We start from the raw sequence: 72,089 nt of genomic DNA on the forward strand, positions 1-72,089 counted from the left end.
ATTGAGCCTTTCACATTAAAAAGGAAATAGAAAGAATCAAACACCTCATTTTGCAAAAGATAATAATGCATAATTGTATTTGAAATGGGAGAGAAAAGACCATAAGATCTTGTTCAATAAAAAAAAAAATATTCAGACCTTAGGATCTGGCATATATATATATCATTTTCATTTAAAAAACATAACAAAATGACCATAATATTACTTTATCCCTTCCATTACAATCAGATGATAGAAAATTTAAAAAAATCCTATTTATTCCTCTTATTACAATCATTTATTATAAAAATGCAATCTCCCTCTCCCTATAGCCACAAGACCACCATGAAAAAGAAGAACCAGCATTAGTGCACCAAATCCCATAAGAACTCTACAATTAAGTGCACTTGGGCTAGAGTAGAACTAAGATGGGTGACCTCCTAGGAAGTCCTAGTGCTTCACCCTTCTTTTTCCTCAAACTGAATAAATTGGTGAAGTTAATTCCACATGGAATTTACTCTTAAAAGTTCTTATTGTTTATAAAATTAAAATTGGCATTAGTGGTTGATTTTTATTGTTAAAATGAATGTACTTAATTTCAAACCTATTAATTCACACCACTAACCTTCCTCTCAAAAAATTTCTTGAATCAGTTAATAGATTAGTTATGAATTTGGAAAAATGTATATAAAATGCAAATCATATTTCACATCCAAGAGGGGAGGTTTTTTGTACATCTAATCGAATACTCAACATATTTTTCTCCTAATAAGAAAACTCCATATATAGTTGGAGAGATATATATAGAATTAACTGTCATTTTGGATTCTCTGTCTCATCTTGATGGTCGTTTTCATTCTCTTATTTCTTATATTTATTTTTTACATTATTTCCATATAAAAATTGAAAGAAACATTCTTGATTAAGATCTCATTGACCCAATGTGCTAACATGGAGAGATGTTCATTCTTGATTGAGAAGGATAACCCCCTTTGAGTGAATATGGAGCTTGAATTACAAGAGTCCCTATTAGAGATATCTCCAACACTTGCTAATTATATTAATTTGGATCACATTAATAGATTGGAAGCCATTCTATCTAATTTTGGTTAGTCATGGGGAAAGATGATTAAATATGTAGTCTTCTTGGAATCAAAGCTTCTATGGTGCCTTGTTGCCCTTGCACTTGCAATTTACATGGTCATCTTGGGAACTTGGAGCTTGCTACCACTTCTCTTGGAAAAATTGGGATTCAAGATTTTGCTTGTGGAATCATTGTAACTAGAATATAAAAAAAGTGTGTGTGACTAGATCAGGGGGATACATCAGATCATGGCTGGTCAAAAATTTGCTAGAAAGGGGCTACACTATCAATGCAACCCTTAGAGACCTAGGGAATGAAAACAAACATTTGGGGCCAAAAAGGGAGAAGGATTTGGAAAAATATCAGAGTAGCAAATTGATGACCAACATTAACCTAGGTTCCTTGTTATTAATTCTTTTATCAAATGCTTGATATTCATGCTACATTTCAAAGTTATGAGTGTGGGGAAATGAATGGAAATGTTTATGTTGGTAGATGTTAGTAGCATGTTATTATAAATTTTCTTGGAATTTGAACTACTTTGTCTACTTAAGTAAATGAACTTAGTAACTTAAAAGGCCTAGCTAGTTATCTATGAGGCAAATGGGTCAAATTTTGTAAGGGTTAGACCAATACATTCCACCAAGTAAACAATAGCCATCAAATGGACAAAGTACATAGACCATTAGTAATTACAGCAAAACAATCCCTTGTGTTAAATGATGATTTAATGATGAATCCTCCATCAAATACATCCATTACTAACTCAAAATCTTGGAACAAATGCCATCATGAAATTTGAGAACACATAGTTCCATATATTGCCTTCCCTATTGTAACTTATAACGCCTTCTATTTAGAGCCTCCATTGAAAACTTGTGCAATAGTAAACATATTTAGATATGGACATATCATCATGGAATTTTGGTTGCCTAATGGTTATCAAATGCATAACCGACTATTGTTAATCAATATTCCAAGGTGAATGCAATTTCATGAAAAATGTTACTTATAGTACCAAACTCTATAAAGGTAGAATAGGTAAAATTGGAGGCCCATGAGTTATGTGGTGGTGGATGACATACCAAGAGATTTTAGATCATTGAAAATAATGCCAATAGGCTTGAACTTACCAATCTATAGACACATTTACCCTATTGTTACTATTATCGAGCTAGATCAGTTTTGCAGATAGGAATGATCTCCATAATATGCCAATTCTAATTATTGATGGTTGGGAGTATTCTTAATATAACGTCACATTGAAAATATTAGACTAATAAAAACTTAAAGTGAATATTTTATCATTACTATGTTTCCCATAATTAAAGTTTCTTGAAGTAAATGGCATATCAAACTATATGAATAAATAAAGTATTATGAAATTGACATGTTTGATAATTAAGTGGATGTTTACTTTATTTTATGTGTATAGAATGTCAAAGAGAATCAAGATTTTACAAGGTTTGATGTTGAATATGATAGGATGATAAAGTCATATAATGATTTTATGATGATTTTATATGGCTTTTTGAGGATGCCACATTATGGATTGCTCATGATTCTTATTTTACATGTTTCACATGCATATATGATGGTTATGATGTGAATTAGAAATAAGGATAAATTATTTTAATTATGATAAGATGGATATTGACCTAATTATGTGGTTTTTGTGAATGTCTGTGTAGTATATTAATTTTAGAATATGACTTTTTGTTACTACACAACTCCATTACTTTCCTCTTAGTTTTCCTTGTTTAGTCTTCCTCATTGTCGAGTTGGGTATCTTTCATGTTAGGAAAGATTTCAGGGAAGCTTAACAACTTTGTGTTAGGGTGGTAAACAACTCCCACAATATTGTCACCCTTCTATTCTTAGATAGGTTTTGGAGCTATATATATATATATATATATATATATATATATATATATATATATATATATATATATATATATATATATATATATATATATATATATATATATATATATATATATATATTCCTTTTCATTTCCAAAACATAACAAAATGACCATAATATTACTTTATCCCTTGATGTCACAACCTATTTTTCCTCATACCGAATAAATTAGTGAACTTAATTCCACATGGATTTTATTCTTAAAAATTCTTATTGTTTATAAAATTAAAATTGGCATTAGTGGTTGATTTTTATTGTTAAAATGAATGTAATCAATTTCAAACCTATTAATTTGCACCACTAATCTTCCTCTCAAACACTTTCTTGAATCAGTTAATAGATTAGTTATGAACTTAGAAAAAAAAAAATTTTAAAAAAAAAATATATATACACACACACACACACACACACACACACACACACACACACACACACACAAATCATATTTTGCATCCAGGGGGGTTGTCTATACAGCTAATCCATAGTTGACATCTTTTTCTCCTAATAAGAAAACTCTGTATATAGCTGGAGAGATATATATAGAATCTAGTGTCATTTTGGATTCTATGTCTCATCTTGATGGTCATTTTCATTCTTGTATTTCTTATATTTTTTCTTTACATTGTTTCTAGATAAAAACCAAAAGAAACATTCTTGATCAAGATCTCATTGACCCAAGGTGCTAACATGGAGATATATTCATTCTTGATTGAGAAGGATAACCCCCTTTGAGTGAATATGGAGCCTAAATTGGAAGAATCCATCTTAGAAATATCTCCAACACTTGCTAATTACACTCATCTGGATGACATTCATAGATTGGAAGCCATTCTGTCTAATTTTGGTTAGCCATGGGGAAAGAGGATTAAAGATGCAGTCTTCTTGGAATCAAAGCTTCTATGGCACCTTGTTGCCCTTGTAGTTGTAGTTTACACATGATAAAGTATCTAATGAGCATGGTCACACAAATACTGTGGTCATCTGGGGAACTTGGAGCTTGCTACCGCTTCTCTTGGGAATACTGGGATTCAAGTTTTTGCTTATGGACTCATGGTAACCAAAATATAAAGCAAGTGTATGTGACTGGAGCAGTGGGATACATTAGACCATGGCTGGGAAAAATATGCTAGAAAGGGCCTACACTATCAATGCAACCCTTAGAGACCCAGGGAATACGCACAAACATTTGGGGCCAAAAAGGGAGAAGGTTTTGGAAAAATATCGGAGCAGCAAATTGATGACCAGTGTTAACCCAGGTTTCTTATTATTAATTCTTTTGTCAAATGCTTGATATTTGTGCTTCATTTCAGAGTTATGAGTGTGTGGAAATGAATAGAAATGTTTATGTTGGTAGATGTTAGTAGTGATTTATTGCAAATTTTCTTTGAATTTAAACTGTAGACACCTAAAAATCCTTTAGAAAATAAAGTATTTTTATTTTTTGAAAAAGTCCCTGATGACATCATCATTTATTAATTAATTAATTAATTTATTTTTATGTCATTAAATCCCTTTATCTTAATTAAAAATATTTAATTAAGAAATCCCTCCCAAAAATGTTTAAATCTTATTTAAACATTATTTTCTTATTTATTAATTATTTAATTAATAAATTGATCAAAAATCCCAAAATAAATAAATAATTTATTTTTTGCCCAAAACTTGGCCAATTTCCTTAAGACCACTAACCTCTTCCAAAATCTTCTAATCCTTCTTTAATTTCGATTAAAGGCTAATCTCATCATTTTCTACCCTTAATCCCAACTCAAAATATTTAATTAAGGTTAAATATTAATCCTCATATTTATTAAAAACATTTTAATGAATATCTCCTCAACCCAAACCTTTAAGATAAATAAAATTTATTTATCCTCATCCTAAAGCCTATCTCTAACCCTCCATTTTAGCCTAATCCACCCCATCCACCCATACTAACCAAGCTTAGCCATTAACTCACCCACCCTTATTGAATGCCATCCACTTGCCATATCTCTAACATCCCTAATCTAATCCTCAATCACCTCTAATCCCCCCCCCCTCCTCCCAACCTTGTCACATTCCCTAAGCAAGCTTAAGACTTTCCTAAGCCAAGCAAAGTCAATAATCTCAAAAATATCCCAACCACCCAGTCATGAATGGTCTTACAAAGCCATAAAGACTCTTACAAACCCATTCATTGCTCTTACAAGCCATTTATGAAGGGGCTTTATGAAGATATTATCCCTTGAGCCTTCTTTGTTGACTCATCCTTGCCCTTTCTCCATCCTCTCACCCTGTGACATGTGTTACTCCCTGATTGGCTGTAAGGAAGCACAATTCATGTGCTCTCCTCTCATGCAATTTGAGCCCTCCATGAGCTTTTCCCCATCCTTGCATCTTAGCCTTCAAACCCTCAAGCCCTTAGCCTATAAATTGGATCCCCTCCCAAGCCATATCAACACAATCCTTAACCTAAAGTTATAATGTTATTTTGAGAAGCCAAAATCCATACTTTTGCATACATCCAGACCAAAAATCCCAAATCCATCTCCATTGAAGCATAGTTTGGGTACCTTGAGCATACATACCAATCCTTTACTTAGACTCATCTACCAAGAAAATACCTAATTCCTATTGGGAGAGTCCATTCATTTGGCTAACATTCCTAATTAGGGGTTCCTCTTTAGTCTCTCATATATGTTATATTGATCTTATTAGTTAATGATTTGATTTATAAATAGATTAGTGTTTTTTTGCTAACATATTAGTGTATACATTTTGGCATGCCCAGTGGGACAAACTGTCATCTCTGAAGTTTGGCATCTTCACCTCGTCTCCTATTGGCTGCACCACCACCAAACTGTCGTCTCCACAACCTCAACTATTGTCTCTAAAGTTTGGCGTCTCCGCCTAGTCTCTTGTTGGCTACGCCACCACTAAATTGTCATCTTTGAAAACTCAACTGTCGTCTTCACCTTTTTCTCTGTCGTCTCCACATATTAGCGTCTCCGTAGTTCAACATCTTCATAGTTTGGCGTCTCTACCTGTTATTGTTGCCTATCTACACCATCATCATTTCTATTTTAACTTTTTGTGGTTCCATAGAGTAGAGGTTTTTCTAAGCATTTTTACGCCTATGAAAAAGAACAAAAAAAGTTGATTTTATTTTTCTCATAGTTAAGTTTCAAATTTTTGAAATTTTTGGGTTACTAATCAAATTGGCTTTTGTAGCTTTGCAGGTTGGAGCATCTATGAAACCACTAATCATGTTTCTTGCAGGTTCTCCTTACATGGTTTAATGTGCTTGAAAAATGAACTTGCATGCTTAAACACATTTTTCTTTGAATGAATGTTGCTCAAACACAATATTGAATGCCATGGATCAAAATCAAAGTTTTTCTTGGAATGCATGCTTAAAACAAAAAAACACAATCTTGAATGCAAAAGATCACTTAACCATTGCAATATTTCACACTTCAATTTTTGGGCATAAAAAGAACCTAACTCCACATTTTAGAAATTTTCTAAAGTTATAAAAACTAATAAAAATGCTTTGAGTGAGTTGGTTGTTGGACTCACCTTCTTTAATCACCCATCATACTAACCATTGGTTGCAATCTCAACACCATCTATGGGGATGGGTCTACTTAAGAGGGTGTTAAGTGCTCCACAAAAATCAAACTCCACTTGTGTTTTTATTAGTTTTTCTAAGCTGGAAAATTCCTTGAATGCAGATTAGTCTCGCTAACACTTCATTTGGGCATAAAAAAATTGAACAAATCTTGACATGGAGGGCCTTCGGGCGTGCACTTGAAATCGAATTTCACACATCTTTTTTTTGGGCTTAAAACAAACTCACACTCAATCTTGAATGCCTTAAAAAAAAAATCAATCGATACTTGACGTGGAGGGCCTCTGGGTGCGCAAGTTTACTTTTGTTAACCCTAAATCTTCTTGGTGTATTCATTCTTTGATCAATTTTACTTTTGTTAATTCTTCAAGTTGGAATTAAATATTTGCATCCTAAACATGTGTGTTTGCAAGGTCTAGATTAGAAAACTTAAGCGTCAGTTGGAAAAGAATTTTGTCTTTTAGCCCAAGATCATCCAACTCTTCTCTCCCCTTGTCGTCTTTGGAGGCCATCTTGGGTGCATCAAATTAGGATCCAAAATCTTGTTTAAGTTTTAGGAGGCCTGCTTGGGGATTTCATCACCCCTTGGGATGACCTCAACTCCAACATTCTAGTGGAGTATAAAGATCAGGACGTGAATCCAAAGACACCTCTCTTGGAATCAAGATTTTGTCACTTGGGCTAAGCCTCAAGGAACTTTATACCCTTGAGAAGTGAAAGAGGAGAAGTGGGTTACCGCTCCTCTCGGCTGTGTGACATCTTTTTGGTTTCATCTACGGATTTGGTCCTCACATACCTTGGGTATATCAAGGACTCCCTAGCAAAACCAACTGTCAGCCTTGCAGACAACTATCTAGGGTGTTAATGTGTTTGAAGTGACTGATCGAAACATTTGTAAAACATACACACTCCTTGGCGCAAGTATCACATTCTGAGAATCAAAAACTTCTATCTGGTCGTTCCTATCTATTTCTTGATTTTTTATTTGTTGAATGAATGTTTGCCAAACTTGGTCAATCCTAGCTTAGGGCATACTTAGTGTAGTCACTGCCTGTTTCAAAAGATTGAACACGTTGAAGAAAAACAACCAAGATCTCTCAAAGCCAAGCAGATTCAAGAATTTATGTTAGAACAACCCAAACCCAAATAGAAGTTTCACAAAGCCAAACTCAAGCCCTCTTAATCATACCAAGAAATTTAAGCCAAGAGAAAGGAAGTAACACCAAGCCCTCAAATTGCCAAACTCCATAAAGAAAAAGACAAAGCTAGCGACGAAGCCCTTCAAGATGCCTAGTTAGATCGCACTATCAAATTTAGCAAACATCTAGGAGTTAACCCTGCTTATGCCTTACCAACTAGGCATGATTTCTATGATTAGACACCCTTGTTTCTCCAAATCTTCTTGCAAAAGCTTCACTTTTTCATTAGAGTCATCTTTGTAGGTAAGCTAGCCATCCTTAGTCATCCCCTTAAGCATTTTAGTTCACCATCTCATTTAGATCTTTGCCTTAAAACCAAACCAATTCCCTCAAACCTAGCTAGCATCCCAAAAGCCTAATTTTCAAATCCAAGCCTTCAAAATTGTTGTCACCTTGCCAAAATTTTTCCATTCCTACCATCTTGCCAATCCACCAATCTCACCAAGGTTATCCCTTTGATAGAGCTTTTTCTAGGGTAATCTAGCTTTGTCACTTGTTATCTCTCATCACCTTGAGCTGAAGGTTGGGATCCACAAGTGGTCAATCTCGTGTTTTTCCTAAAGGATCATTAGTCTATCCTTAAAGTTGAAACAATCACCACCAAGCTTGCACATAGGAAAGCAGACCTTTCATGCTTTGGAAACATATCTTTGAAGTTAGAATCCCCTCCTTAGGTTTGTCATATAGCTTTGCCTCAACCTAGGAAATCATTTGCATAAAAAAGCTTTCCCATTTTGCATCCATCAGCATTGTTGCATCTCATCCCTAGGAACATTCTGCATTTTCATGCCACCCGTCACTCGCTTAGCCAAGAAGAAGAAGGAAACAATAGAGCCCTATCATTTGGATCAAACAACATTGCTCCCCTTGAGCACTCAACCATCCTTCAGCCCAGACAACACTATACCATCACCTACTGACATTGAAGCTTTCATGAACCAACTAGGAAATGTAGTATTGGTGAACACCATTATAGATAAGAACAAAGAAACAATCATGGCTAACTTTTGAAGGGACAACATAGGAGCCTTCAACTTTGGAAGACCTCCTCCCTTATCAGATCCATCTCACCCATTTTTTGGACAACTACCACCACCCATAGGCTCTTATGATTCAAATTATCCTCAATATGTGCCAAAAGAAGAGCCTCAACCCACCCCATATGATCCAACAGACCCAAACATACCAGCCTCCACTCAAGTTGAAATCTCCCTTCCGCAAACCAATCCAGCCACCACCACTCCACCATTGGTCCATACCACTCCATCCCAAACCCCCTTCACCCAAAACACCTCATCATTCACTCCCTTCACTATTGCTATTACTGCTCTCCAACCCAGCCTTCCAAATCCATGCATCTCCCAAATCAATGCTAGCATCTTTGGCCAACCTCAGCAATATACAACTAGGATACCACCCATGGGGCCAAGTAATCAACCTTTCATCACCCCTAGGTTGTTTACCTCAGCTCAGAGCACAATTCCATCATTTTCACTAGGTCCTTGGAGCTCAATGCCATCAACCACAAAACCATAGGCTACTGCCCTCACTCCACAAAGCTATCAAACCCTACAAGCTACTACCAATGTTCTGCCAAGCTCTCAAGTGACCCAAGCTCCTACCACCACTCTACCAAGCTTTCAAATCCAGCCACCAAGCTATCAAACCCCATCAATTCCATTCCCAAGCTTTCAATTCCCACCACCTCCACCACCAACTAATCCATTACCTCCTATTACTAACTATTTTTCTATGCTACTTCTAGGAGGAAATCCACCACCACCAACCACCAATTACTTGGCCTCTTTTGCCATGCAGATACCTTCCCAAATGGGGGCACAACCCACATATATTGGTCAAACTCCTCAAATCCAAAGTCAAGTTCCACAAGCTCCCCAATCCTTTCCCTAAGCTTCACAACCATCTTATACCTTACCTCCACAAAGTAATCCATTTATCCCATAGCTAGGTTATGTTCCTCAATCACAATCCCAAATCCCATACCAGTAGCAAGCCTCACAACACATGCAGCAATATGTGCCCCCTCCACCTCAGCAACCCATCATCCAACATTCAGTTGCCCAAGCCATGTACAATCCCTACCAGCCCATACCTCAAATCCATCCATGTTCCATTGCCCCATCTAGCACATACCTACCTCAGGGCACTCTTACATTGGGTGCACCCCAGCCATCACCCATTAATTCAGAATGGGAAGCCATGAAGACAACTTTGAAGAACATCCAAGAGGGAAATGATCCAAAAACCTTCAAGTTTGAGAATGTGTGTCCTTACCCATTTGACAGAGCCATTACCATGACACCATTTCCCAAACACTTTGAGATACCCAAGTTTGACAAATTTAGAGGAAAAGGAGACCCTGTCACACATATCAAAGAAATTTACATGCACTTCAAAGAAGTGGCATATGATGATGTCTTCCTCTTGTGTCTCTTTCCCAAAAGCTTGGCCGGACCAACTCTTGAATGGTTTTATAGAATCCTATATGGTACAATTAAAAACTTTGCTAAATTTTCTGAGGCATTTGTAGCCCAATATGCCCATCTTGTTGAAATAGAGCTATCAGTAGTTGATCTTGTCCACACTAAGAAAAAAGGTGGAGAAATCCTTCTTGAATATCTGCAAAGATGGCAAACCCTTACCACCCGCATATCTTGCACCTTGCTAGAGTGCCATTTGGTAAAAATGTTTATTAATAATGCCCATCCCAGCTTGGCTCACCACATGACCATGAACTATTTGCAGACCTACAAAGATATCAAAGAAAAAGGAATGATCCTTGAGCAAGGACTCATTAAAGATGGTGTGGTCAAGATTTACAAAGAAGCCAACCAAAATCAAACACATTCAAATGACAAGTCTATGTATTGGAACAAAAAAAAGCACGTTGCAATAGATGGGGTTACCGATACGAGACATGTGAATATTGTTGGTCCTTCCCAAAACTAGTCCAACCCACCTTATCAACCAAACAATCAACAAGCTATCAACTACCAATAGCAAAATAACCAAAGCTATCAAAAACACAATCCAAGACCCAAATTTCAAGGGTCTAGCAATGAAGCTAATGCCATTAATGTAGCTACAGGGCAAAAGCCCAGATTCCAACCTGCACCTAGAAATTATACACCCCTTGGTGAACCTTTGGATGTCATTTTTGAGAAATTGACTAAGGAAAACCTCATCAAATTTCCTCCTACCTAGCAAATTAACCCAAGCCAATCCAAAGCTGCATGGTACAAAGACAATGAGTACTACAAATTTCATAGGGTAAAAGGTCACACCACCCTTAGATGCATGAAACTGAAAGATTATGTGCAGGACCTCATTGATTAGAAAGAAATCACCGTTGGTGCCCAAACCTCTCCCAATGTAGGTTTACAGATCTATCAAAATGCTTTTCCTCCTCACAACAACCAAAATCTTGGAAAAGCACCTATCCAAACTAACAACAACAACACCAACAACCGCCAGCCAAACCAACAACATGGGAAGAACAATGACCACACTTCATCCTACATAGACCATGGTAGCCTTATTAGTTGTATATCCAAGAAAGAGCCTTCTATCAATGTTATCAATATCCAAGGACCAAACAATGAGTGTGCAGTCACCACTCGAAGAGCGCAATTTAACATCGTAGGCCCACCCATTTCACCAGCACCATCAACTCCATCAAAAAGCTAGTACAATATCTTGGAACACCTTGGGAACATGCTAGCCCAAATCTCCATTTTAGACCTTCTTCGAACTAGTCTTGTGTACAAGGGAATCCTTGATAGTGCTCTCATAGAATCTCGTGTCCCTTCAGATATCAACACTACTAATTTTCATAATCTCATTGGAAACCTATCCTCCTCATGTGTCCTATCATTCAAACCCACCGACATTACCGTGGTTGAGCCAGATCACACCCTTCTGCTTCACATAGCCATTATGGTATCCAATTTTGCTGTAAAAGGAGTAATGATAGATAATGGATCAGCCTTGAATATTTGTACCCTAAAATTCAAAAAACAAGCTAGGAATACTGAGGTAAATATCATCAGTGAGGTTATCACCATCAAAGCTTATGACAACTTGGAAAGAACCACAGAAGGAACTATTTTGTGGCCAATCAAGGTTGGGCTAGTCATCTAAGAAACACTATGCCATGTTATTGATCTAAACCTACCATTTAACATCCTCCTCAGTCGCCCATGGATTCATGCCATGAAAATTGTTCCATCCACTTACCATCAGTGCGTCAAATTTTTGCATCAAGGCACTGAGGTAACCATCCATGCCGATCCAGAACCCTTTGCTTACTGCAATACAATTGAAGCTTCATATGCAAACCATTTCCCTAGAATTGATATCAACACAACCATCGCCAGCTCATTCCACACTTTTAATGACCCAAAAACCATCCTCACCTCCACCCTATCTACTGTGAAGATCAATAACAAAGGTAGTGGAGAGTATAGTCTGTCAGATGCATTTTCTATCGAGGCACTCCCACTTGATCCACATGCCCATGGATGATTGACATATCACAAAGCTAAGGAGATTCCACCTCCTCGATACAAACAATTTGGCCCAATAACCTTTGTATCCTCAAAAATCCCTCTTCATAAGGAGCTCACTCCAGATATCAACAATTGGTTACATAAAGATGCACCTCCAAGAAATCAAGCATGCCTTGATCACTTCAGCCAGAAGTATCCCCAAGAACATAAGCTCATCACTAAAAAATGGAACTATCAAGGGGGTGGTCTAAGACTAGAAGAAAGAGGCATGCAGTGCCCCATCGAAACACACACGTGGGAAACAAAGTCAAGTCTTGGCTTTGGCATACCCACAACTGGGGGCACCAATATGGATGGTCATGCTTTTTTAAACATTCATCACAACCTTGTCAAAATTGAAGACATTCTTGAGGAAGTTGAAAAGAGAGCCTACGATGATATCCCAGACCAAATCTTCCTCGAAGACTCTATTCTCCAAGAACTATCCATCCATTTCATTGACCTACCACTCGCCCATCCACAACTCATAGATTGGGACCAACCAAGCGTCATACACATTGATGAGTTCACATCAGAGGAAGCACTTATGAGATTCATGGGAGTGGAAACTTCTAACAAGCAAACAAAGCCAGATTTTGCCTATATCTATAAGCTAGATCCCAAGGGGTATTTTGGAGAAAATCCCCAACCTAGTTCCGATACACCCAAAACTGGAACTAAGGAAAATCTGAGACTAGCTAAGGTAGTGAAGAGAACCACTTAGTAAGAAAATCTAGAGCCACAAGAAAAACATGAGGATTTAGCATTGCCTCCTCAAGATAATCGACCAGAGGTGTCTTCTATTCTAATTGAGGATACTAGAGAAGTCAACATCGGTTCTTCAGAGGACTTATTCACATTGTTGCATCCCTATCGCAAGACCAAGCTAATCTCCTCTTTGAGGTCTTACGAGAGAACATTGGCCGATTTGTATGGTCATATCAGGACATGCCAGGACTTGATCCAAAGATCAAGCCCGTCAGACAAAAGCTTAGAAAAATGCACCCCAAGGTGGCATTACTGGTCAAAGCTAAATTAGAAAGAATGTTAGTTGCTAAGGTTATTCGACCTATCGACTACTCAAAGTGGATCTCCAACATGGTCCCTGTCACTAAGCCTTTCAGTGACTTTAGAATCTGCATTGATTTCAGAGATCTTAACAAAGCTTGTCCAAAAGATGATTTTCCCTTACCCAACATAGATATGATTGTAGACCTTATAGCTGGACATGAAATTCTATCCCTTATGGATGGATTTTCTGGGTGTAATCAAATCAAGATTGTAGAAGACGATCAACATAAGACAACATTCACTACCCCTTGGGAACCTTTTGCTACAACATGATGCCTTTTGGCCTAAATAATGCTGGGGCTACCTATCAAAGAGCTATGACAGCCATTTTCCATGATCTTATCCAGAGCATTTTGAAGGATTATGTGGATGATATCTTGGTTAAATCTCACACCTTCATAGATCATCTTGCTAACTTGGAGAAAGTCTTTGATAGGTTAGCCAAATATCATCTCATGCTGAATCCCAAGAAATATGTCTTTGAGGTCACATCTGGCAAGCTTCTAGGTTTTATAGTTTCTAAACAAGGTATAGAGATCAACCCCAAGAAGGTCAAGGCTATCTTAGATATGCCTCCTCCCCAAACACTGCAATAGCTTTGCACTCTTCAAGGAAAGCTTCAACCCGTCTGGTGCTTCATCTCCCAGCTTATAGATAAGTGTACGCCATTTGCACATTTACTGAAGAAGGATGAAAACTTCAAGTGGGATCATTTATGTCAATGTAGCTTCGATCATCTCAAGTAGTATCTCACCAATCCCCCTATCTTGGTTCCACCAGTTCCTAGTCATCCCTTGATCTTGTACATATCAGCAACGCCTACTGCTCTAGGGGCACTTCTAGCATAGCTTGATGACTATGGAAAAGAAAGAGCCATCTACTACATCTGTAGAACCCTAGTTGGTTATGAACTCAATTATACTCCTATGGAAAAAGCTTGTTTGGCAGTTGTTTTCTCAACTCAAAAGCTTTGCCACTACATGCTAAGTCATACCATCCAACTAGTCTCCAAGATCGACCCTCTCAAGTATATGCTCTCCAGAACAACACTTACAGGCCGTTTGGCCAAATGGGTTATGCTCCTTAGTGAATTTGACATCCAGTATGTGGACAGAAAGGCAATCAAAGGGCAAGCTATAGCAGATCACCTAGCTGATGCACCTCTAGTAGATACATATCCTTTGATCATAGAATTTTCAGATGAGCATATCTGTCTAATTGAAGAACAACCCCCATGGAAACTTTATTTTGATGGCTCATACACATCTCATGGATCAGGGGTAGGAATATTGTTGGTCACACCTCAAGGAGATTACATTCCTAAAGCCTTCAAGCTACAATTCCCTAGCACCAAAAATATAGCTGACTATGAGGCTCTCATAGCAGGATTAAAGATAGCTATAGAATGGAACATCACTGAGTTACAAATCTTTGGCAATTCTCAGCTCATCATCAAGCAAGCCCTAAATGAATATCAAACCAAAGATGAAAAGCTATTACCCTACAAAGAGCTAGTTGATCAGCTAACCCAACATTTTACAAAGCTTCAATTTACACAAGTGCCTCGAATGTAGAACATAGTAGTAGACGCTATGGCTACTATCGACTCACTCTTGGAAATTCCCCAAGTGGTTATGCAGTATGAGTTTTTAGTCGAGCAGCTCCTCACACCTGCCTATGCGAATGATGACTCGAATCGTGTTTGTATCTTGGTACCATGAGATTCATGCTCACCTTAAAGATGGTATCATCTCCCCTCACCTCACATGTACCCAATGCCAAAACCTCATCTGAAAATCATCTTGCTATGTTATCATAGCCAATACCCTATATCGTCGGGGTTATCATGATACTCTCTCTCGATGTTTAGATGAAAATGAGGCCGCAATGGCGTTAAAAGTACACTTTGAACTTTGTGGTGCCCACACAAGTGGTATTGTCCTAGCACAAAAAATCCTTAGATCAGGCTACTATTGGCCTACTATTGAAGAAGACTTCTGTGACTTTGTTAGAAAGTGTCTCAAAATGTCAGCAACACATAAATCTTGTGCATGCTCCAGCACAAGATTTATAGCCTATTGCACCACCTTGGCCTTTTGCTTGTTGGAGCCTTGATCTAGTTGGAACTATCACACCTCTCTCATCTGATGGACATAAATGGATAATAATAGCTACAGACTATTTCACTAAGTGGGTGGAAGCAGTCCCCCTAGTCTCAGCTACAGGAGTTTAGGTCTCCAAGTTCATCTTTTACCACATTGTTTGCCGCTTCAGCATCCCATCCACCATCTTCACTGACCATAGAGGTAACTTTGAAAATCTCAACAAGGAAGAATTATGCACTTCCCTCTGTATCCATCACCACTTTTCTAGCGCATATTTCCCACAAGGTAACGGCCAGGCAGAGGCAACTAACAAAACCCTCCTTAAAATTCTAAAGAAAGTTGTCAATGATTTCGGCCACGATTGGCACCTACAAATAAATACAGCCCTATGGGCCTATTGAACTTCCTTCCGTACATCCACAAGCACAACTCCATACTCTTTAGTCTATGGTGCCAAAGCAGTACTACCCATAGAGGTTGAACTTCCCTCCTTGCGCATATCTTTGCAAGGGAAAATATCAAATGAAAAATACAGAGTAGCTTGGCTCACCCAGCTAGATCTCTTAGAGAAGAAGTGACAACAAGCCTATGATCATCTCACAGTCTATCAAACTCATCTTAAAAGGAATTTCAACAAGAAGGTGCTTCCATGACACTTTCAGTCAGGCGACATGGTCCTCAAAGAAAATATGAAAGTCCAAGCAGATCGAGAAAAGAAAGGTAAGTTTGAACCTACATGGCTTGGTCCTTATGTTATCACTGCCTCCTTTGGCTTTGAAGCCTATCAGCTATCTACACCGAAAGGAGAACTCTTGAATGATCCTACTAATGTCATTCATCGCAAGAAGTTCTATGCTTAAAAATCCTTGGTATACCCAACTTTTGAAAAATACAAAAAAAAAAAAAAATAGTAAAGAGAAATAAGCGTCCAATGGTGAAAACTTAGCAATTCAAGCGCCTTGGATAGGTACCTTGGTGAAAACTTAGTAATTTAGGCACCTTGTGTACTAAGACTAATCCATTATCTATCACTATCCTATCCCTCATCCATCCACTCACCATCAAATAAAACATCTGCTTGTTCCCTTGGTGTTCCGACCAAATATCCAAAATCTAATGGAGCTTGTAAATACCTCTTGTACAGCTTGTAAATTTTGTACCTTAGCTTGTAAATCTTGTACCCCAGCTTGTAAATCTTGTATCATCCCTTGTATCATAGCTTTTATATCCAAATCTTGTCCAAAGCTTGTACCATATTCTAGCTTGTATTAAATGCCAAAGCTTGTTTAAATCTTATTTAAACATTATTTCCTTATTTATTAATTATTTAATTAATAAATTGAGCAAAAATCTCAAAATAAATTATTTATTTATTTTTTGCCCAAAACTTGGCCAATTTCCTTAAGACCACTAACCTCTTCCAAAATCTTCTAATCCTTCTTTAATTTTGATTAAAGGCTAATCCCATCATTTTCTACCCTTAATCCCAACTCAAAATATTTAATTAAGGTTAAATATTAATCCTCATATTTATTAAAAATGTTTTAATGAATATCTCCTCAACCCAAAACTTTAAGATAAATAAAATTTATTTACCCTCTTCCTAAAGCCTATATCTAAACCTCCATTTTAGCCTAATCCACCTCATCCACCCATATTAACCAAGCTTAGCCACTAACTCACCCACCCTTATTGAATGCCATCCACTTGCATATCTCTAACATCCCTAATCTAATCCTAAATCACCTCTAATCCCCCCCCCTCCTCCCAACCTTGTCACATTCCCTAAGCAAGCTTAAGACTTTCCTAAGCCAAGCAAAGTCAACAATCTCCAAAATATCCAAACCACCCAGCTATGAATGCTCTTACAAAGCCATCCATTGCTCTTACAAGCCATTTATGAAGGGTCTTTATGAAGATATTATACCTTGAGCCTCCTTTGTTGACTCATCCTTGCCCTTTCCTCTATCCTCTCACCCTGTGATATGTGTTACTCCCTAATTGGCTATAAGGAAGCACAATCCATGTGCTCTCCTCTCATGCAATCTGAGCCCTCCATGAGCTTTTCCCCATTCTTGCATCTTAGCCCTCAAACCCTCAAGCCCTTAGCCTATAAATTGGATCCCCTCCCAAGCCATATCAACATAATCCTTAAGCTAAAGTTATAATGTTATTTTGAGAAGCCAAAATCCATACTTTTGCATATATCCACACCAAAAATCTCAAATCCATCTCCATTGAAGCATAGTTTGGGTACCTTGAGCATACATACCAATCCTTTACTTAGACTCATCTACCAAGAAAAGAGTTAATTCCTATTGGGAGAGTTCATTCATTTGGCTCACATTCTTAATTAGGGGTTCCTTTTTAGTCTCTCATATATGTTATATTGGTCTTGTTAGTTAATGCTTTGGTTTTTAAATAGATCAGTGTTTTCTTGTTAACATATTAGTGTATACATAAACTACTCTATCTGCTTAAGGAAATGAAATTAGTGACTTAAAAGGCTTGGCTAGTTATCTATGAGGCAAATGGGTCAGATTGTGTAAGGGTTGGACTTGTCCATTCTACCAAGTAAACAATAGCCATCAAATGGACAAAGTACGTAGACCATTAGTAATCATAGAAAAAAAATCCCTTATGTTAAATGATAATTTAATTATGACTCCTCCATCAAATGCATCCATTACTAACTCAAAAGCTTTGAAAAAATGCCATCACAAAATTTGAGAACACATTGTTCCATATACTACCTTTCCTGTTGTAACTTATAATACCTTCTATTAAGAGGCTCCATTTAAAACTTGTGTAGTGGTAACCATATTTACATATGGACATATCATCATGGAATTTTGGTTCCCTAATGGTCATGAAATGCATAACCTACTATTGTTAATCAATATTCCATGGCAAATGCAATTTGAAGAAAAATGTTTCTTATAGTACCAAACTCCATAAAGGTAGAATTTGTAAAATTGGAGGCCCATGAGTTATGTCATGTTAGATGACATGCCAAGAGATTTGAGATCATTGAAAACAACACCAATAGGCTTGAACTTACTAATCTATAGACATAGTTACCTTGTTGTTAATCTTCTCGAGCTAGATAAGTTTTGCGAATAGGAATGATCTCCATAGTATGCCAATTATAATTATTGATGGTTGGGAGTATTCTTAATTTAATGTCAAATTAGAAATATTAGACTAATGAAAACTTAAAGTGAATATTTTGTCATTACTATGTTTCCCATAATTAGAGTTTCATGAAGTAAATTGTTTAAATCTGATTGAAAAGATCACTATTAAAGAGGGAGATTGTTTTCAATCATTGTTTTTCAATTGATGTCAAACCTACTATTTGCTAGAATGACAATTGCTTATAAGATCCAAGTATTATCACTTAGTCAATGGATGAAGAGGATTTAATCAATAAGATGTAACAAAAGCACCTAAGGGAAAGGTTGAGTTATGGTTTTGTAATGAAGTACAAGGATAAGTTAAGAAAATGGTAAAATAATGTATTGATAATACACTTGAAGATATAGAGGTTGGCTACACTTAGAAACTCTAGAAGAATAAGTTGTAACAAAGTTTTTTGCAAAGCTTGACTAAGTTCATCAATGGGTGCCGAGAAAACTAGTTCATGTCGAGAAAATTATCAATGAATGCTAAGAAAATGTAAACTCTAGTGTGTGTTGAGTGAAATAGAAGGAGCTGAGCAAGTTCAAGTGCTAAGAAAGTAATAGGTGCCAAGCATCAATAAAATTTAGTTGATGCCGAGTGAATCCATAGTAGGTGCCAAGAATTAATAAAACATAGTTAGTGTTGAGTAACACAATATGTGTCGAGTAGCAAAAATTTAGTAGTGCCAAGTTGTTGCATTATTTGAAAAGTCAAAGATTCGCTAGATCTAAGCTGACAAGATTGTTACCTTGAAGTTTGTGAACTAGATGGAGGATAAGAATGATGAGCTAGTGGCACAGAATTTTAGGTTAACCATTTTTGGGTGAATACAAGAGGATTCTTCATGATGTTTCCAAAATAAAAAATACTAAGGGTAGATTCATTGAATCTTACCTAATCCATTCAAATCAAAATTAAGAGCAGAAATATTAGAGTCAGAAAAGTATTCTAGACTTCTATTTAAGGAGTTATAGGTCAAGAAGCAAGAGTGGTTGGTAGGATAGATTATGTGGTATCAAGGAGAAGGCATTGAAAGGGAGAAATAGAGTATAGAGACTCTGCTTTGATAGGTGACCATAGAGGTAATTGCACTAGAACAATGAGCATGGAGACTCAAGGAGATGAGGCTTGAAAGGAGGACAAGTTGTCAATGCTATAAAGATTGAAAGCAAGGAAAATTGGTGAACTAAATTGAGATATGAAATCTGAAAGTTATGTTGTGATTTGTATAAGATCAAAAGCCCTCATTTTTACTCTCTAGAAATTATATCAGTTAGGGTAAAATCTTATGGACTTAGGTTGGTTTAATAGCCATTTTGTAAATCCTTTAATATGGTGACATTTCAAGTGAATGTTCTAAAGTCCTTTAACCAGGCCTACTTCTAACAAAGTGGTTGAAATCCTTTAACTAGGTCACATTTAATAGTGTGTTGTAGCCTTTAACAAGGTAGGTCTTTTACAAGGCATCACTTCAAAAGAGTGAGAAGGAGTAGCATATTATTGGTGGTTTTTCCCAAGTTGGGTTTCCACATAAATCATTGTGTTATGTGTTGATCTTTCATATTGTATTCCTACATGTTAATTTTTTTGTAACTTGCTAAGAAGAATGTTAAGCTTGGATGCATGATTAGTTTAATGGGCTCACTATACTTAGTGAAAAAAAAGTTTTATTAGGAAATTTGGACCTTGAATAATTGATTCACCCCCCCTCTTAGTTATTCTAAATCATTTCTAACATAAATGAGATATCAAACTTTATGAATAAATAAAGGAAGTTGTATGAAATTGACATGTTTGATAATTAAGTGGATTTTTATTTTTCTTTATATGTATAGAAGGTCAAAGAGAATCATGCCTTTTGTAATAATTTGCCTTAGGGAAGAATTCAGCCAAGACCAAGGAACTCAAACACAAGCACAACAGTAGACCAAAGAGAGAGTATGATCAGAATGATGATATATTCATTCAATATGCCATATCAAAATACACTAGGAGTGCCTGTATATAAAGGCTTCTAGAGAGCTTCTAGAATGCATAGAAGTCAACAACATGATAAGTCATACAACTAGGCACATGTCCACTAGATATGGGTTATCCTCCATTAAGCATGGAAGTGAGTGCGATGATGTGAGGATAAGCCTACAATGGTGTAGCACACAAATCAGTGTTGTAGAAAAAATGTGCTAAAAAGGGAGTGTGAATAATTGTGTTGTCTACATGACAGCTCAATGAATGATGCAAACTCTAGTGTTGTAGACACCATGTGCTGAATTAGAGTTGCATACTTCAGTGTTGTCAACATGACAAGTCATGAGAGTAAAAAAAATCCTAAGTGTCTCACCTAAATAAATAATAAAATAATGCATTAACCTAAGTAAAATTAAGTAAGTGTAAATAGTAAATACTAATTTACACCAACACCCCCCCCCCCCCCTTAAGTGCAACTTAGGGGAATGCCCTTAAGCTTATGAAATCTAGGATGAAGTGCATGATGGGTCCTAGCTACTAGGCCATGTTAGGTACCCATGTACATAATGAAATGCAATCTCTCATAAAGTGGAGACTCATGGAAAAAACCCTCCCCCAAAAAGAGAGATGAAAAACACACATGATGTATGGATGGATGGAATAATCAAGACCACCCCATTATGACATACATCCAGTATATACATAAGAGGATGATGAAAAGAGGAAGAGAGAAAGGATAGGCTCCCCCCCTAAAGAAGAATGCCTACCAATGACTACTCCAATGAAGAAGTTGATCCAAGATTGTAGAATGGTGTTCCTCCCCTTAGGAAGAAACAAGACCAAGGGTACAAATGAGACACTTTTGCTATAAAGAATCCCATGGGTAAGTGATGTCTCTAAAACCTACTCAATTGGTTAAAGAACCTATCTCAAAGAACTATCTATGTATTTAGCTGATGAAGAACCCTTCTACAACTGTTGATCATAAGTATCCACAATCACTTCAACTTGTAATGATTGATCATGTAAAGAATGAACAAGAGGGTCAGATGGAGCCCTCATGACAACTAAAGAAGGTGTTGTTTCATCAAGAAGAAGAGACAGATCATCAATACTATACCCCAAATCTATCACTGATGCTAGACCTAAAAGATTGAATGTACCCTATTGTGCTAGACCTATCACTATGGTGATATATGCATGTGGACTAAATTGATGTAGTGACCTCTTACTTCAACTATCAATAGAACCCCATGTGTCTAAATCTATTGAAGTGATATTGATTGTGGCACTACTAATTGCTTCAACTACAAGTGATGGATCTAGAGACTTGGCTTTTATCATGCAACTCACCATAGACTTAAGAGTGTAGATCCTCAATGCTACAACATCTATCTTATGTGGACTAAATTCTTGTGGATTCTAAAGATCAATTCCCTCAAGTTTGCAAAAGTATTTTAGTCTTCTATTCACATACATGCTTCCATTGTCCATTCTTAGAACTTTGATGGCTTTCCTTGATTTTTGTTTTACATGAGTCTTGAAGGCTAGAAATCTATCCAACACTTCATTCTTACAATGAAGAAAGTAGACCCAAGTGTATCTTGACAAGTCATCAATGAAAGTCAGTATGTAGCGACCTTGGATGAGTGCAAAAGGACCTACTAAAACCATGTGAACCATCTATAGAACAACTGGTGCTCTTGAAGACTTCCTTTTTTGTAACTTCCCTTCTAGATGCATATCCATTGAATCTATTAAACATTCACTATGGGAAAAGTTGATGTTGGGTAGACCTTTGACCATTTTGTTTGTGCAAAGTTGTTGAAGATAGTGGAAGGAAAGATGTCCATACCACTTATTCCATAATTGCATTGTTGAATTTGATTGAGATAACAAGGCCTTTGAAGGAGACTTGGGCACAAAATGGGATAAAGAGTACAACCTTTTGTCATGATTCACTTTCCCCACTACAACCAATGAGTCATCTTTTAGACTATGTACCTATACCAAGTTAGGAAGGAACTCAACTCTATGTCCATATCTGAAGTGAGTGATTTGGTAAATTGATAGGAGATTAGAACTTAGGTTTGGAACATAGAGAACATCTTGAAACTCTCCATTTTCCATTTCCACATTTCCTTTTCCTTCAACTTCCATTTTGGTATCATCTCCTACAATGATGTGTGGTACCTTTGATAGCTTCATTGAAGAAAAATCCTCCTTTGAAGAACCCATGTGATAAGAGGCACCAAAGTCAAGAATCCATTCCTTTGAAGAGTTTAAATTTGCCATGAGTACTTTCCCTTTGCCCTTTGAATCCAAAGAAGACCCTTTATCTTTGTAAGCATTAGGCAATGGAATATTATGTTTCTTCATGATGTTCGTCAACTCATCAATCTTCTTATGATAACACTCATGTTCTTCATGACTCATTTTCTTGCAATAGGAAAACTTTTTCTTCTCCTTATTGTTGTCCCCCTTCTTGTTTGAATTTGAGGAAGACTTGCCTTGTTGATTGGATTGTGGCATTGTCTTTTTTGCATCCTCTGATTTTTCCTTCTTCCACTTCTTATTCCTACACTTTCCTTTGTTTGAAGGTTGTCCAGCTAAATTTTGAGAATCCTCATTGTTGGCTACCAATGCTTTAGACATAGGTGAATTGAGAATCCCCATTGATTTCAACTTCTTTTCTTCTGTATCCAATAGATCAACATATTCATCAAAAGAGACTTTCTTATAGGTAGACCCTAATGTAGTCTTTGAGGTGTTAAAAGAAGAAACAAATGTGGAATACTCCAATGACAACTTGTTATGAATAAGATAGATCAATTTATCATCTTTGATAGAACTCCCACAATTAGTAAGCTTTGTCCTTAGTTCATTCACCTTAATGATGAAATCATGTATAGAATCAAATGACTTAGGATCTAAGGAGATATGCTCATCTTCAATTTTGAAGACATCCTCTTCAAACACTTTACCATATGAGTTTTTGAGGGTATCCCAAGCTTCCTTGGATGTAGAAGACTTCTTACTTTGATACATGATCTTGTCATTAACCCCCAAACATATATCACCTAGGGCTTTCTTATCCATTGCTACCCAAGCTAAAATATCACTTGCTGATACATTATCACCTGCTAGTTTAGGAAGGGTACCATCTACATATTGAGAAACTCCATTGTGCATTAAGTGACACCACATTTTGTTAGACCATGTAGCATAGTTATGAGGAGTTAATTTTGGAAACTTAAAATTTTCCATGATGTAGAAAATGAAAGAAAAATGTAGAAAAGAAGGAACACAACACCAAGAATACCCCCCCTTTTCACTAAATCAAGAAAACCTTCCTAAAATAGATGCTTTGGAAACTTTATAAGTAGTGTGATTACAATGGCCACTTGCCAATTTTTTCCTTTGTGGACATCTAATTTTGCGTGTCAACACCTCAACCCAAATCTAGAGAATGTTGGTGTAAATAAGTATTTACTATTTACACTTACTTAAGTTTACTTTAGGTTAATGCATTATTTTATTATATTGAATTATTTTATTATTTATTTAGGTGAGACACTTAGGAGTTTGTGTACTCTCATGACTTCTCATGTTGACAACACAAAAGTACACAACTCCAATTTAGCACATGGTGTCTACAACATTGGAGTTTGCATCATTCAATGAGTTGTCATGTAGACAACATAGTTATTTGCACTCCCTTTTTAGCACATGTTGTCTACAAAACTGATTTGCATGCTAAACCATTGTAGGCTTATCCTCTCATCATCACACTTACTTCTATGCTTAATGGAGGATAACCCATATTTTGTGGACATGTGCCCGGTTGTATGACTTATCATGTTGCTAACTTCTATGCATTCTAGAAGCTCTCTAGAGGCCTTTATATATAGGCACTTCTAGTGTACTTTCATATGACATATTGAATGAATACATCATCATTATGATCATAGTCTCTCTTTGGTCTATTATTATGCTTGTGTTGGAGTTCCCTTGTCTTGGGTGGTACTATTGATTTGATATCCACATAGGCACACAAGATGATGTGGCAGTTACTGTCACTTTATCAACTTGGTTGTATAATGGGATAGGTGTAGTCCATGTGTCACAGGTATTGATTGTCGCATGTCTATTACTATGGATAGGAATTCACTATGTGGTAATAAACTATGGATGTGGATTTTTGTGTGGCAATAAACTACAGATACCAAAAATTAAATTGCGGTAGTCGAGAAGTCATTTTTGTTCACTAGCGATTAGAGTTTCAAGCCAGGAGATTAGAGTCAACAGTGCCGGAGAGTGAAATTCCATCACCAATATTTGTAACACCATGCCATAATGTTAATGTTTATCCCACATTTGTGGGGAAGTGGGCATATGAGCATTTTAAAAGAGACAGTCTATAGATTAAAAACAAACTTGCCCGTGGTGGAAGATTGTTGGCAACTGGCCTTTGAAGCTGCCTGAATATGTGAAGATGGTCGGTGGGATGTTTGGCCAAGCCATTCTAGTGGTATTGATGAGGCAAAAAATTAAATAATGAGCCCTCTGATTAGGATAATATCCTATGAAATAAATAAATATTCCTTCAAAATTGTAGAGGTAGGGTGTGACTACCTGGTTCTGCAAAAAACATTTTCTCTAATTAGCCAACTAACCAAAAAAATCCCAAAAATAGAAATTCAAAATAATAATTCAGAGAATTAAATTAAAAATTAGATCTGAATAATAAATAATTAGATTGATTAGATCATACCTAGTTTGCAAGTTGGTGCCTTTGGGTTCCGATTTGTAAAAAAATTTGGCCTCACAATCAACTTTAGCCTAGCATAGGCATATTTATAGTCAATCTTCATCAAATCAACATTCCAGACACAATGGAGAGGTTAGATTTGGCTTTAGATGCTCCTAATTCTTGCAAATTCTCTAGATTTGGGTCAAGATGTTAAAGCATGAATGGTCTCAAATGGCTATGTAGAGAATCTCCTCGAGCTCTGATATAATGTAGGAATTTTCCTTAGGGAACAATTAACCCAAGACCAAGGAACTCAAACGCAAGCACAATAGTAGACTAAATAGAGAGTATGATTAGAATGATGATATATTCATTCAATATGCCATATCAAAATACACTAGTAGTGCCTGTATATAAAGGCATCTGAGAGCTTCTAGAATGCATAGAAGTTAGCAACATGATAAGTCATACAACTAGGCACATGTCCACCTTTAAGCATGGGAGTAAGTGTGATGATGTGAGGATAAACCTACAATGGTGTAGTACACAAATCACTATTGTAGACAACATGTGATAAAAAGGGATTGTGAATAACTGTGTTGTCTACATGACAACTCAGTGAATGATGAAAACTCTAGTCTTGTAGACACCATGTGCTGAATTAGAGTTGTGTACTTCTATGTTGTCAACATGACAACTCATGAGAGTACAAAAACTCCTAAGTGTCTTACCTTAATAAATAATAAAATAATGTATTAAACTAAGTAAACTTAAGTAAGTGTAAATAGTAAATAATTATTTACACTAAAACTTTTACAAGGTTTGATGTTGAAGATGATAGGCAGATAAAGTCATATAATGATTTTATGACAATTTGACATGGCTTGTTGAGGATGCCACATTATGGATTGCTCATGATTCTTATTTTACATGTTTCACATGCATATATGATGGTTATAATGTGAACTAGAAATAAAGATAAATTCTTTTAATTATGATAAGATGGATACTAACCTAACTATGTGGTTTTTGTGAATGCCTATGTAGTATATTAATTTTAGAATATGACTTTTTGTTACTACAAAACTCCATTACTTTCTTCTTAGTTTTGCTTGTTTAGTCTTCCTCATTACCAGGTTCGGTATCTTTCATGTTAGGAAAGATTTCAGGGAAGCTTAACAACTTTGTGGTAGGGTGGTAAAGCACTCCTACAATATTCTCACCCTTCTTTTCTTAGATAGGTTCTGGAGCTTCTATCAAAATTGATGACATAATCAGTACATCTTGACCTTTTAGTAACTGAAATTATGGTATCCTTTTAGATTTGAGCATATATGTGTATGCATCATTTTGTTAAATTTAATGATAGTTAATCAACTAATGTTGATTGGTCAATTTATAAATGACTTTTACTCTCGTTGAATATTTCACATTACATGGAGATTGTTGATGTTGCATTGGTTTTGTAGGGACATTCCTTACATATGGTATCAGAGCTCTTGGTTCCACACTTGGGCCTTGAGTTCACTATGCTAGACATACAAATGTAAGTCAACTTGTTTACTTTATGTTGTATGAGTTGTTGAAATGGGTTGCACATTGTGTCTCTTAGTTATGATTCTTTTTGACATAGATGGATACAATGCTCCTTATGCATGTCATGATTTTGAGATGAAATTGCATTCCTTTAAAGATTGTCAAAAATGGAAAGTTTATGGAATGATTGGTAATTATCCTATCTCATATGGTTATGATTATATTTTTATTTAAATTATGTGGTGGTATAATATGCATATTTCAGTAATATACCTGAAGTATTTGTTCTTGCAAGTGTGATGCAAGAAGAGTGTAAAATTTTCCTAATTGTGAGATAGTCAAATGATGGTTGATTTTTGTACTAGGTTGTGAGTGCCTACCAAATGAAGATGTGGTTTGTTATAGAAAATAAAAATGCCTTTAATTGTGTAAATAGCATGTGATGTACATGTGGAGCAAGAATTATGTTTATGCCATATTTATGTGGTTCGTTGAGTGATCTTATTAGGATCTAGGACTATTACAGAGGAATGCTTAACATTATTTCATAAAGTAACATTTCAAAGCATTAATTAGCAAATTAACACAACTTAAATGCTGAAATGAACAAAGCATAAAAAGGTAATGACTAAAATAAAGAGAGTAGAGAGACATAAGACAAAACACGATTGATAACGAAGTTCATCCGTGGGTCAGACTACATCTTCGAGTCCTTCTCCAATAGAGGGACCGATCCGATTTGCTCCAAAATCAATTACAAGTGTTCAAGATCTTCCCTTCAAGCACAATTGCAGCATTACTCTCCAATGTGTAGGAATAATCATCAAGTCTCCAAGATCATAATCTCCTTCTCATCACTTGGATGCCTTTCCAAAGCCTACTACCCCCATTTTATACATCAAATTTAGCCAACAATGGGCTAAAACAATTAACCAACATAATCTCCCATTTTGATTACATATTTTGAATTTTCCCCTTTTACCATTATTTTGGTATGATCTCACACCAAAATTAAGGGTTTGTTTTCAAAAAATACCCTTATTTAACTAAGATTGGGCGGATTTGTTTTGCATAGATAACAACTCTTCCCTTAATATTCTATATACCATAAATAGCCCATTGGTTGGCCTTAATTTTAGGAGGCCAATGGTTAGGAGTTCAACTCCCATTATCTCATTCCTTTAATTCGAATTAAATAGCTATTTTAATTCAAATTTGAATGTTTTCCCTCTCTTTATGATTTTGTGATGTCATGCTGACATCATCAAAATCCATACTTTTGTTTGACTTTGAAACCATCATAACTTTTATATCCAATCTCCGTTCTTGATGAAACAAATGCCATTGGATAGCTTTTGATGAGCTCTTTCATTTGGAATCCATTGTTAAATACTTTTAAGATGATTATTTTTTCACCCTTTTATGACCTTTGGTCCCAGTTTGACCATTTTGACCAGTCATAATTTTTGCACTTGAACTCCAATTTTGATCGTTCAAGTTATGTTGGAGTCAAAATTGTGAACACTTGTAATGATGTTGATTCTTGGAGCATTGAGGACATTTTACTTTTCAGTAATTTTTATCCCTTGGATCAAGCCTCCCCACTGAAGAGCTTTTAGACCTCTGAGAGTTTGGATTACTCAGAAAGAAGGTGAGGGTATAGTTCCCTCACTTTACTAATCTCCATCCATCTTGCATTGCTTGGATGCATCCCCTTCAATCCCACTCAGAGGTATTCAACTGGTCCTTTTCGTGAAGTTCTGACATTCCTGTCAAGGATGACATCTTGTGGCAATTCTGACATGTACTCTAGTGAAAGGTCATCAACTGATGGAACCTAAACACTAACGTCTTCATCCAAGATCATTGGAGGCTCATACAACTTCAGATTCTTAACATTGAAAACTGAGTAAATTTGCATGTATGGAGGAAGATTAAGGCAAAAAGCATTGGTACCAATCTTCTCTAAGATTTCAAAAGGACCATACCTGATAGGCTTGAGCTTCCTTCCTTCACCTTGCATTCTTTCCTTACTGATATGTAACCAAACTCTATCACCAACTTGGAATTGGTGATCAATATGATGCTTATCATGGCGAGTCTTGTAATATTTCTTGGCTCTACTCCAATTGTGCTTCTACTGCTTGATGGATTGCTTGGACCTTCTGGATGAACTTTAAAGCCTTTTCTGCATCATGGTGTCCATCTACAACATCATCCTTCCCAAAAGAAAAATCCATTAGTGTCTTAGGCAAGTAACCGAAGCAAGTCTCAAAAGGAGACCTCTTTGTAGAAGAGTGTGCCGCATGGTTGTAAGCATGCTGCACATAATGAAGACTTTCATCCCACAACTTAGGATGTTTTCTGTAGTAGCCTCTAAGTAGATGCACAACTATCCTATTCACTACCTCTGTTTGTCTGTCTGTCTACGGATGTAAGGCTATACTCTTCTTCAACTTGGTGTCCATGAGTTCCCACAAAGATGACCAAAATTCCCCTAAGAATCAAGAATCTCGATTCGATACAATAGAAGTAGGTAACCCAAAATGAACCCATACATTTTGAAAGTACAAATGAGCTATCAGTTCAGTAGTGACCTGCTTTTTACAAGGCATTAAAGTACACATTTTGCTGAACCGATCAACTACTACATACAAATAATCATGACCCTTCCTAGACATAGGTAAACCTCCTACAAAGTCCATAGACACACTTTCCCATGGACAGGATGGTACAAGTAATGGTGTGTACAAACCCAATTTCCTATTACTTGGTTTGCTAGTTGCACACATTACACATCCTTTTATATACTTAGTGATAGTTTCCTGCATACGAGGCCAGTAACAATATTTTTGCAATTGAGATAATGTCTTACTTACCCCGAAATGCCTTGCAGTAAAAGAAGTGTGTGCTTCACGAATTACATGTGCATGTTCATCTTTAGGAATGCATAGTTTTCCCAAGTGGTACAACAAATTTTCCTGCACATAGTAATCTTTCTCTTCCACATGTTTACCCTGGATTAAAGTTGCATAGATATCCTTAAAGTTCTCATCATTAGCATATTATTCTTGAAAACTTTCATGAACCATAGAACTATTTTGAAGGATTATCAAAGCATTCTAAATAGGAGGTCTAGATAGCATATCTGCTACTTTGTTATGGGAACCCTTCTTATACTTAATTACCAAATGAAACTGTTGTAGAAAACCCATCCACCTAAAGTGCCTACTTTTTTGCAACTTAGATTGTGAGTGCAAATATTGTAGTGGCTGGTGATCGGTGTGGATTACAGTTTCTTTTCCCATTAAGTAATGTTTCCATTTTTTAAAACTTTCAACTAAAGCATAAAGTTCTTTATCATACGTAGGATAGTTACTTACTGCTCCTGAAAAAGTTTCAGAGTGGTAGCAGACTGCTTTACCTCCTTGCATGAGTACAACTCCCATGGTAAACCCACTCGCATCTGTCTCAATCTCAAATGGTTGATGTAAATTAGGTAGAGCTAACACTGGTGCAGTGCTCAACTTTTCCTTTAAAGTGTCAAAAGCCTTTTTTTGTAGACCTCCCCACTGAAAAGTTTCCTTGGTACTGGTCAATGCATGTAATGATGATGCAATAAAAGAGAAGTTTGCAATGAACTGCCTCCAGTACTGAACTGCACCTAAGAAACTCTTGACTTTTGTAATTTTACTTGGCTTAGGCCATTTTACAATACATTTGACCTTCATAGGGTCTACTTTCAATTGACCATTCCCTACGACATAGCCTAAGTACACTAAAGATGTCTTTGCAAATTCACATTTTGACATCTTTACATATAGTTTTTCTTTTCTCAGTATATCAAATACTTTCTTTACATGAATTACATGATCATCCCAAGACTTACTAAATACAAGAATATCATCTAAATAGACTATGAAAAAGTCATCAATAAAGGGACAAAAGACATCATTCATGACTCTCATGAATGTAGCTGGTGCATTACAAAGCCCAAATGGCATAACCAGCCACTCATAAAGTCCCTGTTTTGTCTTAAAAGCAGTTTTCCAAATATCACTTTTTGCAATTCTTATTTGATGATATCCACTACATAAGTCTAGCTTAGTGAAATAAATTGCATGTTTCAACTGATCAAGTAAATCATCAATTCTAGGAAGAGGGTACCTGTTCTTTACTGTTATCTTGTTTAGAGCCCTATAGTCAATGCACATTCTCCAAGTCCCATCTTTCTTTGGAACCAACACAATAGGAGAACCACAAGGAGAAGTACTAGGACGGATAACTCCTTTCTCAACAAGCTCCTGAACTTGTTGTTTTATTTCTTCATTCTGCAAGACTAATAAACGATACATGCCGATATTAGGAAGTGGTGCATCTTGCTGCAACTGAATCTCATGTTGTATCTCTCTCTTAGGAGGCAATCCTTTCAGTTCCTGAAACAAGTCATCATAAGCAGAAACAACTTTGACCATTTCAGCCTTATGTTTTGGATCACATCCCTTAAATGCCTCAGATGTTTCATCTTCTTTGGCTTTTACAAGCATTAACACAAAGTTCTTACTAGAGTTGACTAACCTTTTCATTTGACCAGCATTGACTAATGCTAGATTAGTCTTAACCTTATGTGCCCGTACAATGTATTCAATATTGTCTTTAAATAAATGATACTTATTTTCCCCCCTATAGAAGATAGCCTATTGATCATATAAATAGGGACTCCCAAGTACAAGACCCCAAATATCTAAAGGGACTACATCAGCTTCTACCTCATCCACAAAGTTTGCAGTGATAGCGAATCTTAACTTGCATTGTTTAGTTACTAGTAACTGTGCATCATTGCAAACCCATCCAAGAGGGTATGGTTTTGGATGAGTTGTTTTAGTCAAATTAAGCTTTTTAACAACTTCTTCAGATATCAAATTAACTTGAGAATCAGTATCAAATAATGTATCAACCTTAGTATGCTTGATAACAACTCGGATGTGAAATAATTCATTCCTTTGCTTATCATTCTTAGGAGAAGATTCTTTACTTGTACTTGCACTTATACTAGAAGAACTTGTAGCTGATGAAAGAGATATACCTTTTCCTTTACCTTGAATCCTGGTAGCAACAATCTTTGTCTCATCTCCAGAGTCAGATCCAAGATCTTGTTGAGTTATAGCAGCAATCTTTTGTTTTCCTTTGTTTCCACCATATCACTTTGGCCTCTTTTCAGGATGCAGCTTCCAACACTTAGAATCATCATGCCCTTCTTTCTTGCAATGTGAGCATGTGGGTTTCTCACCCTCTTTCTTTACTGTTGCTATCTTTTTACCCTTTCCTTTTCCTTTGGACTTTTCTTTAGACTTGGATGGCTTTTTATCAGACTTATCAATGAAAATACCCTTACCCCTTGATTCTAAATGTGTTGCTTGGACACATACTTCATCCAAATTACAAGGATTTAGGATGAGAATAGAATGCCTTAGGTAAGAATGAAGACCACCTATATACTTGAGTAAAGTGTCTTGGGTATATAATGGGACATTTAATGAAATAACCTTTTTATGAAATTCATGGGTGTAATCCTAGACAGATTGACTTTTCCCTTGCCTAAAATGTTGCCAATTCATCATTAACTGTTGCATATGGCCTAGGGGGTAAAATTGTTTCTTTAAAGCAGTAAAAAATTCTGACCAAGACAAACTAAACTTACCATGTTGTGAAGTTTCATCCCGAGACCTACACTCCCACCAAGTTAGGGCTACACCACCTAAACGAAGAGTGGCTAACTGAATTCTGTCAACATCATCTACAAGGTTTTGAACTCTACAATAGACTTCTACTTGCTGAATCCAGTCATCTAGTTTCTCGGCATTTAACTCCCCATAATATTTTGGTAAGTTAAACTTTACATCCAACTTGATTCGAGGCTTATGTCCTCCTTTGAAAATATTAGAACACTCAAAATGGGTAGAAGAAGGAGAAGAGGGGGAAGAAGGAGAAGAGGGAGAAGAAGGAGAAGAAGGAGGTGTCTTTGGTGGATCACGATCAGCACCTTTCTTTTTCCCTTTGTCCTTTTGAGCTGCACGTCTTTGCATCTTCTCTTCTCTTTCTTGTACCAAAACTTTTACCATTGTCTGCAAATTCTAAAGAGTCTTCTGAATACTCTTATCTTAAAAAGCTTGTCCACCTTCATCTGCCATTTGTGATGATGGTTTAGTCCTTCATTTTCCAATCTCAAGATTGTATTCATCAAGCTTTCCTTCGCCTTTCTCAATCTTGGATCTTTTTAGCATTCAAATCTGCAATACTAGTCCAACAAAAGCTCTGATACCAAATTTGATCTGATTAGGATCTAGGACTATTACAGAGGAATGCTTAACATTATTTCATAAAGTAAAATTTCAAAGCGTTAATTAGCAAATTAACACAAATTAAATGCTGAAATGAACAAAGCATAAAAAGGTAATGATTGAAAGAAAGAGAGTAGAGAGACATAGGACAAAACATGATTGATAACGGAGTTCATCCGCGGATCGGACTACATCTCCGGGTCCTGCTCCAATAGAGGGACCGATCTGATTTGCTCAAAAATCAATTACAAGTGTTCAAGATCTTCCCTTCAAGCACAATTGTAGTATTACTCTCCAATGTGTAGGAATAATCATCAAGTCTCCAAGATCATAATCTCCTTCTCATCACCTGGATGCCTTTCCAAAGCCTAGTACCCCCATTTTATACATCAAATTTAGCCAAAAATGGGCTAAAACAATTAACCAACATAATCTCCCATTTTGATTACATATTTCGAATTTGCCCCTTTTACCATTATTTTGATATGATCTGACACCAAAATTAAGGGTTTGTTTTCAACAAATACCCTTATTTAACTAAGATTGGGCGGATTTGTTTTGGATAGATAACAACTCTTCCCTTAATATTCTATATACCATAAATAGCCCATTGGTTGGCCTTAATTTTAGGAGGCCAATGGTTAAGAGTTCAACTCCCATTATCTCATTCCTTTAATTCGAATTAAATAGCTATTTTAATTCGAATTTGAATGTTTTCCCTCTCTTTATGATTTTGTGATGTCATGCTGACATCATCAAAATCCATACTTTTTCTTGACTTTGAAACCATCATAACTTTTATATCCAATCTCCATTCTTGATGAAACAAATGCCATTGGATAGCTTTTGATGAGCTCTTTCATTTGGAATACATTGTCAAATACTTTTAAGATGATTATTTTTTCACCCTTTTATGACCTTTGGTCCCAGTTTGACCATTTTGACTAGTCATAATTTTTGCACTTGAACTCCAATTTTGATTATTCGAGTTATGTTGGAGTCAAAATTGTGAACACTTGTAATGATGTTGATTCTTGGAGCATTGGGGACATTTTACTTTTCAGTAATTTTTATTCCCTAGATCATTGAGTAACCTAGTATAATAAATAGGAAGAACATGGATTTCATTTGAAAAACTATTGCATGTTCCATTATGCATTTGGAAATATTTGATTATCAAGATAAATTACATGTGATTCATGTGAAGTCTGGTTATGTTCTTAGCAGGCTTTGGATGCAAGGTGTTGTTAAACAACTACTCCTTCTTGGTGACTAGTGGGAGTCATTGTGCTTTAAGTGAATTGGGTTTTCATTTTTATGTTTAGTTTCATGAACTTGGATGTGATGAAGGACTAGCTTAAAAATTTATGTTGTTTGTGACCACTGAGCCACAAATTTTGTGACCTATTTACTATGAATTTTGTTCACTTTTATTTTTGGTTTTGTACTTCCTTTTTGGACTTTGAATTGGTAATTATGAGCCTTTTTTTCAAGGTTTCTTTGATCTTGAGGTGGCTAGGGTGTGTGCATATTTTTTTGATGATGCTAGTCTTGTGATTTGAAAGTGATGTCATCTATCATGTCTAGTGTGGAACATTCATAGGATGTTGAAAGGAGTAGATTGTGAAGAACATGTCATTCTTCCTTTTGCATTTGTTTTACTTTATTTTTATTTTGGAAAGCTTACCTTCTAGTGTGGGTGTTGAATGTGGAAAAAAAACAAAGGGTAGAAGTGATGCTTTCATTTTCAACTCTACCTATTAGTGTAATACTGACACTACAAAAATGCTTTGGCCAAAGCTATCTACATGTGTTCATTTGATATGCTTGCCCTTCTTTCATCTCCCTACCACATCCATGATTACGGCTACTTAGACATATGTGGGAAGTAGTATGTTTAATGGATGCACCAGATACCTCCTATCTCTGGTACTATATAGGCATTCCATAGTTGGGAATCATACATTTTAGGTAGGATTCCAAGAAAGTACCTTTTGTATTAGTAGGGCATTTTTAGGTTGGGTAATTCTATGAGTTAGGTAGGATCCCAAGGAAATACTTATTGGTAATATTTGGGCATTACAAGGTTGGGTATTCTATGAGTTAGGTAGGATCCCAAGAAATTCTAAGGCTTCATGGTTGGGTAGGAAATCAACTTAATCATATTTTATGTGATGATTGAATGGCATGAAGGCCATACATCACAACTTGTGCTTATATGTTGGTTAAGAACACTCTGGTGATGAGATGGGCTTAAGGGCCTAAGGTCATTGAATGGATTAAAATTGGATATATTGATCATTACAAGTGATTGGTGAGCATACCTAGATGATTTACTTAATGGTGTAGATCATATGCTAGATGTAATTGTACTTGTATGATGTGCTTATTCTTCCATGTTAGATGTGTAGATCAACGCTTTCTATGATGCCCATTGAGGTATGATGCTTAAAATTTTACTTCATGTATTTATTAAATCATGCATTTTAATGGATGGATGACATGTAGGTCAGCATCCGTGGATAATGTCATATTTTGCATTCTTAAATGGATAATTATTTGTTAATCCTTGGTTATGGTTAGTGAAATAATTGTTGACTATACAACTAGGGTTTTACTTGCTCATTTATGTGTTTTTGCAATTGATGATGTGACAATTGCTTAGTTGGACATGGTTCTTATATATAATGAAATATATTTTGACATGTAGGTCAACTTATGTAGTATGTTCATGTATAGAATATTCATGTGATGACATGTTGTGCTTGACAATTTGGTCAATAATTGGTTTATAAAATGTAATTATTATTGCACCTATCATTTCAACATGTAAGTTAGAAACTAGGAAGAAGTTGCATAATTAATTGGAAGATATTTTATCTACTTGTTTATTCAACTAGGTGTAGTCAACTTTTGACTAACCTAACTTGACATTTTGGTCTATGTGGCAAGTGTATGGAAATATGGTCTTCCTATGAGAATGAAAAAAGGGGTATGTAAAGATCTTTTTGTTATCTAATTTTTTTAGAAATATTTTTGCATTGGTGTTATTAGTCTCATTGCATTTGACTTAGACTTTGGATCAATGTTTCATTGATACATATGACTATGTGGCCTTTATATCATGCATTTACTTATCATATTGATTAGATGTATGCCATTAATTCTTAGCTATATGACATATTATGATGTAAATACATTGGGATGTCAACTTTTTCTAGCATTTAAATGCATAATGATGATTAACTGTTGATGATTACATTAATGATGTTATATGTGCATGTCATTATATTTCATGATGATTCAAATGAGGATGAGTTAGATGTAATGGGATTGTAGTACTTGATTATGTTTTGTGGATATCGGTCTATTGATGTGGATGATTACTCACTTAGCGAGCACCACATGTTAGATGGTGTATGGTTGATTATTTAAGTTACTCATGATTAAGATGTGATTAAAAGATGAGTTAAAAAATCATAAAGCTAAAGGAAAAATGTTGAATCCTAATATTTGAATACTCATATTATGAATGGGCTAAAACCACTATGTGTGTGTGTGTGTGTATAAGTATGGCAGGAAGTGGATATGAAGTAGCTACTAGTGGGGTCAAATCCATGTGCTCTAAGGTATGGTAAGTAAGCACAAGTATGTGTGTGCTATCATAAAATTTTAAGGTAATATGTTACTATAATTTTGAAAATCATGTAGATAAGGAAGTATTTGATTAGATATTTCATCTGATATTTGATTAAAGATACAATCTTCTTGGAATTGAAGTTGCTATGGCACCTTTCTTCCCTTGCAATTGTAGCTTACATGATAAACTATCTAATGAGCATGGTTACAGGAATACATTATGGTCATCTAGGGAACTTGGATCTTGCTACCACTTCTCTTGGGAATACTGAGATTCAAGTTTTTGCTTATGGACTCATGGTAACCAGAATATAAAACAAGTGTGTGTGACTGGAGCAGTGGGATGCATCAAATCATAGCTGGTCAAAAATCTACTAGAAAGGGGCTACATTGTCAATGCAACCCTTAGAGACCCAGGGAATGAATACAAAGATTTGGGGTCTTAAAGGGAGAAGGTTTTTAAAAAATATTGGAGCAGCAAATTAATGACCAACATTAACCTAGCTTCCTTATTATTAATTATTTTGTCAAATGCTTGATATTTGTGCTTCATTTTAGATTTATGAGTGTGTGGAAATGAATAGAAATGTTTATGTTGGTAGATTTTAGTAGAATGTTATTATAAATTTTCTTGGAATTTGAATTGCTTGGTCTACTTAAGGAAATGAACTTAGTATCTTAAAAGGCCTAGCTAGTTATCTATGATGCAAATGGGTCAGATTGTGTAAGGATCAGACCTGTCCATTCCACCAAGTAAACAATAGCCATCAAATGGAAAAAGTACGTAGACCATTAGTAATCATAGAAAAATAGTCCCTCATGTTAAATGATGATTTACTAATGACTCCATCAAATGCATCCGTTACTAACTCAAAAGCTTGGAACAAATGCCATCATGAAATTCAAGAACACATTGTTGCATATATTGCCTTCCTTTTTGTAACTTATAATGACTTTTGTTTAGAGTCTCCATTTAAAAATTGTGTAGTGATAAACATATTTAGATATGGAAATATCATCATGGAATTTTGGTTCCCTAATGGTCATCAAATTCATAACCCACTCTTGTTAATCAATATTCTAGGGCAAATGCAATTTCAAGAAAAATGTTACTTATAGTACCAAACTCTATAAAGGTAGAATCTATAAAATTGGAGGCCCATGAGTTATGGGGTGCTAGATTACATGCCGAGAGATTTGAGATCACTAAAAAGAATGCAAATAGGCTTGAACTTACCAATCTATAGACACATTTACCTTGTTATTAATCTTATCAAGCTAGATCCATTTTTTGAATAGGAATGATTTCCATAATATGCCAATTCTAATTATTGATAGTTGGGAGTATTCTTAATATAACATCACATTGGAAATATTAGACTAATGAAAACTTAAAGTGAATATTTTATGATTACTATGTTTCCCATACTTAGAGTTTCTTGAAGTAAACAACATATCAAACTATATGAATAAATAAAGGAAGTATTATGAAATTGACATGTTTGATAATTAAGTGGATGTTTACTTTCCTTTATATGTCTATAATGTCAAAGAGAGTCATGATTTTACAAGGTTTGATGTTGAAGATGATATGTTGATAAAGTCGTATAATGATTTTATGATGATTTTACATGGCTTATTTAGGATGCCACATTATGGATTGCTCATGATTCTTATTTTACATGTTTCACATAAATATATGATGGTTATGATTTGAATTTGAAATAAGGATAAATTATTTTAATTATGATAAGATAGATACTAACCTAATTATGTGGTTTTTGTGAATGTCTATGTAGTATAATAATTTTAGAATATGACTTTTTGTTACTACACAACTCCATTACTTTCCTCTTAGTTTTCCTTGTTTAGTCTTTCTCATTGCTGGGCTAGGTATTATTCATGTCAGGAAAGACTCCAAGGAAGCTTAATAGCTTTGTGGTAGGGTGTTAAAACACTCCTAAAATATTCTCACCATTTTGTTCTTAGACAAAATTTGGAGCTTTTGTCAAAATTGATGACATAATCGGTACATCTTGGTATTCTAGTAACTAAAATTATGGTATCCTTTTAGATTTGAACATATATGTATATGTATCATTTTGTTAAATTTAATGATAGTTAACCAACTAATGTTGATTGGTTAATTTCCAAATGACTTTGACTCTCGTTGAATATTTTGTACTATGAAGATTGCTGATGTGGCATTGGTTTTGCAGGGGCAGTCCTTACAATATATATTCCTTTTCATTTCCAAAACATAAAAAAAAAACCATAATATTAATTTATCCCTTCCATTACAATCAGATTGTAGAAAATTTTTAAAAATCCTATTTATTACTCGTATAATCCTATTTGTTCCTCCTGTTACAATCACTTCATAGAAAAATGGAATCTCCCTCTCCTTGTAGCCACAAGACCACCGTGAAAAAGAAGAACCCCTTCTTTTGAAAGATTTTCTCGATAAATAGTAACACTCGATCATCTTTTAGTTTTGGAACTAAATCTTGAAATCTCTTCTCGGTAATTATAATATTTTTATTATTCTAAAAATATTATGATTTAAAAAGGCATGAGATCATATGAATTAGTTATCACTCCCCTTCAGTTATTCTTTTTCAATGTTTAAGAATGACAAACTTTGTTACTTCTGGAAAAGACACCAACAGATGGGATATCTTGATATCATCTTCCCATCAACCATTTTTGAGTTGAGTTCCTTAATGACTTGTACCTATATTTGACATATGGATATATCCAAATCAAACAATGCCCTTTTCATGTCAGTAACAAATTTTATAACTTCCCACGTGATGTTTCTTTTTACATGACTGGATATTTCCACCAGGTGCCTTTGTAATTGACTAGCATTGAAAGCATCATCATATTTTCTCATGAATGCACTGATATGACACTTTACACTATGTTCACTTCTAAGAATCCCTAACCATAAGATTATCAGGCTTCTTTGTTTCTTTATAGTTATTATCCCTATGATGTTCAATTTCATGATCACAATTTGATCACCAATAATGGCTATGATCAAATTTAATGGTGTCGACTCTTCTTGGTAAGTGGTGGGGATTAAAATGTTAGATGTCTTCTAAAATTGACTACTTATAATGTTTGAGTACCTCAAATGAATTGAGGGATCAAATAAATGTTGCTTCAATTTTCCTAAGATCCAATTGTCACTCTTCTACCCAAGCATTGTGACCACAATCACTATCAACATCCCACAACTTTCCATGACATCAAATGCCAAGAGTTGTTGACTTCTATAGAGCACTATAAATCTTCTTTTATTTTATATGCAGACCCCATCAACAAGTTGCATTTGGGTGAGTCAATTGAATACAACTTGCATGAGGAAAACCCCTTAATGCTGCAAACCAAACTAAAAGTGTGCATGAGCCTAATGAATTGATATTCAGATCCAAACTACCAAAACCCATCATAGATCTCTTCTTTTACTAGAGTTCCCAACATGGATTTCTCGGGACCATCTCCAACCAGGGGCTAAAAAAATTAGGATCAAACATCTTCACAAAGAAAGTTGTATCATCCGTATGGTTAGCATTCAAAAGAGCCCAAACTTTGGAAGAATCTTCAGTGTTTAGAGAATTTTTTAAATAATAATATAATCTTTAGTGTTTAGAGAATTTTTTAGTTAATAAAAGACTTCATCCATCATAGGATCAACATTGACTAGACTAGTTCCATCATATTTTTTAGTCAACCAAATATGAAAACTCTCTATCCAAGCTGAATGCATTAATCAAATTAATATTTAAATTTTTACCTTCGAGATCCTCTTTTTTGATTGTTGATAAGAACACTTTAATAATATATCCCTCATTCTTAGAATCACCACTCGAGGTAGACAATGATGGTGGGAGTTGCAATGCCTCAACAATTTTATTATCTATAAGCTCTGAAGCCATCTCATATTTTTCTATCCTCTGAAATATTAGAGCCTAAGGAAATTTCAACCAAACATGAATTGATTTCTCTTTCAACAAAATATAATTTATGCAAAGGAATAGACTCCACAGTAAGCTAATCTAGAGAACCAGACCCATTGTTATCCCATGTAGAATAAGAAACTTCAAATTTTGATTATACATACATTTGAGAGTTTTTGCCCTTGAATTGGCCAGAGAAAAAAAAACTACCAACACTCTTCAGGGAGGCTTTCTTCACTTATATATTTTGTCCTTATTGATGTTTGATCTCTTTAAGGTTGCACCATTTCTTTCTCAGTGGGTATGATCATCCTCTCTATGGCTCTATCTTCACAAGGAGTATCTCTCAAGTTTTTTGGTGATCCTTGAGGCTAGGTTACTTTGACATAATCATCAGCATAAGTTCTCCATTTTCCTCAAAAACCTTCTTTCTAAGAATATTTTCAAGACTATAAGGCTTCTTTTTGGGGCATGATTCTACTTCACCCTCATCACAAACTTGGTTTGAAACACATGAAAAAGCTTCATCAAGAAGATTAGATATTATATTATCTCCTAAATATAATGATTGTAGAACAAGATAATTAAAAATTATTACACATAGAGAACCATTTCCATCACTATCTTCCATAAAACAAAAAGATTCATAGTCTAGTTGTGTATGAACTTGAAAACTTTCATTCTCTACATTTGTTGAAGCAAGATGATTTTCTTAACTTTCAAAACTGAAACTTTCAAAGTCTAGAAGGAGGGTAGAGTCATGTACAATATTTTCTTCCAAACTTACCAAAATTTCCATAGCTCATTCATTCTGATGTACCCATGTTTTCTCTTCATGAGGCTAATAGGATTCTTGTTGAATCTCTTGCTCCTTCATAACATAGTATTTGTGTAAGAGGGATGAAAATAAAATAACCAAAGCTTCATCATTGTTCACCTCTAGTTCCTTCTCAAACTATTGTACCATTTCCTTTGAATGCTTCCAATTCTTTTAACTTGTGAAATCTATGACTCGAACTTCTCCACAGTAAGGTAGTTATGTGATCCTCTTTGATGCTTAGGTTTGTTTTTGCATCATGAGATATGCTTTCTTTACAATGTTCCAAACAATCATGCAACACTTTATCTTATATTTGGAGGATTTTGAGGATGGTAGGATTCGGTCTCATCCTCTTAGAAATCTTTTTATTTGGCATGGTCATTTCAAGGAGTCACAATCTCTCACACACAGAGATAATACTAAAATTGAGAAACCAAATGTTAGGCACCAATCTTTATTTTTGAGACCCCAGTAAAGTCACCAAAAATATATTGATAAAAATATTTATCTTCTCAAAAATAACTTTGTAAATGACCCTTAAATTCCCAAAACAAGAAAACAAACTGAAATAAGAGTTGAGCCACTCACAATTATATGTGCAAGTGCTCTTTGAGTTTTAATATGAAGGCTCAACTCCCTTCTTCAGATTTATAATGAATGGAAAAAATTGGTATATATTTAATTAGAAGACAGGAAGAAATACTAACACTCACCAATCAACACAAAATAAATGTGATTACCAGATTTAAAACTAGATAATGAGGAAAGACCAATAGACAACTAGAAGACCACTTATTAAGCCTTCCACATTATAAAGGAAATAGAAAGAATCAAACATCTATTTTTGCAAAAGATAATAATCAATAATTGTATTTGAAATAAGAGAGAAAAGACCATAAGGTATTGTTTAATCAGGAAAATAAATATTTAGACTTTAGGATCTGGTATAGATATATATTCCTTTTCATTTCCAAAACATATCAAAATGACCATAAGATTGTCAATAATTCAACTTCACAACTTAATTTTTTTCTCAGCACAAGAGGGTGTTGAGTGATAGTTTGCTTGGCACAAGAGTGTGTCAAGTGATAGTTTTCTCAATATGTAGTGGATGCCAAGTGATAGGTATATGATGTCGAGTGACTTGGCACACAAAGAAGCCAAGTAAGATCAACACTAAGGAAAACTTAGCATAAGAAGATGCCGAGTGAGCTTGGACACTAAAGGGAAGGTGGAGCTTTGTACAACTTGACACCCATCCAACACTTAGACTATGTGAACTTGGTCAACAAAGATACTGAGTGAACTTGGTAGGAACAATAGAAGAGAGTGCTTAGTTAATGAGTGAACTAAGTGAGTTATTTAACAGACTTACAGTCTAAGCATTTGTACCATTGAAACACATAGTGGACAACTTCAAAACTTGTAAGTATGAATATCTCAAGTGCAAAATAAGTAATATCAAATAGAAGGAAGACAAAAATAAGCCAAGTGTGCTTGCTTTCTTGCTTTCTATTCAACTAGGTTAAACTATTACAAAATCTAGGAGCATTTGACTTCAACCAAAAAACACTAAAACTTCAACTGATGAAACTTAAACTTACACTACTAAGGGATGTATACAATAATGCCTATAGCAATCGCTACTTCCTAGTACAAAAAAAAATAAACTTATACAATGGAAAGGAGATTCAAAATGTGCTACCTACAAACACGAAAAGTGAGCCTTCTTCCTGTCCTCTGATCTTTGTTCTGAATATTCTTCATCTGCATTGATCTACTAATATTCTTCCTTTCTCTACACTTCACTCTACTCTTTTTTGACTGCTTTAACTAATTAGTTCAAATCAATTAGATTCATTCCTTTTTTCTTCCAACAAAAAATCTCCCTCTCATTTTTAGATTTGAACTCACCTACCAAGTTTATGAGAATTAGGTAGGTAGGTGGGTGTTTGGCTCTAGGGGCAACCAACAACCCACATTAAATTTTAGACACTCCCTATTTGTCCCGAGCCAAACAAAAACAAGGACCACTCTTGATTCAAACTAACTACACCAAGACTCTCTCTGAGGTGCAAAAAAGTTCAAATGCCAAAGGCTTTGTAAAAAAGTCTGCTAGCTACTACTTAGACTTGCAAAATTCCATCTTGATATCCCCATTCTCCACCAACTCTCTGATGAAGTGATATCTAATCTCAATGTTCTTGCTTCTCCCATGGAAGACTAGATTCTTAGATAGTGCAATTGAGGAGATGTTATCACAAAATATTGTGGTTCCATCCTCTTGCCTTTCATTCAAATATGTTATGATCCTCCTTAATCAAATAGCATGACATGCTGGTGCATTCACTGCTATATATTCAACTTCTTATATAGATTGAGAAACAATATGGTTCTTGTTGGATTCCCATGAAATTGCACCCAATCCCATATGAAACATGTATCTAGAAGTGCTTTTCTCATCATCTATACTTTCAAACCAATCACTAGTAGTGTAACCAACCAACTTAAAATCATTATCTACAATATACAAAATCTCAAATCCCTTAGTACAATTCACATACCTTAGGATCCTCTTTCCCTATTTCCAATGGTAATCCTATGGTGTTTCCATAAATTTGAAAATTAAACTTATTGCATGCATCATGTCAAGCCAAGTTGTTGCCAAATACATCAAGCTTTCAACCATACTTTTGTATATTGTTGGATTCACACTTTTTCTACAATCTTCCTTGCTCAACTTTAGACCTACTACTATTGGTGTTTGGGCTGCCTTACTATTCTACATTTGAATCTCTCCAAGATCTTCCTTGCAAATTTTTCTTGAGAGATGAATGTGCCATCATGCATTTATTTTACTTCTATGCCTAGAAAATACTTCAAGAGACCTAGGTCTATCATTTCAAATTCATTCTTCATAGCTCTTTGAACTCACCAATTTAAAAATTATCATTTTTGGTGAAGATTACGTCATCAACATACAAGACAACAATCAACACTTTACCATTTTCTACCTTGATGTAGAGAGTGGACTCACCATCACTTTTGCTAAAGCTATTGCTCATCAAATATGAGTCGCTCATGTTGTACCATGCTCATGGATCTTGTTTGAGTCCATATAGGGTTCTCTTCAATCTATACACCTTGTGTTCTTCACCTGGAACTTCATAACTAGGTGGCTACTCCACATAAAACTCTTCTTTCAATGCACCATTCAAGAAGGCGGACTTCACATCTATTTCATATACCTTACATTTTTGTTGGGCTGCAATTACTATGATAGCATGTATGGTTTTCATTCTTGCAACTAGGGCATATGTGTCATCATAATCTCTGTCATACTGTTGCTTGTACCTCTTGACCACTAAGTGTGCTTTATGCCTATCTATTTTTCCTTTAGCATTACACTTGGTCTTGTAAACCCATTTGACTCCAATTACTTCCTTCTTGGGAGGCAATGTAGTTAAATCCCATGTCTCATTACTTTTAATAGCATCTATTTCCTCATCCATGGCATTACACCATTTCTCTTCCTTCATAGCTTCTTCAAAGTAAATTGGATCACTATTAGAAAATAATGCAAATTAACATTCTCATAATAATCCTCCTCATACCCTTCATCTTGGTATATCTCCCTTAGACTCTTGGTCTTTCTTAGCAATAGGAAGGCAAGAGTGGGATCTAAATTCTTAGTATTGCTACTATTACTAGTTTTCATACTAGCTCGTAACTACCTTGAACTGCTTGGAGCTATCACTCAACATGTAAGGGGCTACTTGCCTTTTTTCTTTGTCTACAATTATTAATGTTTTCTACTCCATCATCATGCTCATCACCAATTTCTTCCTCTTCCTCATCTATTCTTGACATTTTTCTTGAAATGCTTGAAGATACATCAATGGAGCCATCCTGTGAAAAAATTTCAAGAAACTCCACATCTCTTGGAATGATGATCTTCTTGGTGATTAGATCATAAAATTTGTAAGCCTTTGATTTTGCACTATAACCTATGAAGATACACTTTACACCTTTTCGATTTAGCTTTTTCCTTTGTTCCTTAGGCACATGTGCATATGCTACACATCCAAACACTCTAAAGTGTTCAACTATCCATCTTTTCGTTGACCATGCCTTAAGAGGTATCTTGTCATGAACCAACTTTGTGGAATACAAATTTAATCAAATATAGTGCTATTTCTATAAATTCTCCTCAATATTTAGTTGGGATCCTTTTTCTTTCATCATGCTTCTTTCTATTTCAACAATGGTCATATTCTTCCTCTCAGCCACTCCCTTTTGCTGTGAAGTATAAGTGGGTGTAAGCTCTTTCTTTATGCCATTTTACTTACAAAAATTTACAAAAAAATTGGAGGTATATTCCCCTCCTATCTAAGCTAAGGACTTTTATATAGTGTCCACATTCTTTTTTAAACAAGGCTTTAAATTCAACAAATTTATCAAATGCTTTAGATTTTCCCTTCAAAAAATAAACCCATGTCCTATGAATGAAAGAATCCATGAATGTCATTTACTAAGTACTCCCCCCAATAGAAGTAATTTTCACAGGGCCTACTAAATCAAAATTCACCAACTCTAATGGTGCTCTAGCCCTTCTATAATTTCTAGAATTAAAGGGAAGCCTATGCTTCTTACCCAAAATGCAAGCCTCACACTTGACATATGAATCTACTATGCTTGGAAAACCATCTACTAATCTTTTCTTGACAACAAATTTAAACCAGCAAGGCCAAGATGTCCATACCTGAGATGCCAAAGCTTGGAGGGGTCTTCAATCACACTCCTAAGAGCTGATTGTTGATATACTACTATGCATGCATGCTTGGGAGGTGTAACACTGACTTGATAAGAGAATCATGTCTCTATCCTCAATCAGAACATCTAGTTCTTTGTCATTTGGACTGTTGCAAGTAATCTATTACTCCCATCCTTCTCATGAATGACACACTTGTCATTTTTCATTAGTACCTTGTATCCATTTTGAATGAGTTATCTTACACTCATCAAGTTGTGCTTCATACCAGGGGTGAAATAAATATTTTGTATCTCCTTCTTCTCACCTTGCTTGGTGCAGACCATGATAGATCCTTTGCCCACTATGGGAATGGTTCCATTATTTCTCATCTTAATTTCAAACTTAAAAGTCTTATCAATGAAAGAAAAAAAATTTCATTACCACTCATGTGGTTGCTACAACCACTGTCAAAATACCATACCTCAAGGCTGCCTTCTTCACCAATGTTGCACATGATGAAGGCTATGGGATTGTTTGCATTTACTATGTTCACATATGTGAAGAACCTCCTTATAGAAATATCGTGAGAATGCTCGAAATAACAAAATACAAAGTGATAGCAGAACTCAGAATGAATCTACTGATCGCAGGCCACTTCGAGGGGGTAACCTCCTTTGAGCAAGCTCAATACAATAAATTCGTCCGTGCCCATCAAGGGCCTCAACCTATTCTTATATACTAGGTACGATCTAGAAAAGTAATACTACCTATGCATGTGGGATAATAAAATATACTCACGGGATGACTTACAAAGCATATGCGTCCAACAACACTACTCTAACAAAATAAACAGAAGGAACACACAGGTTCCTAACATCCCCTCTCCCTTAGAAAAAAGCTTTGTCCTCAAAGCTTAAGGTGTGGAAATTGTTGTTGAATCTGAAGAAGGGGTTCCCAGGTAGCATCCTCTGGTTGCATGCCATGCCACTGAATCAAGACCTCAGAGATGGAGCGAGAGCGAAGCTGGCGAGTGCGCTGGTCAATGATTGCCACCGGCTCCAGGATAATGGATCCTTCCGTATCCATTTCAGGGAGAGTAGTTTGTGCTCTGACAGTGGTACCCAGAACTTTCTTTAGACAAGAAACATGAAAGACTGGATGAATGCGGGAAGAAGGAGGAAGTTCCAGTTTATAAGCAACTGAACCAATCTTCTGCAGAACCTTATAAGGCCCATAAAATTTTGGGGCCAGCTTATGACGCCCTTTCAGCTTTAGGGAGGATTGTTTGTATGGCTGTAGACGAAGAAAAACCATATCCCCAACTTGAAATGAGCGCTCAGAACGGTGTTGATCTGCTTGCTGTTTCATCCGATTACGGGCCATGTGAAGATTATCCTGTAAGGTACGAAGAATCTGATCCCTGCTGCGGAGAACTATGTCAACTGCCTGGACTGGTGAGCTGTTGGGAGTGTAGGGAAGGAGCACTGGAGGTGCCTGACCATAGACTGCTTCATATGGAGTCATTTTAGAGGCAGTGTGGTAAGAGGTATTGTACCACCATTCAGCTAAAGGGAGCCACTTGGCCCACTGATGTTGCTGTTCGGAAGTGAAGCAACGAAGATAAGTTTCCAAGCATTTATTGACAATTTCAGTTTGACCATCAGTTTGTGGGTGATAGCTCGAACTCATCTTCAGTTTGGTGCCAGTTTTCTGAAACAGTTCAGTCCAAAAATGACTGGTAAAAGTTGCATCACGATCAGAGACAATGGAAGAAGGGAGTCCATGAAGACGAAATATCTGGTCCATGAAGATTTGTGCAACAGAGGAGGCAGTATAGGGGTGGTTGAGGGCACAAAAATGACTATATTTCGAGAGACGATCAACCACAACCAAGATCACTGTCTTGCCACCGGATTTAGGAAGCCCTTCAATGAAATCCATAGAAATATCAGTCCAAATCCGTGTAGGGATGGGCAATGGTTCGAGCAAGCTAGGAAGGAGGGTCGTTTCACCCTTGTGGCGTTGGCAAGTATCACATTCAGCCACCATCTGTTGAATCGTCTGTTTCATCCCTTTCCAAAAGAAGTTTCTCCTTGCTCGCTCATAAGTTTTGAGGAAACCTGAGTGCCCTGCTGAAGGAGAAGCATGGAGTTCATAAAAAATAGCCTGATGTAGAGCTGGGTTCTGAGGAAGCACTAGCCGACCCTTGTATCGAAGAGAAGCACCATCCCAAGAGTAATGTGGTATAGCAGAAGGATTATTGGCTAGCTGGTGAATGATTTGAGATAAAGAAGAGTCATTGTCATAGCCCTGCTAAACAGACGCTAACCAATTGGGAATGGGCATAGAAATAGCGGAAAGGGAAGCTTGATTATCAAATGTGTGAGAAAGAGCATCTGCCATAATATTCTCCTTACCCTTCTTGTAGGTGATCTCATAATCATACCCCATGAGTTTGCTGACCCATTTCTGTTGTGTAGGAGAGGATACCCGTTGTTCCAGGAAGTATTTCAGACTTTGGTGATCGGTTCTGATGCAAAAATGACTCCCTAAGAGGTATGGTCGCCACTTCTGTACAGCATGCAAAATAGCCATCATTTCTTTTTCATAAGTAGAGAGGGCTAGATTCTTACCAGAGAGGGCTTTGCTAGTGAACGCAATAGGATGGTCATCTTGCAGGAGAACAGCACCCAATCCATTGCCGCAAGCATCACTCTCAATAGTGAAGGGTTTGGAAAAATATGGCATCGCAAGAACAGGTGTACTGCACATAGCCTGTTTCAGTTGTTCAAATGCAGTCTCAGCAACAGGGGTCCAGGAGAAGGCATCCTTTTTTAACAGAGCTGTCAATGGTGCTGCAATTTTCCCGTAATCTTTGACAAACTTGCGGTAGTAGCCAGTCAACCCCAAAAAACCCCGAAGGCTCTTGAGAGTTTTAGGATGCGGCCAAGTTTTCATGGCATCTATTTTTGTAGGATCCACCCGCACTCCATGGTGTGCAACAATATGCCCGAGATACTCCACTTCCTCCTGGCCAAACACACATTTAGATAGTTTTGCACAGAGTTGATGATCAGAGAGAAGTTGCAAGACAAGCTCCAGATGATGGAGATGCTCAGCCCAAGTTTTGCTATATATGAGGATATCATCAAAGAAGACCAGAATGAATTTCCGGAGGTATGGTCGAAATATGTTATTCATCACTGCCTGAAATGTTGAAGGAGCATTCGTGAGGCCAAAGGGCATGACTAAAAATTCATAGTGACCATCATGTGTGCGGAAGGCAGTTTTAGGTATATCCTCCTCATTAACCCGAATTTGATGATACCCAGAACGAAGATCTAACTTGGAGAAAAAATGAGCCCCATGAAGTTCATCAAGAAGTTCATCAACAACTGGAATGGGAAACTTTTCCTTTATAGTGAGATGATTAAGTGCTCGGAAATCAATGCAGAGTCGCCATGACCCATCTTTTTTGCGAACAAGCAGAACTGGAGAAGAAAAGGAACTGGTACTAGGGCGAATAATTCCTTGCTTCAGTAAGTCACGGACAAGTATCTCGATTTCGGTCTTCTAATGAAATGGGTAGCGGTAGGGCCTGATGTTGGGCGGAACACTGCCAGGAAGGAGCTGAATACGGTGGTCCTCTAGACAAGAAGGAGGTAATCCCATAGGTTCAGAAAATATACCAGAATACTTGTCCAAAATGTGTTGGAGATCGGCAGGAGTGCTAGAGACTGCTGATGGCTGCATCTGAATGGAATGGAGCTGAGCGATGACACCATGTGAATTCTTCTTAAGAAGTTTTTCCATACGGTGTGAACTGATGATGCTGAGAGACCCTGGTTGTAAGCCTTTCAAAGTGTGTTGGTGCCCCTCGGCTGAAAACTGCATCCAAAGTTCAGCAAAATTCCAGAGAATGGGGCCAAGAGTGCGTAACCATTGGGCACCCAAAACCACATCACAGCCACCTAAGGGTAAGGCAAACATGTCAGAGCGCATGTTATAATCTACAATAGCGAGACGCACATTGCGACATTTCCCTTTACAAGGTAAAGTGCCCCCATTGGCAATCATGACTTCAAAGCTAGAGCAGGGATGGATAAAGCAATCAGCCTGTTTGGCTATTCGTGGATCAATGAAGTTATGAGTGCTACCAGAATCAATGAGTATAGTAAGAGGGATCTTCTTGAAGAAACCCTGGACCCGCATGGTTTGTGGAGTAGTGACTCCTGCCAAAGCATGGACAGATATCTCTGGTGGAGCTTCTGGTGAAGGAGGTTCAGGCTGGTGAGGCTCAACCTCATCATCCACTATTTCCTGAGCATCTACATATTCTTCCAGTTCCGGTGGAGAATCCACATCCAAGAGATAGAGCTTTTGCTGAACACATCTATGGCCCCGAGACCATTTCTCATCACAATTATAACAAAGCCCTTTGTCTCGCCTGACTCGCATCTCTGTTTCAGACAAGTGCTTGATCGGAGTAGTTTTGGGAGCTGGTATGACTGGAGGGTTGTGAGAACCTGTATTTCTGAATGGAACAAAATTAGATCTGGAGCGTTGTAGAGCACTAATCTTGTCTTCCGCTAACTTAGCCAACCCAAGGGCTTCCATCATTGTAGTAGGTCGAAACATTTTGACTTCTGAGCGAAGTGCATCCTTCAGACCACTGACAAAACAACTACGGAAGAATTCATCAGACAAGCCCTCTGTGTGATTAGCTAATTTTTCAAACTCTGTCTGGTATTCTCTTACAGTGCCTGTTTGACGCAGTTTAGTTAGTGCTCCTGTGAAATCATCAAAGGAACTAGGGCCAAAGCGCTCCAAAATGAGGGTGCACAATTCTCTCCACGTTGGGTCTACATTAGCCTTGATGTACCAACGGAACCATTGAAGAGCTTCATGTTCCAAATGAAAAGATGCAAGGGGGACTTTGTGGTTATCCAAAGTATTATGCAAGCTAAAATACTGCTCTGCCCTATAGATCCATCCAGTCGGATCAGAACCATCGAAGCGTGGAAAATCAAGCTTTGGTCCACAGAAATTGCCAGAAGAGGACCCAGTATCTCCTGAATGGTTTCGGCTCATGGCTGACTGCTGAAAGTTAAGACCCAGAATTTTGTCATCCAGATCTTGAAGTTTGGTTTTGAGGGATGCAATTTCCTCTTCCATGATTTTTGCAGGAGGTTCAGGCTGGTGAGGCTCAACCTCATCATCCACTGTTTCCTGAGCATCTACATATTCTTCCAGTTCTGGTGGAGAATCCACATCCAAGAGATAGAGCTTTTGCTGAACACATCTATGGCCTCGAGACCATTTCTCATCACAATTATAACAAAGCCCTTTGTCTCGCCTGACTCGCATCTCTGTTTCAGACAAGTGCTTGATCGGAGTAGTTCTGGGAGCTGGTATGACTGGAGGGTTGTGAGAACCTGTATTTCTGAATGGAACAAAATTAGATCTGGAGCGTTGTAGAGCACTAATCTTGTCTTCCGCTAACTTAGCCAACCCAAGGGCTTCCATCATTGTAGTAGGTCGAAACATTTTGACTTCTGAGCGAAGTGCATCCTTCAGACCACTGACAAAACAACTACGGAAGAATTCATCAGACAAGCCCTCTGTGTGATTAGCTAATTTTTCAAACTCTATCTGGTATTCTCTTACAGTGCCTGTTTGACGCAGTTTAGTTAGTGCTCCTGTGAAATCATCAAAGGAACTAGGGCCAAAGCGCTCCAAAATGAGGGTGCACAATTCTCTCCACGTTGGGTCTACATTAGCCTTGATGTACCAACGGAACCATTGAAGAGCTTCATGTTCCAAATGAAAAGATGCAAGGGGGACTTTGTGGTTATCCAGTATATAGGAAATGGGTGTTCGACGGGTGGTGGGAGACTATCTGGGGACAAGGGAAAAAGAAAAATGAGGGTTTCAAGGGTAGGGAGGCGAAATGAGGCGAACAGTCCAAGAGGGATAAGGGAGCAAAATGAGGAATTGAATCTTGTGGCTCAGTTTGGTGGCGATTGGATGAGAGGTGAAAAAGATAGGGAAAACCCTAAAATTAGATAAATGAGGGATTTAGGGCTTTGATATGTAAAATTTGGGGTTGGGTCACCAAGGAAGGAAGTATGCGAAATGATATTGCAGACGTTCGGCGGAAGTATGAGCAGAAACAGAAAGCAAACAAGGAAGCTACGACTAAAAAACAGAAAAATTTTTACTCTTTTTTTTTTTTTTTTTTTGAACAGTCGACTTAGAAAAATTCACTCACAGACAGAACAACTGAAAAGAGTTATTGCAATAACAAGAGATATTAGAAGTGAGAGGAACCTAAAGGCCACGACAGAAAAAAAATTTGATGTAATTTCCACCCAGCGAGCCCAAGAGAGTGCTCTGATACCAGATGTGAAGAACCTCCTTATAGCAATATCGTGAGAATGCTCGAAATAACAGAATACAAAGTGATAGCAGAACTCAGAATGAATCTACTGATCGCAGGCCACTTCGAGGGGGTAACCTCCTTTGAGCAAGCTCAATACAATAAATTCGTCCGTGCCCATCAAGGGCCTCAACCTATTCTTATATACTGGGTACGATCTAGAAAAGTAATACTACCTATGCATGTGGGATAATAAAATATACTCACGGGACGACTTACAAAGCATATGCGTCCAACAACACTACTCTAACAAAATAAACAGAAGGAACACACAGGTTCCTAACAACATAAGCCACATCAGCATTCTACTTTAATTGATCACCCTACTTCTTCCAATAATCACTAGAATAATGCCCATACTTAAGATAGTAATAGTATTCTACATTACTCTTATTAGAGTTGTAATTCTTCTTGCCTCCTCTGGAGCTGTTTTGTGAGGTGCTTGCTCCCTCTTAGTTGCTTTCTCTTCCTAAGATTTCTATACCTGCATTCCTTTGACCATTCCTTCCTTGACCTCTACTTCTTGAACCTCTACTAGAGCCATTTCTTCCTCTCCCCTACCTCTTGAATTCTCTTGAGCCTTGAAAGACTACTCTTGGGAAGTTGTTACTAATTTATTAATCTAGTGCTCATGGGTTTGAAGAGTTCCTATCAACTCATCCATGGTCAATGTGGTGATGTATTTTTATTCCTCAATGATCATCACAAAGTTATCATATTTCTAAGGTAAACTCCTCAATATCTTTTCCACAATCCTTTGCTCTTAATAATCTTCTCCATTTGGTTTGAGCTGGTTTATCAAAGTGGAGATTCATGAGCTAAAATCTACAATAGGTTCATTTTCATTCATCTTGAGGTTCTCAAACTCCCTTTTGATCATCTATGGCTTCACAACTCTGACCTTATTAGTCCCCTTGATGTTCCTGTCAAGGATATCCCATGCTTCCTTTGGATAATTTGTTGTAGCAATCTTGGGAAAGACTATCTTTGCCACTACTACCTCAATCAAACTTAATGCTTTCACATGCTTTCTCCTTGAATCCTTCAACTATTTCTTTTGTGAGTTTGTGAGGGAAACATATAGTATTAGGAATATTACATAATTGAACCCATTGATCACAAACTCCCACAAGTCATTAGCTACCATTACGATTTTCATCTTCTTTGCCCATGTATCACAATTTTGTCCATTAAAGCATGGTGATTGCTACCATATCTTTCCAGCATCTCTTGCCATGTGAATTTCCCAAAAAAAAAATTCTAAATCACTATGGATGTGGGGCCTTAAAACTTTTATACCATGTCAATAATTCAAATTCAAAATATAAATTTTTTCTCGGCACAAGTGAGTACTGACTAATAGTTTGCTCGACACAAGAGGATGCCAAGTGATATTTTTCTTGACACATTGTGGATGCTAAGTGATAGGAAGATTGTGTCAAGTGACTCAACACATGAAGAAGCTAAGTAAGCGAGACTCTAAGGGAAACTCAACACAAGAAGATGCCTAGTGAGATCAGCCACCAAAGGGAAGTTGAAGCTCAACACAACTTGACACCCAACCAACACTTAGACCATGTGAACCCAGTTAGCAAAGATACTAAGTGAACTTGGTAGGAACAACATAAGAGAGAGCTTGGTTAAGGAGTAAACCAAGTGAACTATTTAACAAACTTACAGTCTGAGCATTTCTTCCATTAAAACACAGAGTGGATAAATTTAAAACTTGCAAGTATGAATATCTCAAGTGCAAAACATGTAATATCAAATAGAAGGGAGATAAAAATAAGCCAAGTATGCTTTCTTTCTTTCTTTCTATTCAAATAGGTTAGACTATTACAGAATATGGGAGCATTTAGCTTCAAACAAAAAACACTAAAACTTCAACTAATAAAACTTAAACTTACAACACTAAGAACTGTATACAATAATGCTTGGAGAAATCACTACTTCTTAGGAAAAAACAAAATGAGCTTATATAATTACAAGGAGATTCAAAATGTGTTATTGCAAACACAAAAAGTGAACCTTCTTGTTGTCCTCTAATCTTTGTTCTAAATATTCATCCTCTAATCCGATCTACTGATATTCTTCCTTTCTTTGTACTTTGCTTTGCTCTTTTTTGATCTCTCTAACTTACTGATTAAAATGAAATAGATTCATTCCTTTTATCTTCCAAAAAAAAAATTTCTCTCTCATTTTTAGATTCTAACTCACCTACTGAGTTAATGAGCATTTGGCAGGTAGACAGGCATTTAGCTCTAGGGGCAACTAACCAACTACATTAAATTTTTGACAAAGATTACTTTGTCCCTACCATTATAATTAGATTACAAAAATTAAAAATAAAATCCTATTTATTCCCTTTGTTATAATAAATTCTCAAAAAAATACAATCTCCCTCTCCCTGTATCCATAAGACCATCAGGAAAAGGGACCCCTTCTTTTGAAAATATTTTCCCAATAAATAGTAACACTCAATTATCTTTTAGTTTTGCAACTGAATCTTGAAATCTCTTTTTGGTAATTATTATTGATCTCAAAATGGTTTTGACTAGTGAGTGTCTATACACTTAAGTCATTTACTTAGTTCATGCCAAAAAAGTAACATATACCAAGCACAACATATAAGTTAGAGCATGTTAAGTAAATAGTGAGTGTCGATTCACTCAAGTGCCAAGCAGACACTATGTGTTGAGTGATTCAAGAGCCAAGAAAGTGGTGCATATTGAGTCATTCAAATTCCAAGTGATAGTACCAAATTTAGTATGTGCCAAGCAATAGGGACTTTAGTTTCTGAGTAACACAATTGTTTCACAGTTGTTTCTATTGGCACAAACTAGTATGTAAACCATTTTTGAGCCAACTTAAATTATGATATTTTGGTGATAAGGATGAATCTTAGGTTGGAACCCCTATGCATTACATGCACCCAATTAGCTAAAGGGAAGGTTTAAGTGGCAATATGGATGAATCACAACTGTTGATTCATACCTAACCCTAAGTCACCTAGGTCTTCTTAAGGAAGACAAACCCTAAAATATATATGAGCATGAAAGAGAATGAATGAATGATCAAGGAGAGTTTTTCATGCACAAACCAAGAAATTCATGGTGACCAAGATATCATGATCTAAATTGTATTGTAGAATCAATTAAAGGAGAATAGAGAAAAGAAACAATGAATAACAGAGAGACATCTAATCAAGAAGGATCAAGTACACAATAGGATAGAGGTGATTAGTCATAGAGCATAAGAGTGTTAATCATAGGATCAATGCTAAGACATTCTAATAGGTGAATTAGTTAAATCTCTTTAAAAAGTAGTCCTAATAGGCTGTATTGAAATCCTCTAACAAGATGCTTACTTAATTGTGAGTCCTTTAATTAGGCACACTTTTAACATGATAAGACCTAACAGTCTTTGTAAGCCTTTGACATGGTAGACCTTTCATAGGGTAGATTATGTTTCATGGTCAAATATTATAACTTTCATTGGATATACTTTATTACTATGGTAGTGAAGATTTTTGGGTGTCATCCCCACTCTAGTTTTATTTTCTCATTGGATGGTTTCTAGGTAATCATATCATGTATCATATATGTGTGAATACTTACATGTTTTGGATGTATGTGCTTTACATGGTATTTTAGTTTACTTGTTATGGATGTGTGGTATCAGAGTCTTTTTCTCTAAAATAGAAGCTTTGCATCTTTGAGGAAAGATCTTGGAAATGGAACTCTACAATTTGGCAAAGAACCAAGAGATTGAAATACAACTCATGCTACATCAGCCTAAATGAAGCAAGATAATATCTAAATAAATAATTGAGAAGAAGGAAGGAAATTTTTATTGAGGAAAATTACACATGATATAGAGAGATAGAAACTACTAAGCTATTTGCAAATGGAGAGTCCAACGAATTTGATGTAAAAATTGCATATTTAATAGAAAAGAACATAATTCAAGATAAAGAAATTAAAAATCTTAAGTTAGAGAAAGAACCACAAGCCATATTAATATGTAAGGTGACTGAACAAAAAAAGAAAGTAGTGGAAGAAAAAGCCATGATTGAAGATGATAAAAGAGTTTTAACCAATAGATTGGAAGAGAGATCATCAAAGGTAACTAGGATTGCTAACATATAAGTAGAAACTTTGGGTCAAATGATGGTTTCAAATTAGGAACTAAATGCCAAGGACATTGAGATAACAACACTAAAGTTGTAGAATGAATAGTTGAGAAATGATCTGCAAAGGGACAAGGAGTTACTAAAAGTTTCAATAAACCTAGTGAAGCCATCAAGTACTTTGAACAATTGATGAGATACCATAGATCTAACAATGATACATCTAGGCTGTGATACATAGGTACTAAAGAAGGAGAATCATCCAAAAGTGTTGAAGAAAGGAGTAACAAAGGTAAGAATTCCAAACCTACTTGTCATAATTGTGGTAAGAAAGGACATACTACTAACTTGTGTAGGAGCAAGACTGTAAATTAGAATGTTAAGCAAAAGAGCATGGATCACTACCATATGTGCAAAAAACAAGGTCATTAGGCACATAAATGAAAAAAAAAGACCATGCACACTCAAAGATTTGAAGGATATTGTTATAAATATCAGAAGTATGGACATAAAGCTTTTGAGTGCAGATCCAACCCAATGTGGTCATCAAACAAGCAAACAAAGGTAAAGAAAAATGACAACTTTTATAATTGGGATTATAATACAATGTATATTTTTCACTACTATCAAGATTATGGACATGTTCCTAAGAACTGTATTAGAACACACTTCAGGAGTGACTACAAAAGGTGGTTGAGTCAAACCACATGTTTTAACTATTTGAAGACTAGTCACATCAACCAATATTGTCCAACAAGGTCAAAGGCACCAAGTTGTGAGTTCAATAAAAGGAAAAGGAAAGGAATATATTAAAAAATTTAGAAATGAAATGAACAAGACATGGAAGAGAAAGGAGGATTGCAACACATCAAGTGGAAAAGAGATCACTTCACCCAATGGGTCAGGTGATCACACCTCATCAAACTAAGAAATCAAGAGGTATGTGGGACTGATATTTGAAAAAAAAAATGCATCATAAATTAGTTCCAAGGATTTAGTTCTAAAAAGATTACATAATCATGAATAAAGATGCAAAGTGTTATTAGGAATCAAAAAAAAATCTTTAAGTTTTGTTAGTTTTTCATGTTACTGCCAAAGCATGAAAAGTTTCCTATGGTTGTCAAGTGAAATGCTAGTAGATGTGGAGCTCATAATGGTTTTTGAGAAAATATAAAGAAAAGAAGATGCTGAGTGAGCCAAAAACTAGTTGATGCCAAGCTTATAACTGTGTAAGCACTTAGCATTAATTACAGTATTTTAAAGGGCTATTTGATCCATTTCTACTCATTTAACACCATTCAAATTTGAGAGAGAATAAGAAGAGCTAAAGGAAATCTGTAAATTTCATCCAAAGTGTTTGTAGGAGATTTGAGTACCTATTTGACATCATTTCATCAGGATTTACAAGGTATTTATCATGTGCTAAGCTACACTATTTTGAATTTTGTAAACCCTAGATTTATATAATGGCATCTAGTTCTTCCAAAATGAATGGTGTAGAGGGAAAAGAGGTTTTAAATGTCTGGTTAGTAAGAAATAAGAAAAAACCACCTATTTTCAAGACTATTTCAGACATAACATACAAATAATATCCCTTTGGTGCATTATCTATGACACCACCACAAGTTTTAATGATTTAAGATGTTAGCAAGTGTTATAATTGTAAGATTGGGAGTATTGGTGACATGGAAATCAAAGAGAAGATTATGTGAAAATGATGTGTTGAGGGAAGAATTTAAAATTGTAGAAAAGAAAGGGTTAACTTGTGCCCTAGATTTTCCTAACATTTTAAAAACTGAGTGGATTAGGACTATTTTGAGCAGAATTCATGATAGCTTAGTTTGGTTAGATAATGGGACAATAAAAATTACAAAGAAGATAATTCATAGGGTATCATGGTATCCAACCCTAGATTAGCCAAATACTATGAGAAGTGAGTCCAAATAAGTTATTGAAAAGAACACAGGGGCTAAGTGGAACAAGAAATGAATGACCATAGATACAATCATAGATCCCCTGATAGCTTTTATAGTGAGGGTAGTTGAACATAAGTTTTATCAATCAAGTAGATTGAAAATTGTACCCTACATTGTAGTGGATATGGTCTACAAGATTCTGTAAAAGGATCATAGTAATGATCTTATGGAGCTGTAGCTACAACAATTGATTGAAAATTTGGGAGCAATAAGTTAAACAAAGAGTGCTTAGTGTAAATTCAGATCTATTTTGGTATGTATCTTATTTTATGTACAGAACACATTTCCTACATTTGGTAATATTTTGTGGAAGATAAATAGGTCTCTTGTAGTTCAAATAGGAGAGTTCATTGAATAGTTAGGTGATAACTTTGATTCAATAATGACTAGTTATTTTGAGGATTTCAAACAATCCATAAAGAAGAGATTAAGAATTCCAATGTCATTAGTGGAAAAATATTCTGATGATGTTTGTATCCTAGTTGATGTTGATCACACATTTTTTCAAGTAACAATTCCTAGAGTGAAATGGCTAAGGCCATTAGGTTATGAGATTAATGTTAATGAGGCCTCTACAAAAATAACAACATTACTTGCAAAAGAAGTGGACAAAGATGCTAAAGCTTTTGGTAACTATGAGTTGGCCAAATCAAAGATTACTATGGAGTTGAAGACTACTTTAGTGTTTAGGAAGAAGGATAAACTGATGAAGAAACTAAAATAAAAATTTGGTGAAGGTGCCAAGGAGGACGGATAAGAGGAAGACAATAAAGAGGAAGAAGACACTTAGATTCAAGCACCATTGGCATTGACACAAGGTCAAGGTGAGGATCATCAAGAGGAAGAAACATAGACTCTAGAAGGTGCTAAGGAAGAAGAAGTCGAGGAAGCACCTATTCCTATTGATTAGAAGAAGAGAAAGGCCAAGGAACAAGTAGTGACAATACCTAAAAAGGTTACTAAACCAAGCCAGCCCAAACCAACAACACGTACCACAAGAGACAATACATGAGTCATTGCATAGAAAGATAAAGAGAAAGCTAATCCTAGAGAGCAGGAAGGTGTAGCATACAAAATTCCTAGAAGAAAATACATTTCTTAGGCTGAGTTTGATGAGGAAAGGACTGAATTTGATGACAACAACCAATTCTAAGTGGTGAGTCATAATCCATCTTTAGATCCAACTAACTTATGTGAGAATGTTAGAAAAAATGTTGATTTATAAGGTTTCTCTCACATTGATTTTGAAAATCTTGGAAAGTTGAGAAGAATCAAGTGGAGGAGGCAATATATGCCATGATGGATACTTTTAAGAAGGCTCCTCTAGAAATTGCCAACTCCATACCTAAAAGTATATATGAAAGAGTTGATAAAAAATGACACTATTGTTTAGGTACACAGAGACAAATTAGGGAGACAACCCTCACTCAAGTTATGCCAAAAATTAGTAAGGCACAAATATCTAAATCCATAAATAAATATGTTGTTAGATTTTTTCCTAAGTATAGGGAATTTAGCATACTATAGAACAACATAAAGGATGTTGCAAAGAAGTCCAAACGAATGTAGAACATCACATATGGACTAGCCATAGTCAAAGAAGGTGAACAAGAACCTATTAAGGTCAAAGATGATGAAGATGATGACAATGAAGTAGGCACAATTAAGGGAGGCACTGATATGAATATAGATGATCAAGCAATAACTAAGAAAGAGCAGCAACAAGAATAGAGTGTATAAGGAAAATTTCAAGTGTTAGCCCTTTGCAGATAATAAGTGTAATTACTAAAATTATTATAGTAAAGGATGTTTTTGATCCTACTACTTAGAACATCAATCCCTTAATAGAGAAAGATCTAGAAAAGATACTTGACTGATCCATACTATAGGGAAAATTATGTGACAACCCTATATTGGTAAGTATAGATGAAATTCATAAATCAGTGACTATAACTACAAGGGAGGAGGTGAAAAAACAAGAACTACCTACAATCACTCCTCAAGTCACTAGTATACAATCTTATCAACCCTTGGTTGTATATCAGAGGAAGGAGACAACAAAATGCACTATTAGTACACACACAAATGGCACTCTAGTCTCATAAAATGTACCAAAAGTTGCACCAGACAAGGTTGAGACAATTGGAGAGGATAAGGTGGAAACACAAGTCACTAATAAGGCATAGAGTCAAACAGGTCAAGTAGATTCACCTGCACCTCCAGCACAAGAACAAGGTACAATTCAAATCAATTAGGCAAAAAAAAATCAAAATACAAAGATCACTTATTTATTCATTTCCTAGGAATCATATGACATTTGAGCTTAGAGGCTAACTCCATTACCATCAAATTTACCACCTTGCTACTTAGAATTTGGTCAAACACTTGGCTTATGCCTTTTAATTTTGTCAAGATTGGGTAAGATCATCATGTCTTCAATGCATATACAATGCACTTATAAACCCCCAGTCACAATGACTCTATTAGTATTCTCAACTTATAAGAACTATTATCTTCACAAACTATAGTTGTGTTGATAGATGTGATGGATGAATTAACAAAGAGGAAAATAATTATAAATCTATTAGGTTCCTAAGCTCCTTAATAAAGGATCCATCTCCAACAAGGAGTGAACCTTGTGCAACAATGACATCATCAAAACTCATGAATTAGAGATTCCAAAATACATAGGAAATGTTGTTTGCAAATTCTTTCTGCATGATCATGATTTGGTGAACCTTGCTTGACGTGTTTTGTCTAAGCGAGTGACTCCCATATATTTAGAGGATTGGGCTAAGCCCTGTTTATCTTTTTTGTGCAATTCTTTAAAAAAAAATTTGAGCCTTTTGAATTGAAAGAAATCCTTCTTTAATCTCAACCTTTTCTAGCTTAGCATCAATGGAATTTTTTCAAAAAGGTCATACACACCTTTAATGCATGCAAAGTCTAAGATTTTCTATGATATTTTTGTATCTTATATGCTTGATGATTGTACCTTTGATTCCTTTTCACTTTGGATGCTTATTTTATGTCATTGCAATTTAAAACATTACATCTAGAAACCCAAAGCTAACAGTGAAGATCACATCACAATATCTTTATTGAAGTCTCAATGGAACATATTCATTGAAGAGATTGTACATGATATCCTAGCCATCCTCTATTATGTTGAATGATCTAGGTTCTTGTTATTGACATCACTACTATCTATAATCATATTATGAATAGATAATCACAAGCATGTCCCCACATGAGAAGTTGACCTTTGGTATTTTCATTGCAACTTTGTTTACTATAGTTATGAAGGGATGTAATCATGTTTCATGTTTGAATGTTGAGGGAATGGAAAACTAGCTTACATTCCATATCAATGCCATTTGGGTAATCATTTCCCATATTATGGGTCATGTACAACCATGACTTGGTAGAAATTGACAATTTGAAGGTACCTAACACACAATAGTTTCTCCAATTTAGCTCGTGTTTGATTTATTACTTATAAAGACTTTGGTTAAATATTCATGGCCAATATATAACCCTATTTTTTTGTATCATAAGCATCCTATACCACTATTACAAGGCTATTGATAGATGATATGAATTTGGAATTCTAAATTGCATGAGGATCTTGATATCAATTCCAGGGCAATGGTTTGTATATGAAGCTTCAACCGCATTGCAGTAAGCAAAGGGTTCTGGATCGGCATGGATGGTTACCTCAGTGCCTTGATGCGGAAATTTGATGCACTGATGGTAAGTGGATGGAACGACTTTCATGGCATGAATCCATGGGCGACCGAGGAGGATGTTAAATGGTAGGTTTAGATCAATAACATGGCAGAGTGTCTCTTGGATGACTGGCCCAACCTTGATTGGCAGCAAAATAGTTCCTTCTGTGGTTCTTTCCAAGTTGTCATAAGCTTTGATGGTGATAACCTCACTGATGATATCTGCCTCAGTATACCCAGCTTGTTTTATGAATTTTAGGGTGCAAATATTCAAGGCTGATCCATTATCTATCATTACTCTTTTTACAGAAAAGTTGGATACCATGATGGCTATGCGAAGCGGAAGGGTGTGATCTGGGTCGACCACGGGTATGTCGGTGGATTTGAACGATAGGGCACATGAGGATGAGAGGTGTCCAATAAGATTACGAAAATCAGTAGCATTGATATCAGAAGGGACACGAGATTCTATGAGAGCACTGTCAAGGATGTTCTTGTACACAAGACTAGTGCGAAGAAGGTCTAAAATGGAGATTTGGGCTGGCATGTTCCCAAGGTGTTCCAAGATATTATACTGGCTTTTTGATGGAGCTGATGGTGTTGGTGTAATAGGTGGGCCTGCGATGTTAAATTGCGCTCTTCGAGTGGTGACTGCACACTCATTGTTTGGTCCTTGGATATTGATAACATTGACGGAAGGCTCTTTCTCGGATATACAACCTATAAGGCTACCATAGTCTATATAGGATGAAGTGTGGTCATTGTTCTTCCCATGCTGTTGGTTTGGCTGACGGTTGTTGGTGTTGTTGTTGTTGGTTTGGATAGGTGCTTTTCCAGGATTTTGGTTGTGGTGTGGAGGAAAAGCATTTTGATAGATCTGTAAGCCTGTATTGGGAGAGGTTTGGGCACCAACAATGATTTCCTTCCGATCAATGAGGTCCTGAACATAGTCTTTCAGTTTCATGCATCTGAGGGTAGTGTGACCTTTTACCCTATGAAATTTGCAGTACTCATTATCTTTGTACCATGCAGCTTTGGATTGGCTTGGGTCAATTTGCTGGGTAGGAGGAAATTTGATGAGGTTTTCTTTGACTAATTTCTCAAAAATGACATCCAATGGCTCACCAAGGGGTGTATAGTTTCTAGGTGTAGGTTGGAATCTAGGCTTTTGTCCTGCAGCTACATTGATGGCATTAGCTTGATTGCTAGACCCTTGAAAGTTGGGTCTTGGAGTGTGATTTTGATAGCTTTGGTTATTCTGTTGTTGGTAGTTGATAGCTTGTTGATTTTTTGGTTGATATGGTGGGTTGGACTGGTTGTGAGAAGGACCAACAATATTCACATGTCTGGTGTCAGTGACGCCATCTGTTGCAACGTGCTTGTTTTTGTTCCAATACCTAGACTTGTCATTGGAATGTGATTGATTTTGGTTGGCTTCCTTGTAAAGCTTGACCACACCATCTTTAATGAGTCCTTGCTCAAGGATCATTCCTTTCTCTTTGATATCTTTGTAGGTTTGCAAATAGTTTATGGTCATATGGTGAGCCAAGCTAGGATGGGCATTATCAATAAACATTTTCACAACATGGCATTCTGGCAAGGTGTAGGATATGCGGGTGGTAAGGGTTTGCCATCTTTGCAGGTATTCGGCAAGGCTTTCTCCACCTTTTTGCTTGGTGTGGACAAGATCAACTATTGATAGCTCTGTTTCAACAAGATGGGCATATTGGGCTACAAATGCCTCAGATAATTCAACAAAGTTTTTAATTGTACCATAGGGGATTCTATAAAACCATTCAAGAGCTGGTCCAGCTAAGCTTTTGGGAAAAAGGCGCAAGAGGAAGACATCATTGTATGCTACGTCCTGGCAGTGCATGTAAAATTCTTTGATATGTGTGACAAGGTCTCCTTTTCCTTTGAATTTGTCAAATTTGGGTACCTCAAAGTGTTTGGGAAATGGTGTCATGGTAATGGCTCTGTCAAATGGGTAAGGACACACATTCTCAAACTTGAATGTCTTCGGATCATTCCCTTCTTGGATGGCTTTCAGAGCTATCTTCATTTGCTCCCATTCTGAATTGATAGGTGATGGCTGGGGTGCCCCCAATGTAGGAGTGCCTTGAGGTAGGTATGTGCTGGATGGGGCCGCTGAATATGGATGGCTATGAGGGATTTGCTAATAGGGATTGTACATTGTTTGGGCAGCTGCATGGTGGATGACAGGTTGCTGAGGGGGAGGTGGCGCATATTGTTGCATGTGCTGTGAGGCTTGCTGTTGATATGGGATTTGAGGTTGGGATTGAGGAACATAAGCTGGCTGTGGGATAAATGGATTGCTTTGTGGAGGTAAGGTATAAGATGGTTGAGAGGCTTGGGGAAAGGATCGGGGGGCTTGTGGGGTTTGACCAATATATGTGGGTTGTGCCCCCATTTGGGATGGTATCTGCAAATAATTGGTGGTTGGCTGGGGTGGTGGATTACCTCCTAGAAGTGGCATTGAAAAGTAGTTGGTAATTGGAGGTAATGGATTAGTTGGTGGTGGAGGTGGTGGGAATTGAAAGCTTGGGAATGGAACTGATGGGGTTTGATAGCTTTGTGGTTGGATTTGGAAGCTTGGTAGAGTGGTGGAAGGGGCTGGGGTCACTTGGGAGCTTGGTATAAAATTGGTAGTAGCTTGTGGGATTTGATAGCTTTGTGGAGTGAGGGTAGTAGCTTGTAGATTTGTGGCTAATGGTATTGAGCTCCCACGACCTAATGGAAATGATGGGATTGTGTGTTGGGCTGCAGTGAACAAGTTGGGGGTGATGAAAGGTTGATTACTTGGCCCCATGGGTGGCATCCCTGTTGTATATTGCTGAGGTTGGCCAAAGATGCTAGCATTGATTTGGGAGATGGGTGGATTTGGAAGGCTGGGTTGGGGAGCAGCAGCAACAATAGTGAAGGGGGTGAACGGTGAGCTGTTTTGGGTAAAGGGGGTTTGGAGCGGAGAGGTATGAACCAAGGATGGAGTGGTGGTGGCTGGGTTGGCTTGCGGCATGGAGATTTCAACTTGGGTGGATGATGGTATGTTTGGGTCTGTTGGATCATATGGATTGGCTGGAGGCTCTTCTTTTGGCGTATATTGAGGATAATTTGGATCATAAGAGCCTATGGGTGGTGGTAGCTGCCCAAACAATGGGTGAGATGGATCTGATAATGGAGGGGGTCTTCCAAAGTCAAAGGTTCCTACATTTTCCCTTCGAAAATTAGCCATTATTGTCTCTTTGTTCTTGTCTATAATGGCATTTACCAATACTGCATTTCCTGGTTGGTTCATGAAAGCTTCAATGTTAGTACATGATGGCATAGCTTTCTCTGGGCTGAAGGATGGCTGAGTGCTCAAGGGGGGTGAGGCTGTTCGATCCAAATGATAGGGCTCCATTGTTTCTTTCTTCTTGGCTAAGCGAGTGACGGGTGGCATGAAAAATGCTCCTAGGGATGAGATGCAATAATGCTGATGGATGCAAAAGGGGGAAGGCTTCTCTATGCAAATGATTTCCTAGGTTAAGGCAAAGCTTTACGAAAAAACCTAAGGAGGATTGGGTTGGAGATTCTAACTTCAAAGATATGTTGCCAAAGCACGAAAGGTCTGCTTTCCTATGTGTGAGCTTGGTGGTGATTGTGTCAACTTAAGGATAGACTGATGATCCTTTAGGAAGAACACGAGATTGACCACTTGTGGATCCCAACCTTTAGCTCAAGGTGATGAGGGATAACAAGTGACAAAGCTAGATCACCCTAGACAAAGCTCTGTCAAAGGGATAACCTTGGTGAGATTGATGGATTTGGAAGATTTTAGGAGTGGCAAACTTTTGGCAAAAGTGACAACAATTTTTAAGGCTTGGATGTGAGGTTTTGATTTCTGGCTAGATGGTTTGATTCTAAATGAGATGGATGAGCTAATAATGGTTAAGGGGATAACCTAAGATGGCTGGCTTTTCTACAAAAATGACTCTAAAGTGAAGCTTATCCAAGAAGATGTGGAGAAACAAGGGTGTCTAATCATAGAAATCATGCCTAGTTGGTAAGGCATAAGCAGGATTAACTCCTGGATGTTGGCTAAATTTGATGGTGCGCTCTAACCAGGCCTCTTGAAGTGCTTCGTCGGTGGCTTTGTCCTCTACTTTGTGGAGTTTGGCAATTCGTGGGCTTGGTGTTATTTCTTTTCTCTTGGCTGAAAGTTCTTGGTATGCTAGAGATGGTTTGAGTTTAACTTTGTGGAACTTCTATTTGGGTTTGGGTTGCTCTGACATCAATTTTTGAATCTGCTTGGCTTTGAGAGATCTTGGTTGTTTTGCTTCAACTCGTTCAACTTCTGGAATAGGCAGTGACTACGCTAAGTATGCCCTAAGCTAGGATTGACCAAGTTTGGCAAACATTCATTCAACAAATAAAAGATCAAGCAATAGATAGAAACAACCAGATAGAAGTTTTTGATTCTCAGAAAGTGATACTTGCGCCAAAGAGTGTGTATGTTCTACAAATGTTTTGATCAGTCACCTCAAACACATTAACATCCTAGATGGTTGTCTATAAGGCTGACAGTTGGTTTAGCTAAGGAGTCCTCGATATACCCAAGGTACGTGAGGCCCAAATCCGTAGATGAGACCAAAAAGATGTCACACAGCCGAGAGGAGCGGTAACCCACTTCTCCTCTTTCACTTCTCAAGGGTATAAAGTTCTTTGAGACTTAGCTCGAGTGACAAAATCTTGATCCCAAGAGAGGTGTCTTTCGATTCACCTTCTGATTCTTATACTCCGCCAGAATGCTCGAGTTGAGGTCGTCCAAGGGGTGATGAAATCCCCAAGCAGGCCTCCTAAAAAGAAACAAGGTTTTGGATCCTAATCTTATGCACCCAAGATGGCCTCGAAAGACAACAAGGGGAGAGAAGACTTGGATGACCTTGGGCTAAAAAACACGCTTGTTCTTTTACCAACTGACGCTTAAGTTTTCTGATCTAGACTTTGCAAGTACTCATGTTTAAGATACAATGTTTATTCCAACTTGAAGCGCCAACAAAAGTAAATCGATCAAAGAATGCAAACAATAAGAAGAGTTAGGGTCAACAAAAGCAAACTCGCGCGCCCAGAGGCCCTCCACGTCAAGTATCGATTAATTTTCTTTAAGGCATTCAAGATTGAGTGTGAGTTTGTTTTAAGCCCAAAACAAAAGTGTGTGAGATTCGATTTCAAGCGCGCGCTCGGAGGCTCTCCACGTCAGTTGTTGTTCAATTTTAGTGCCCAAACTTGAAGTGTGATCGATTTAATCTAGAGTTTTGATCATTTAAGAATTTTGATAAAGTTAATGCAAAAATTCAAAGACCAAGTGAGTGAGTTAGATTGTGGAACATTTAACACCTTTTTCAAGTAGACCCATCCCCATAAATGGCGCTGAGATTGCAACCAATGGTTAATATTTGATGGGTGATTAGAAAAGAGGTGAGTCCAAAGAACTACTCAAATTGATTTTTGCAAATTTGTATTTTAACTTAACAAGGTTTCTTAAATGTCCAAAAATCAAACTTTACCTAGATTGCATGTGGAAAAGAGATTTGTTTTGTTCAATTTTTAGAAGCTCCAAATGAAGTGTTTGATATTGCAATAGTCAATTGATCCTTAGAATTCAAGATTGGATTTTTTGTTTTAACCATGCATTCAAGGAAAATTTGATTTTAATCCATGGCATTCAAGAGTGATTTTAGCAACATGCATTCAAAGAAAAGTGGTTAAACATTCAAGTGTTTTCTTTTGAGCATTCAAGATTGAGATTTTGTGTGTTGTTTTAAGAACTTTGAAGTGCTTTGTTTTAACCTTAGATCATTCAAGATTGTTTTGGACTCAAAAGTGAAAATGACTCTTTGGACTTTGGTTTTCATTCAAGATTTTGTGTTCTAGTTTGCATATTTTAAGCCCAAAAATGATATTCCTAGATTGTTTTGATGCATGAAAATCCTAAGAAACATTCAAGATTTTGCAATAAGACATTTGTTTGGAACAAATAACAAAGCTTTTAGGACAATTTTTGGCAACCATTTAGGACTCTTAGTTTTCATGAGATTTTTTTAAAAGAACTTTAGTGTGCACTTAGTGTTGATTTTGAACCTTTTGAAATGGAAACTTGAAGTTCTTTTTAAATTCCCAAAAATGAAGTGTTCCTAATTTTGCATGAATGTATCTAAAACCTTGATGTTTCAAGGATGCAAATGATTAGATTGGTTTAGTTTCACTTGTTAAAAGATTTTTTCTTTTTTGCAAATTTTTAATTTTTCAATGGATTTTAAGTATGATTTGGGGGTTCATTTTAAGCACTAAAAAGAAGTGTGTATGATTTTGCTTCCTTAAAAAAAAATGGCCAAGATCTCCCACAAGAAGAAGAAGAATAAGTAGATGGAATAAGAAGAATATAGACAAGAAGAAGAAGAAGAATTTCAAGTTCTTTGTCCACCTATAAGCTTGAAAAATCTGCAAACACTATGAGATAGATTATGAGTTCCTTTGTCTTCTTCATGCTCATGTGGACCTACAAAACCAATTTATACAATCCTACCAATCACAAAAACAAGAAAAATTAGCCAAAATCAGCAAATGACATACAAAATTTGACTAAAAAAGCTAATGAAGATGACCCATGCGGGGTCCCACCGGGCGTGCCAAAATGTATATGAGCAATGTTAGTATGCTAATAGAAACCAAATTTAAATAAAGCTTCTACAAACTAAACAAAATTCATAAACTTCAAGATAGACTAAGATGAGCTCTCAATTGAGAATATGAGCCATTAATGGACTCTCTCAATAAGAAGCTCTCTTGTTGAGTAGCTTTATCTAAATGGATAGGATGTATGCTCAATATGCTTCCAAAGGCTTCAATGGATGATTGTGGATTTTTGGTGTGGATAGATGGCTTTAGTATGGATTTGGCTCTCAAAATAGCATTATAACTTTACTTCATGGATTGTGTTATTTTGCAAAGGGGAAGGATCCAATTTATAGGCAAGAGGCTTGAGGGATTAAGGGCTAAGATGCAAGGATGGGAAAAAGCTTATGGAGGGCTTAGATTGCATGAGAGGAGAGCACATGGATTGTGCTTCCTTACAACCAATCAAGGAGTGACACATGTCACATGGTGAGAGGATGGAGGAAAGGGGAAGGATGAGTCAACAAAGGAGGCTCAAGGGATAAAATCTTCATAAAGACCCTCATAATGACTTGTAAGAGCAATAAAAGGGCTTGTAAGAGTCATTTATGACCTAGTGAACTTCATAAAGTTTTATGGTTGAGATATTTTGAGGGTGATGAGAGAAAATTCGACTTGGGCTTGATTAGGAAGGTTCTAAGCTTTCTTAGGCTTGTGCAAATGATTAGAGGATGGATTAGGATGGTTTAGGATTAGCTTAGGGATAGGCAAGTGGATGGCATTTAATGAGGGTGGGTGAAGGAGGAGATATTTGTTAACTTTGGCTTGGGTTAGTAAGTTTTAACCCATGTTTAGGGAATGTGACAAGGTTAGGAGGGGATTAGGATTAGGTTTAAAGACATCTTCTAGAAGAGTCTAGATTTTGGATGAGGATAAAGACTTTCTAGAATAGTCTAGAATTTCCTAGGATGAGGATGAAGACTTTCTAGAAGAGTCTAGAACTTCTTAGGGTGAGGATAAATTATATTTTTAGGAAATAAATAAAATTTTATTTATTTCAAGGGTTTGGGTTGAGGAGATATTTATTAAAACTTTTTTAATAAACATGAGGATTAATATTTAATCTTAATTAAATATTTTGAGTTGAGATTAGGGGTAGGAAATGATGGCATTAGCCTTTAATTGAAATTAAAGAAGGATTAGAAGATTTTGGAAGAGGTTATTGGTCATAAGGAAATTGGCCAAGTTTTGGGCAAAAAATAAATTTTTTATTTATTTTAAGATTTTTGGTCAATTTATTAATTAAATAATTAATAAATAAGGAAATAATGTTTAAATAAGATTTAAACATTTTTGGGAGGGATTCCTTAATTAAATATTTTTAATTAAGATAAAGGGATTTAATGGCATAAAACTTAATTAATTAATTAAATAATTAATTAATTAATAAATGATGATGTCATCAAGACTTTTTCAGAAAATAAAAATACTTTATTTTCGAAAGGTTTTTAGGTGTCTACATTTTGCCCCTCTTTGATGTGATGCCGCAAGTGGCATGGCATCAGAGATAAGAAAATAAGATGCCCAAGGCTAGAGCAGAAGAGGAGAGAATGGACTGTGAGATGCCCCCTCAAGAAGGCAGCGGGGAGAGAAAGTGAGGCTCGATGGCTTCTTGAAATGTACAAGAATCTCGGATGAGCAAGGAAACTCATATTGGCAAAGAGAAGGGGCTAAATTAGCTCAAACTCTCACTATGGGAGAATGATAAAGGAGAATCAGATGCACAAGAGGAAGCAAGCTGAAGACTTTAGGGAAGGTGGAGGATGAAGGAGCAGAGCGCTATAAAAAGGAATCCAGGATAGGGAGATGGATGAGGGGATTATAAATCTGATGCAACAGGATTTCAAAGAGTCATATTGGTGGAAGATGGGTTTCGGAGATCCCTAGGACTAGGATTGTGGATCTCAAAAGATGAGGCTTGGTGGATTGATTTGGATTGGTGGATCCCTAAGACTAGGATTGTGGATCTCAAAAGATGAGGCTTGGTGGATTGATTTGGATTGGTGGATCCCTAAGACTAGGATTGTGGATCCCTAAAGCTAAGAGTGATGAGTGATTCAAAGAGATACTGATGCATAAGCTGGGGTAGGAGAGACGGATGCTGGATATGGATGGGGGATAATGGAGATGAAGGAAAACCATTGAAGCTTTTTGAGCGGGGGGATACTTCAAAGAGAAGTACCACCATGTAGTTGAGCACTAGATTTGCTATAGGACTATTGGTTAATTGCCAAGGTTACCAAGAACATCAAAGCCTGTTCACCAACTGTCCAGAGGACTGACAAATTGACTCAAAACAAACACACAAGGATTACCCCAGTATCACACATGAGTCCAAGAGGAAGCAGTGTGGAACCGACACTGGGTAACCCACAAGCAGAAAACAAAAAACAAGCAAAAGACCTGATCAAGACCTTACGCTCTAATTGCCCCATTCGCAGCATACCAAGATATGGAAGATCATGGAAACCTTGAGGAGGGAACAAGGAGATTGCTTGGAAAAGATATTTCAAGACCCAAAAGGGAAGATCCCAAATCAAAAGAAAGCGAAAATCCAAAAGAGAAATGTTTGCCAACGAGATGG

This window comes from Cupressus sempervirens, chromosome 6 (genome assembly GCF_028749045.1).
Source record: "Cupressus sempervirens isolate cs-2001-9-10 chromosome 6, ASM2874904v1, whole genome shotgun sequence".
NCBI classification, from domain to species: Eukaryota; Viridiplantae; Streptophyta; class Pinopsida; order Cupressales; family Cupressaceae; genus Cupressus; species Cupressus sempervirens.